This window comes from Gossypium arboreum, chromosome 7, assembly GCF_025698485.1.
Source record: "Gossypium arboreum isolate Shixiya-1 chromosome 7, ASM2569848v2, whole genome shotgun sequence".
Classification (NCBI taxonomy): Eukaryota; Viridiplantae; Streptophyta; class Magnoliopsida; order Malvales; family Malvaceae; genus Gossypium; species Gossypium arboreum.
Genome location: NC_069076.1, coordinates 83,617,691 through 83,689,779, shown reverse-complemented (window position 1 = coordinate 83,689,779; position 72,089 = coordinate 83,617,691). Strand labels below are relative to the sequence as shown.

General features: G+C 32.7%; 4 protein-coding genes and 1 long non-coding RNA gene across 11 annotated transcripts; 3 read left to right on the top strand and 2 right to left on the bottom strand.

Moving 5' to 3' along the window:
• The first annotated feature begins 24,401 nt into the window (after nucleotides 1-24,401).
• LOC108484230 (dnaJ protein homolog) lies at nucleotides 24,402-27,331 on the top strand. The gene is made up of 6 exons (XM_017787944.2): nucleotides 24,402-24,851; nucleotides 24,957-25,122; nucleotides 25,469-25,607; nucleotides 25,699-25,975; nucleotides 26,066-26,264; nucleotides 26,341-27,331. The coding sequence occupies exons 1-6, from the start codon at nucleotides 24,702-24,704 to the stop codon at nucleotides 26,658-26,660; spliced, it is 1,251 nt and encodes a 416-aa protein (XP_017643433.1). The 5' UTR covers nucleotides 24,402-24,701; the 3' UTR covers nucleotides 26,661-27,331.
• LOC108484231 (probable receptor-like protein kinase At1g49730) lies at nucleotides 26,983-29,709 on the bottom strand. Its single transcript, XM_017787945.2, has 7 exons — nucleotides 29,343-29,709; nucleotides 28,338-28,593; nucleotides 28,078-28,130; nucleotides 27,935-28,002; nucleotides 27,687-27,776; nucleotides 27,522-27,585; nucleotides 26,983-27,442 (listed from the first exon to the last, which is right to left on the bottom strand). Exons 1-7 carry the CDS (start codon nucleotides 29,404-29,406, stop codon nucleotides 27,138-27,140), a joined length of 900 nt encoding a protein of 299 aa, XP_017643434.1. The 5' UTR covers nucleotides 29,407-29,709; the 3' UTR covers nucleotides 26,983-27,137.
• Nucleotides 29,710-32,086: 2,377 nt separating this feature from the next.
• On the bottom strand, nucleotides 32,087-32,934 carry LOC108485636 (uncharacterized). Its single transcript, XR_001871340.2, has 2 exons — nucleotides 32,725-32,934; nucleotides 32,087-32,462 (listed from the first exon to the last, which is right to left on the bottom strand). It is a non-coding gene; the product is annotated as an uncharacterized LOC108485636 (long non-coding RNA).
• A 20,254-nt stretch (nucleotides 32,935-53,188) lies between these two features.
• Nucleotides 53,189-55,192, top strand: LOC108486409 (protein BUNDLE SHEATH DEFECTIVE 2, chloroplastic). 3 transcript variants are annotated; one of them, XR_008285753.1, is made up of 4 exons: nucleotides 53,189-53,595; nucleotides 53,712-53,748; nucleotides 54,100-54,269; nucleotides 54,890-55,192. XR_008285753.1 is itself a non-coding variant. In XM_017790458.2 (4 exons), the coding sequence occupies exons 1-4, from the start codon at nucleotides 53,302-53,304 to the stop codon at nucleotides 54,940-54,942; spliced, it is 468 nt and encodes a 155-aa protein (XP_017645947.1). In that variant the 5' UTR covers nucleotides 53,197-53,301; the 3' UTR covers nucleotides 54,943-55,192. The 3 variants fall into 3 exon arrangements, 2 of the variants coding, with proteins under 2 accessions (XP_017645947.1, XP_017645949.1); XM_017790458.2 differs by having other exon boundaries at nucleotides 53,197-53,595; nucleotides 54,100-54,183; XM_017790460.2 differs by lacking the exon at nucleotides 54,100-54,269 and having other exon boundaries at nucleotides 53,197-53,595.
• A 4,245-nt stretch (nucleotides 55,193-59,437) lies between these two features.
• On the top strand, nucleotides 59,438-65,070 carry LOC108486408 (E3 ubiquitin-protein ligase RHF2A-like). 5 transcript variants are annotated; one of them, XM_017790456.2, is made up of 9 exons: nucleotides 59,438-59,691; nucleotides 60,091-60,222; nucleotides 60,309-60,355; nucleotides 63,153-63,215; nucleotides 63,287-63,395; nucleotides 63,504-63,904; nucleotides 64,028-64,135; nucleotides 64,254-64,604; nucleotides 64,818-65,070. In XM_017790456.2, the coding sequence occupies exons 2-8, from the start codon at nucleotides 60,094-60,096 to the stop codon at nucleotides 64,561-64,563; spliced, it is 1,167 nt and encodes a 388-aa protein (XP_017645945.1). In that variant the 5' UTR covers nucleotides 59,438-59,691; nucleotides 60,091-60,093; the 3' UTR covers nucleotides 64,564-64,604; nucleotides 64,818-65,070. The 5 variants fall into 5 exon arrangements, 4 of the variants coding, with proteins under 4 accessions (XP_017645945.1, XP_017645946.1, XP_017645944.1 ...); XM_017790457.2 differs by having other exon boundaries at nucleotides 59,438-59,729; XR_008285752.1 differs by lacking the exon at nucleotides 59,438-59,691 and adding an exon at nucleotides 59,807-59,977 and having other exon boundaries at nucleotides 64,254-64,616.
• Nucleotides 65,071-72,089: the final 7,019 nt, after the last annotated feature.

The window sequence follows — 72,089 nt, the reverse complement described above, 5'->3', positions numbered from 1 at the left end:
TGGGATACATCCGTACCTATGATTTCGTGAGATTTTCATCTCCGCATGGTCATAGGGAAATGTATTCCCCTATATTGAACTCGATCCGTATGAGCCAATAATGGTGAGGATCGAGGAATCTACTGGTTCGGGTACCCTTACTCTAGAACTGAGCCACATATAGAGAGACCTAAGAGCTTACCCTAGGTAGAGCCACTCCGAACCTCTAGTAGTCATCCGAATAGGTGCTTTATTTGTCATTTATTTCTCCTGTACTAACGTGTTTTATTTTTGTTTTGTTGATTACTGCATTGCATTACATCTTCATAGAAAAGAAGGTGTTGATTCATATTTGATTGCTAAATAGAACAGTTTGTCATAAGAAAACGAATTCCTTAATAAAGTGGATTATAATATGGTTGTCTAAATGTGGTCCAAGTAAACAAAACGGAAAAAAGGCTGATGATTCGCAAAGGAAAACAAGTCTTTACCTGAAGATTCAAGCCAATAAAGATTGTTCGAGAACCGTCGCGTCTCGATTTTCTTGAAAAGCTAATCAACATCGCAAGGATAATAAGTCAAGGTCTAGATCAAGTAAAAAGGAATTAGTGAAGGCATTTATTGGAAGCTTGCGAGATTTGACTTCCATGAAGAAAAGAGATCGTTGTCTTCGTCTTGAATATGAAAGTAAGGCCGCATATGTAATCCGTTTTATGTAAAGAAATTTGTTTTCTAGAAAAGTTGTTATAATGGAATTGAATTCAGAGTCAACGCCTCTCTTTCTTTTGCATTCACTCCACGCATTTGCATTGCATTACATCATTTGCGTTAGATTTTCCCAAAAGGATCCTAATTAAGTAAAATTATTTCAGAACTGACAAAAGATATGGACCAAAGGTTGGAGAGAATAGAGCAAAGGCAAATACAGATGTAAGAGTAATTGATCAAAATTCAATAAGATATGCGAGAACAAATCCTAGAACTCCAAAGAAATATGATGGGCTAGTTAACCCAGTTACTGGCCGGAGAATTTCAAAAAAAGGAGCGGCCCAGTGGTCAATAGTGAGGATGATAATGAAGAGATCATCTATTCCCCAGGTTTTACCCCAATAAGCGTCCTGACCCAACCAGACATGCAAGGGGCATCTGTCATTATCGGACCCCAATATTAGCCTGATACCTCGACACTGTTGAACTTCCCGATGGGTTCAGATTTTAATCCGAAAGATGATAGAGCCAAACCGGTTGTTTTGGCAAAAACAAAGGAAATGAGAGAATGGAATTTAAAGGCCCCGAAGAAGAAGGAAAAGAAAGGAAATAGTACGAGTAGGTATAACAAGGGTCGTTCGAAGCCGATTATAGTAAGCCAGCCAATGACGGTAACTACCAGCCATCAGGCTTCCCCAAGGCAAGAACCCAATCAAAGACCAAACTTAGAAAAACCCCAATTCACGCCCATCCCAATCACATACAGGGAGTTGTACCACATTCTGTTCGACGCACATGTTGTATCCCTTTTTACATAGAACCAATACAGCCTCCATACCCTAAATGGTACGATGCAAGCGGCCAATGTGAATACCATGCGGGAATCACGGGGCATTCCATCTAGAACTTTACCATTTTTAAAAAGTTAATCGAAAGATTTATCAAATTGGGTATCGTGAAATTCGATGATCCCTCTGGAGCAGGAAATCTGTTATCCAACCTTTCTGTTAGAGAGGTGGACATTATGAGTTCCATGATGGATAGGGGCAGGAGATCCAATGGTACATCGAGCTCAAGACTCTAGTGTAAGACGTGGTATTGGGGAATCCGAACATTAACATCGTATCAGAAGAGGGAACCCAGGAATAAAATTTTTTCAAGCATCTATCCTTTACATACTTGGGAATATTTTGAACAATGGGACTGTGGAGGAAATTCTTATATTTTTAGAGCTAATCTAGAGTAATATTCAAAACCCGCTTGTTGCTTTAAGCCTAGAAGAAACAAGAATCCTTTTGTGAAATAGGCTTATTTCCAAAATCTTTATTTCAAAGAAATGCATGTTTGTTATCATTTTGAGTAAATATTTTTTTATTTTTTCCATTTCATACTGTGCAAACAATTATTCTTAGATTATTTTATTTTTTGGACATTCTTTCGAATATTTTTCATTCATGATCATACCATACAAATAATCATTCATGGAATCATTTATTCTCTAAAAACTGCCTTTGTACCTACAGCAGGTCTCCAGATATCAATGACGAGAGCGACGTTGTCAATGACTCTAAGTCTCTTTTTGAGTAAGATATGTGTCTAGAGAGATCTCAGGACCTTGAAGATGATAGAGATTGTAGCCTATCTCCTAACTTGTCAAGGATGGTAGAACAAGATGAGAAATAGGTCCTACCTTACAAAGGGGCAATGGACATCGCGAACCTGAGAGAAGAGAAAGAGGTAAAGATTGGAGTGTATAACACCACAGAGACAAGATGAGATGTCAAGAATACAAAGATATTTTCGCATGATCGTATTAAGATATGCCTGGGCTACTAAGGCCTGTGGATGCTAAAAAGGGTCCATATGAGTGACAGAAGGACACATGCTAATGGTTTTATGTTAACCAGGCTAATCATGAGGTTCGGGTGCTGCTGGTCCACCATGGAAGGGGATTGTATCAGTCAAGCTATGAATGCCAAACGAAAGAAGACAAGACTTTTATACCTCCTCAATTTCTTCACAGATTTTCTATATGTGGGACATGGATATTATGGGGCTGATCTCGTCAAAAGTTTCTAATTGATACTGATTCATCTTTGAGGTCATCGATTACTTCGCGAAAAGGGTGAAATTCATTTCAGATGGCAATGTTACTAAGTCGATAGTCATCAAAAAAAAAGAAGAGGAAAGAGACTAGGTGCCGATAAAAAACGTTAGAAATAATCAATTTCAGAAGTTGGCAATCTATTCAAAGATCAGACGCCATCATAATGTAGCAAATGCAGCAAAAAAAAGAAAAAAAAGAAAAGAAAAAAAGAGAGAAACACAAAAAAAGAGGGGAAAAAACAACAAAAAGGATCGTGGGAGATAACCGAGACTTGTAAAGATTGGCGTAAAGAAGTTACCATCAAACGTCGGCCAGGACTTTCGCTGGGGCAACACATTGCTCGTTTGTTTTATGGGATAGAAACAATTTTGAAGACAAGATTTCTTTTCTCTGAGTCTTGTCAAAGCTAAAGGTGGATAAGGCAGAATGAATCCAATCTCGATATGATCAGTTGAATTTGAAGAAAGGAGGTTGGAAGCTATCTGCCGTGGTCCAATGTACCAAAAACGAATGATGCGAGCTTATGATAAAGAGGTTTATCCTAGAGAATTCCACGAAAGGAACTTGATATTGAAGAAGATTCTTCCTATACAAAAGGACTTTAGAGGAAAGTGGACGCCAAACTGGGAAGGAACTTATGTAGTAAAGAATACCTGTTCTAAGATGAGCATCAATTCTAGCCGTTGATGTCAAAGATTTGTCCAATCCAGTGAATTCAAATCCAGTCGAGGAGTATTCTACCTAAAAGAAGAGTCCAAAGTGAAAACCTGTAAATGACGCCTTGAAAAAAAAAAGGAGAGGATAAGGCGAAATGTAACACCCCCTACCCGTATTCATTGCCGGAATAGGGTACGAGGCATTACCGGAGTTTACTGAACATTTTCAGATAATTTTGAGTCATTTATTATTCATATTTTGAAATAATCATAACGTCTCTCTATTAGGCCCTCGAAGCCCAAAACTTACATTAGAAACAAACTAGAATAAAATCGAGATCATAAAAAATTTCGCAAAATCTTAAATTATATTTTCATCTAAGTACTTACCATTTCAATGCTCCTTATAATTAAACATGTTACCATTCAATCAATAGCTTGGCACTTGTCTAAGCGTCAAACAACAACATTGTTAGTATACTTGCACATATTTCATATAAATTCAACATTGATATACCTATTTTCTCAACATATCACACTTGAGTTTAATAATAGTCTCAACTTACATAATTTCCTTGTATCAACATATCAAAGATAATTATATATGTACATGTCACAAAATATATTATTCTCTTCTTGTTTCTTCATAAGCATATATCATTCATTTCATTATATCAATATTTCATGCACCCTCATTTGCTTATATCTTGTATATATTTATTTCGGTAATAGTTCGTATTAAACTTAACATAAATTAAATTCCATGTACCTATACTTATTTCATTTATCTATCTTCTTAATTATTTCATACAACTATTTTGTACATATAGTTCCATATGACCAATTCCTGTAAACATTTCACACAACCATTTCATATAACCATGTCATCTGATACATATTACCTGAATATCGATTGTTCAATAGATATCTTGGCGTTTCTCTTCCTCGATCTTATTTATCTTCGACATGATGTCATAGTATCTTTCAACTATGGTTTTACTCGTTTTCTGTCATGTTGCCATGGTATCTTTCAACCATGGTCTTATTCATTTTCCCGTCATGTTGCCATGGTATCTTTCAACCATGGTCTTACTCATTTCATATTAGGTTGCCATGGTATCTTTCAACCATGGTCTTATTCATTTCATATCAGGTTGCCATGGTATTTTTCAACCATGGTCTTACACATTTCATATCAGGTTGCCATGGTATCTTTCAACCATGGTCTTACACATTCCACATCAGAGAGCACACTCCCGCGAACCTCATCCTTACAGTGGGATTACCAGTCCAAGCTAAATCCCCTACAACGACAATTACTCTAATGAGCTTGGATTTGAATTACCAGTCCAGGCTAAATTCAGACCCTAATTCGGATTACCCGTCCGGGCTAAATCCATTTTCCACATATTCTTCGGGATGACTATATCAGGATAGGATCACCCGTCTAGGCTAGATCCTTTTTACCGTCAATTCCTTTTCAGAGATCCATCGAATTTTCCTTTCATTCAACCGGGATTTCTTCCCATTTTATCAAATATATCAATGTTTCATCAATTTTCATATAATGAACATTCAAATCATATTCATATCAAAAACATGCATTTCAAGCATTTAAGAATATAATTCAAGTTACATGAACTTACTTGGCGAAATTGCAGAAATATCAAGATTAAGGGGCATTTTGGTGATTTACCATTTTCCCAATTTTCACCCGATCTTAAATTGAAAATTTCATTCAATTTATTAATTTAGATAATAATAAAAATTCATTCCCTTCAATTTGGTCATTTTTGACATTTTTACAAAATTACCCCCTGAAGTTTTGCTTTTATTCAATTCAGTCCTTAAGCCTAAAACATGCAAATTAGCCATGCTAGCTAGATATTCATATATATTTTCCTCCTCCTCCTCTCCATTCCATATCCTTAATGTATATAACACACTTGTAAGTAACATTATCTATAATCTTTATTATTTACTTTTATGAATATTCAAGTTGTCCATCTGTGTCATAGTCACTAAATTATTTATATCTGGAGCTATATAACTCCAAATTAAGATCAGATAATTTTTCCTGAATCTAGACTCATATATCTTCTTACCATAAAATTTTAAGAATTTTTGGTTTAGCCAATAAGTACGGTTTATTCTTTAAAGTTACCCCTGTTTTGCTGTCTAACAGTTCTGACTCTTCTTCACTAAAAATTAATTATATCCTTGTACAAGATTCAAATGATGTTTTCGTTTGTTTCTATGGAAAATAGGCTCATTAAGGATTCTAAACATATAAATTTAAGCCCATAATTATTTTTATCTAATTTTTTATGATTTTCCAAAGTCAAAACAGGGGAACCCCAAATCGTTCTGACCTTGTGTCATAAAATTTATTATATCTCATGATTCACAATTCCATTTCTTACATCGTTTCTTTTATAAGAAACTAGACTCAATAAGCTTTAATTTAATATTTTATTCATCCTCTAATTTGATTTATACAATTTTTGGTGATTTTTAAAATTTACACTACTGCTGCTGTCCAAAACAGTTTTAGTGAAAAATATTGATTTCCATTTTGCCCCAAATTTCACAGTTTATACAATTCAGTCCTTGCTCAATTAACCCCTCAATTGAGCTAATTTTTCTCAATTAATACTTTAGACTATCATTTTAAAATTTTTCATAACCCCTAAAAATCAGAACTTTAGCATTAAACATTAATTCCAAACTCTTTCTTAATTAAGTCCTAAAATGAATTTCCATCAATTTTACTTGATAAAATCATCATATACCAAAAGTAAAGCTTCAATTATATGATTATTCATCATATTATTTCAGCACTCATCCATAAAAAATTTAAAAAAATTAGCCATGGAATCAAAAACTAATGAAATAGTAAGTTGGACCCAATTGTAAAATTCCAAAAACATAGAAATTTCAAGGTGAAAGCAAGAATTAAACTTACATGAAGCTAGAGCATGAAAACCAGCTTGAACCCCCTTCCATGGCTATTTTTCAGCTGATGAATATGAAGAGAAATGAAGAGAATTCTAGATATTCCAATTTAGTCCCATTTTTATTTAGCAAATTTTGACAATTTTCCAATTTTGCCCTTATTTCACCCATTTCCTGATTTTTCTCAGCTATTGCCGCCCAAAATATCTCCTTTGGGCTTATTTTCACTTTAGATCCTTCCTCATTTGACAATTGAGCTATTTAATCCTTTTAGCAACTTTTACACATTTTCCAATTTAATCCTTTTTATTTAATTGACCACCCAAACATCAAAATTTTCTAACGAAATTTTAATACTACCTTATTGAAATTCCATAAATATTTATAAAAATATTTATGGCTCGGTTTATAACATCGAGATCTCGATACCTCTTTTTCTCAATTTCTTGACCAAATAAATCTTTATAAAACACAATTTATTATTCCAAAAATCTTTTAAAAACTACATTTGGCTCGTAAATATTAAATAATATAATCTACGAGTTCATTTGTCGGATTTGATGGTCTCGAACCACTATTTTCGACATCGTTGAAATTCAGGCTATTACACGAAAACCCGCAAGGGAAGCTTTAAGACCAAAGGGGATTTGAGTTGAAAACCCGAAAAGGGTGGCTCAAATTTGGATCAAAGTGGGGCATACAACAGTCTTGTTATGCCGGATTTAACAATGAAGAAGTATACTACGTCTTGGGGCATTGACAAAGTACTCTGGATCCCCTAAACAATATTGAGCTCAGAAGGGTCCTCAAGAAGTTGGTACAGAGAAGCTCAAGCTGCGATGTCTTGGGCAAGTTGGAACAGAGAAGCTCAAGCTGCGATGTCTGGGGCGCCTAGTTTTCCATTTTATCCATTTTTAATTTGCTATATTTTATTAACCTATTCATTTTGAGTTAATTTCCTTCCTATTGCATTTGCAATCTTTGATTAATTCATTCATTTCGAGATATTCTCTCAATCAATTTTCTTATTCATTGTTATGATATTTTTCAAGCATTTTGCATTGAAATAACAATTAATGGATCAATAATACTCTCATAAAAGAAGTTCTGCATATTATTCTGGAAGCTTTTAAATAATATAGGAACCTGAAACAGGACCATTGTTTAGAATTCACCAAGCCTAAGGGTTAGAAATATTTGAGAGATAGGAGTCTAAATTGTGGCTACATTTCTAGATTTTTTGTTAAAGATATCAGTTGCACAAAAAAAAGGTATTGTGTCAGTGACGCCACCTCGAAAAATAACGAGCAATGTCAACCCAAGTGTAAAAGAGAATCATTCTCGGGAAAAGAAAAATGATATTCTGCATTCATGCAAATATCAGATATATACACAGGGTCATTACACCTAAGGAATGGTGTAACAAATCAAGTTGATTGAAAACGATACAAATTCTATACCTCTGAGTTGTAGCAGGATGGATAAAAAAATTAAAAAATTAAAAAATTCCCTGAAGTTGCGGTGAGAAATACCAACTTTATGTCCCAGAAGGTACGGTGGAAGAGACTCTGAAATTACAGCGGGTCAAGCTTTCTGAGCAAAACGTGATTGTTTCTTTGACATTTCTGTCAAGAATGCCAGCCGAACAGGATGGCAGCGTAATACGTTAGTGATAATACTCTGATGAATAACGAGTGATGACACTTTAAGATTTTAGGAAGGAATCATTCTCATGACATTTCTACATTCATAACACATCTAGTTAGGAGTATTTGATTCATTTCGATCATAGCATCCTAATTATTTAACAGAAGCATCACATCTAGTTAGGAGCATTTAATTCATTTCGATCATAGCATCCTAATTATTTAACATAAGCATCACATCTAGTTAGGAGCATCTAATTCATTTTGATCATAACATCCTAATTATTTGGTATAAGCATAGATACATGAAACCGATTATACAGATAATGACCCTGGAGTATAATGTAGTAACATCGGTGAATTCATAAATCTTGTCTCCCTGAAGTTGTAGCGAAGCAAATCGAAGACAGTTAGCCTTAACCCCCTAAGTAGTAGGGTAACAGGCTGAAGATTGTAGACCTTGTCTCCCTAAACAGTAGTAGAGCAAATCGAAGATGGTAAGCCTTAACCCCCTAAGTAGTAGGGTAACAGGCTGAAGATTATAGATCTTGCCTCCCTAAACAGTAGTGGAGCAAATTGAAGAAGCAAGCCATAACCCCCTAAGTAGTAAGGTAACGGGCTAAAGATTGCAGATCTTGTCTCCCAGAAGTTGTAGTGGAACAGATCAAAGACGGTGAGCCTCGACCCTCTAAGCAGTAGGGTAACATGTTGAATTACAGATCTTATCTCCCTAAGCAGTAGTTGAGCGGATAAAAGACAGCGAACCTTAACCCCCTAAACAATAGGGTAACAGGCTGAAAATTACAAGTATTGTCTCTCTAAGCAGTAGCGGAGCAGGTTGAAATCAACAGCAGATCTCCTTGAAGTTTCAACGGAATAGATCAAGGCTACAAATCTCTTCTCCCTGGAATGGAGCGGCTCGAAGCCACAATTCGTATCTCCTTGAGGTTTCGGCAGAGTAGATCGAAGCTACAAATCTCTTCTCCTTGAAATGGCATTGGAGCGACTCGAAGTCGCAATTCTTATCTCGTTGAAGTTCCAGCGGAGTAGATCGAAGCTACAAATTTTTCTCCCTGAAATGGCATTGGAGTGGCTCGAAGCCACAATTCTTATCTCCTTGAAGTTCCAACGGAGTAGATCGAAGCTACAAATCTCTTCTCCCTGAAATTACAATGGAACAGATTGAAGCTAAATAAACAGATCTTATCTCCTTGAAGCTGCCATAGAACAGATCAAGCTAATTGCAGAAGAATAAATTAAAGCCACAAACCTCATCTCCCTGAAGATGCAATAAAACAGGTTAAAGTTACAAGTAGTCGCAGTGGAGCAGATCAAAGCAACAGTTCCTATACCCCTGAGGATGCAGTGGATTGGAATGAAGCTACTTGAAGGGAAGAAGCATCAAAAGAAGTCGAGACTTGGTAGGTCTAGGCAAATTTGGCCATCTTAAGGTCTTTGCTCCATTCTCGTTACACGACAACGAACAAAGAGGGGCAGCTGTAGAGACCCAAATCTGCCCGGGGCCCATACAAACATAAACTAAACCAAACCATTTTTTTTTAGTCCAAGTCTCTTTATTCCATCAGCCTAAATCTGCCAAATTTCAATGGCCCAACAAAGTCCAAACCCATTTACAATTACCCAATTCTAAACCCAACTACCCTAGCCCAAAAGTTCAAAGCCTAAATGGCCAAAAATATTTTAGAAACAGAAACTAGGGTTTCCCTTGCGCCGCAGCTGGCCTCTCAACCCTCGTACAGCCTCCAGCACCTCCGTACGGCCTTCACGCACCACCCCACGCCAAGTGCCACGTACCACCGCACCAACTGGCCTCTATACCTGCGAAGAAATAGACAAATACAGCAGCAAGAGCAAAAACCAAGCAAACAAACTTTGTATTCTTTTTCTCTTTTGTTGTGGCTATAAAAAGCCAAGAAATATCAATGTATCACTCTCTCTTTTTTTACGCACACTTTATGCATATTACGCACACCGAATACAAAGAAAAGGTTATCGAAAATTAGCAAAAGGTGGTTTTCAATTCCTCATATCTATTTTTTTCTTTTTTGCATTTCAGTTTTTGGTTTTTTAATCTTGTATGTGGTTTATGCAAATAGAAACAAAAAAAAAAAGGAAAAGGATTTACCATAATAATCCGAGTTCATCTTCTTCGTCGCAATCGAAGTAAGGATGGAATCCCGAAGCCGAAACAGACCTTGGGGCTTGGTCCTACAAAGCACCGCTGCATGTCGCCGACCACTGTTTACAGTGGTGTAAGAGTGTCTAAATATGGGGGTTGCTGGATCGGCCAAATGAGGAGAAAATGGGGCGTTAGGTTTTGGTTCGATTGTGGTTCGAAGAACTGGCAGATTGCCATTCAATTTCCTGCAATTATGGATTAAAAATGAAACGGGGCCATTTCGGGTAAGAGATCTGTGCGTCGACCCATTCCAGGACCCAGAACCGCGCCTTAGCCCTTCAAATGGGGAATTTGCGCGTTAGATCCTTCCCCTCGCGCGAGCATTCAATTGTGCCCTGTTTGATTTACTTTATTTTTTTTTAAATTTGGCTCCATAATTTGCGCGTGTTTTCATTTTAGTCTGTGATACAATGCTGTGTTTTGGGCTTGGGGAGATTTGCAACTCTAGCCCCCATACTTTTACGCGCGTTGCACATTGATCTTATTTACGATTATTTTATTTGTAAATTATCTTTCTTATTTTGATTCAATCTTAATTTGGTCTTTCATTTGTATAATTTGCTAATTTAAAATACATTTAAAATATATTTAATATTTTTATATGTGTTAATCCATTTTAATGATTTTGTTTGTTTTCATTTGTACAATTATTTTGAGGTTTCTTTCATCTTATTAGTTTTACATTTTACACAATATTTTTTTAAAATATTTTATACATATTAGTATACATATTATTCTTAATACCTATTATTTTTGAAGTTCATAACATTTTTGTATATGAGTTGAGCCATCTTAATAACCTTGTTTTGTTTTATAAAATCATCATTTTAAAATTATTTTTACATTAAGTTATTTTTAATACTTTTATATAACCTTTTGTTTAAATATTTATATGTATATTAATACATATATTACTTTAATAGATTTTTCTATTTAAAATACTTATTGTTTTATGATTCACCGAGTATTTTCCATTATGTATATATGAAACTATTTTAGAAACTTCATCTTTGTATTTAAAATTATTATTTGGAAATTCTTCTTTATATCATATTATTTTAGTATATTATGTAGTACCTCATTTAAATGTTCTTATATGTATTCGAACACGTATGACCAAATTAATTTAATCTTGTATGTATTTCCATGTTTTTGCAAATATTTATTTTTAAAGTTATTTATTTATGCATGTTTTGTAAATCTATTATGTATATTATATCTTATCGTGTATTTTTATTATTCTTTCATATCTTATATATTATTTAAGCTATCATGTACATTGTCAATTTTTGAATGAACTTGTGTTTAAAATATTTTGCATATAATTTGATTCAAACTTTTATTCTATAATATCTATTTCAATAATTCTATATCCCCAATTTTATGTAAATTTGTCAACTTATATATATTATCGTTCATTAATTCATCATTATTTTGGAAAATATCTTATACCACATTGACTTCTAAATTCCATTTTGTTTTATACATGTTTTGTTGATTGATTTGTATGGTGCCATACATTGTCGTTGCATATTATTTATTCATTGTTTTGTATTGTTGTATTAAATATTCTCCGTACATGCTTGAAAATTAGGTTATATTTTTAGATTAATCATATTTAATTGTTTTGTTAGTTGATTAAGTAAGATATATTATCTTCATTCATCCATTGTCGTATTTTATGCATACATGTTATCCTATGTTTTCATTTTTTTTTTCCTCTTGGTTTACAAATGTCGCCTTATAATGTCTAACTTTTTAAAACAAATTATTCCATTTCTATTTCAAGCCGAATTAATGCGTTTTAAGTTGGTTTTACAACTATTCGTTTCAAAATTCTTTGAAACGAAGGAAATGTTCGATGTTTGGCAATTCGGGGAATCGTGCCCTATCGTGCTGGGTTGCAATTTCCCGTTTGTTCAAAATAATCGAATATCCCTTTAGAATTTCACTCATGTTCTCTAAACTCTAAAACAAGGTAATGTTCAATATCTAGAAATTCGAGGAATCGTGCCCTACTGTGCCGGGTTTCGTTTTTTTTTTCGTTGGACTAAATAATTGGGCATCCTTTAGTGATTTTCAACATATAAACTTTTGGAAGTCGAAATTTATCGTGTTTTCGAGGGTATAAAGGATCGTGTCCTATCGTGCTGGATGTGATACTGTATTACTTTGAAACAAGAGAATTTTGACGACCAACTTAAGCCATTTGAATGTTTTAAAAGGAATCATATTTCCAAAAAATAGCTTTAAGTCTTAGACCTAAGGACAACATTTAATCAACTTGGTACCAATTTTGGGCATAGTGAGGGTGCTAATCCTTCCTCATACGTAACCGGCTCCCGAACCCGTTTTCTCAAATTTACGTAGGCCAAAATCGATTTAAATAAAACAAAGTGTTTTATTAGGTGATCCAATCACACCTAAATAAAAGATTGGTGGCGACTCCGCGATTTTTTTTCAAAAAGTTAATCCCCGTTTTTCTTCAAATCAAAAAATGGTTTCGATAACCTTGTATGAACTCAGCCTAGTCCATGAGCTCCTCTACCTACCATTGCTCCCTTACAAATTTGAACCCGAGTAGATTCTAGAATGGACAGCCCTTGACTATCAAACCCATCATAGGAGTTCAAATTGTATAGAAATTAAACTATCGCGAATTTAAAATGTCAACAGAAGCCATTGACAAAATGTGTCGATTTTACAACAATTTTTTATATTTTAAAATTGTTTTATTTTTAAAAAGATTTTTTTTGAAATTCTTTTGTATTTTATTAACAAACTATATTTTTAATATTTTATAAATTTGTTAATTAAAAAACTAAAACCTAGTTGACAAAATTCATAAACATCGAGGACTAAGTTTTCCTATAATTAAGAACTAATTGATAAAATATATATATTGAATTTGACATTATGCCAATTAAAAAGCCATGTTATCCTCATGTTAATAATTCAAGGAGGAGTGACTAAAATATTCAATATCAATAATATTGGTGAGAAAATTAAAAAAAATTGAAGTTCAATGATCAAAATAGAAATACAATGATTGGTTAAAATTTTGGGTTTTAGTAGTTAGAATTTTTAATTTTGACTTTTCTTATACTAAATTTATTATTAATACAAATTTGAAAAAAATTAAAAATTTCAGTAAATTAATTTTAAATATATTTTATGAATTTAATTAAATAAAATATATAAAATAATATATGTTAAAGTGTAAAAATTTTGATGAAAAATGTGAGACCCGACCCGATTATTGGATCCAAATGTGTGACATCACATTATGTTACCGAAGTAGCTCAAACTAACTTGACATAAAATTTACAAAGTTAAATTCATATTTATCATTCATAACAAGTAAATCATTTATCATATTCGTACACATACAGTCATAATATACAAGAATCTATTTCATCTAATTACGGGGTTATGCTAGGTCAAATTCAGAGTTAGGACTCGAATCCAAACTCAATTTTCAAATTTCAATGTTGTGTCTTGAGATAGAGAACTCCATGTCTCAAGACAGACCTTACTTTATTTTGAAGAATTTTAGCTTCAATGTCAACATGTCTCGAGACAGAGAACTTGTGTCTCCAGGTAAGGTTCCCCATGTCTCAAGATTAGGTCTTGAGAGTGACCACTATAATTTTATTATTTTAACTTTGATGTTTGGATGTCTGGAGACCTAGAGTAGAGCAAAACTAATTTAGCTTTGACCACTATAGTTTTATTTTAATAATTTGTAAAAGGTTTATTGTTTGAAAGTAATGTTATATTCTGAGGAACTTTAGCATATAATACATACCACAATATGCATTACTTTAGCACATAGTTTTTTTTTTCCTTTTTTTTCGACTGTTCTAAATTGATTTTCTTAGTTTGCTCATTTTCTTTACGCGATTGAAAGCCGATGAGAGCCCCAAATACTCCTGCTATGCGGATGTGAGGGCGGGAGGCCAAGCAATGTTGAAAGTCTTTGTATTTTATGAATTTCTTCTTGTTTTTTTTAAGAAAATAACATGAGATTTGAATTGCTTTTCAAATAAAGAAGAAAGGGGGAAAAGTACTTAGCAAGTCCTTTTAGATCTGGTCGAGCTTCTTTAACAGCAAGATTGGGCACTGCTTGCTTACTGGTGATCACCAAAATCATGGTGGTTCGGCAGTTAAGTAAAGGATTGTTTTTAGGGCTGAAATTTCTTTTGGTATAAGTGGGTGGCTGCGTTGGAGAAGAAAATGGGAGAAGAAAGGTTTTTAATAACATATTAAGCAAAACGGCACCGTGTAAGAAGGGTGGGGGGAGCCTTTTGCGCCTAAAATGGTCTATTTATGCAAAAAATCCTTCCCTTTTCGCGAACCTTTCAATTAGTACCCAATTCGCTTACTCGTTTTTTTTTAAATTTAGCCTTCTAATTTGTGCGTTTTTTCACTTTGATCCACGGTCTAGTACAGTATTGTGGGCGCGGGATATTTTCAATTCCAATCCCCGCACATTTGCTCATGTGGCACATTGATCCCATTTTATAATTATCTTATTTGTAAATTGCTTTTCCTGTTTTAATTTTGTTTCAATTAAATCTTATCTTCTTTATTTACTGCACATACATTTTTCTTACATGCTTAATTATTAGTTGTGATATTTTGTGTTGTTTTTGGTAGTTGAAGTTTGTAATCTTTTCTCTTTTATTCCAATTTTAATAATCAATGTTTTATTTGTAATATAATTCATTTTGGTTTGTGTATGCTAGTAATTTTATGTCGTTTTATAATTTCTTTTGAATTTATTTACATATTTTTAATATTTATATTCGTTTATTTTATGTGTACTATACCTTGCCATGCATTATTATTTCTTTATATTCAATGTATTCTTTAAGTTATCATCAAGCACATGTTTAGTATTTAATTTACATCCATTATTAAAGCTATGATATTCTTATACAAATAGTTTTAATAAATTTGTATATAATTATGCTTTTTTATGTTATTATATATATAATTTATGCTAATTTCAAGTTAATTTTATAATTCATATTTTTATTCTATATTATTTTAATATTCAATTATTTTAAAAATGTCTTCACATGTATATAACACATATTAAAATTGTTTTTACTATAATACGTGTTATTAATTTCATATAGCTTTATGTAAATATTTTTATGTATATATATTTTTGCCCTTAAAGTTGTTTATGTGTATATATATATATATATATATATATATATATATATATTTTTAAGGACCATATTTTAAATCATACGATTTATATATTGTATACATTATTTTATTATCCTAATATATGTATTATTTATATGTGCCATCAATGAAACCAATTAGTTACATGTAAAGTTATATATTATTTGTTTCCAAATTCCCTTTATAAATATAAACTTATAAATATATATCACTAAATTTATGTGTAAATATAATTTTTGCCTTTCAGATATGACTTTGTTTTTTAGAAATTTATGTTACATATATAACTTATATATTTACTTTGTTTCTTTCATACATTATAAATTTTATTTTTTTACAAATAATTATACCCAATTTTACTTGTATATACATGTTTCATAAATTTATTATGTATATTATTTTATATCATGTATTGTCATTCTCTCATATTTAATACATTATTTAAGTTATCATGTGAATTATCAATTTTGAATGAATTTGTGTTTTAAATATTTCATATATAATTTGATTTGAACTTTTTATTTTATAATAACTATTTCAATAAACATGTATCTGAAGTTTTATGCAAATTTATCAACTTATATATATTATGTGATCATCAATTCATCATTATGTTGAAAATGTCTTATATTGATTTCCAATTCCATTTTGTTTCATACATATTTTTTGTGCATCATTTTATTTTGTGTCATGTTAATTATCGTATATATTATTTTTGTATTAATTACTCACTATCCATGCTTAAAGAATTTTTGTTACATTATACTTAGAATGATTGTATATAATTGTTAAATGTATTAAGTGAGGTTTATTGTACTTTGTGTATATTATTTCAAATTCATTAACCCTTTTTATATATATATGTCTTGATGCATTAAGTATTTCATCTATTTTAAAACAAATAAACGTGTTTTTGAGCAAATTTCTAATTTCCTTTATCATTCAAAAATTCTGCAATAAGGCAATATCTAATATTTGGGGAATTCGGAAAATCATGCTCAATCGTACTGGGTATGACTTTTCCGGTGAACCAAATATTTGGATAACCTTTTATAATTTTAATGTATGAGTTTTTAAAAGTCAAAAATTAATTGCGTTTTTAAAGGTATAAGGGATCGTATCCAATCGTGCTGGGAATGATACTGCATGTCTTTAAAATGAGAGATTTTTGACTACTAATTTGAACTATTCAAGCATTTTAAAAAAATCATACTTTGAAAAATCTTTTCTTTTAAGACCTTTTGGTATAAGGACAGCATCAAATCAATTTAGTACCAATTTTTGGGCGTCATGAGGGTGCTAACCCTTCCTCATGCGTAACCGACTCCCGGATCCATTTCATTTGATTTTACATGAACCAAAATTATTTTTCATTGAATAAAGTGTTTTAGTAGGTGGCCCAATCACACCTAAATCAAAAGATTGGTGGCGACTCCACATTTTTGTTTTCAAAGTTGATCCCATTTGCTTTCAAAATAAAAAGGGTTTCGACAGACTCGTTTTCCTTTAATAGCACAAAGTGAGGGGCGAAAAAGAATTGATCTTGTATTGACAGTATGGTTGCAAATGTGTGCAGTTGCGAGTTGGTTCTTAGTTATGTTGGGTGTTATCTCTAGGCTACATACTTATATACTAAGAATTAGATCATATATTTTAGATTTTTATATACATCGAGATTATGTAAGAAGACTTGTACATGCTAGTGACGAGACTTGTATTGAACAAGTTAAGATGAATAGAGTTGATTTTTTTTAACTATGTGAGATGTTAAAATTTTAGGTGGATTAAAGTCGTCAAGGAACATACTTGTTGATGAACAAGTGTCAATGTTCTTACATTTCATTTCTCATCACTTTAAAAACAAAGTTATCAAGCATCATTTCACAATGTTTTAAATGTTGTCATTAATCTGCCACAAATTGATGTGGCAAATTAGGCTCTTCCAGTATACTTAGGGAGTTTTTTCTCGAGCAAAATAGTATCTTTAGTATAGTTTTTCATTATTTTTATATTTTCATTTTATAAGTGAAAATGTCTCGATTTTGCCTATTTTTTGACCCAATTTGCCAATAGTGTCATTGAGAGGCCTAACATGTGGTTGAGTGGTGTAAGGACGTGTTGGTAGTTGAAAATGAACAAGAACGACACAAAAGGAAAGGGTATCGTGATATTTACACCTTGGAATCACAATACCTCCAACAAGATGGAAGAAAGAAAATTCTCTTTAGTGGTATCGTGATATTCTCTTTAGGTATCACAATATCCACCCTTCAAAGAAGACCCAAAGGCTCTACACTGCCCAAGGTGTCGCGATATCCATTTCTAGGTATCATGACACCACCTTCGTCAGGGGGGTCAAACTTGGACAAAAAGGGTAGTCTTTGTCCACCCGGTCCATAAATCACCTATGGCCTGTGTAGGTAGAGGTGTTCAATCGGTTAACCGACTTGAAATAACATTAACCGAATTAACCAACCCTTCAAAATTTTTAACCGTTAACCGAACCAAAATTTTTCGGTTAATTCGGTCGATTAACCGAATTAACCGAAAATTATATTTTTTTTATTTTTGGTTAAAATAAGTATAAAATTAACCGAATTAACCGAATTAACCGAATTAACCGAATTACCCGAATTACCCAAATTAACCTAATTAACCAAATTAACCGAATTATTTGTATAAAATTATATTTTTTAATTTTAGTTTTAGTTTTAGATTTTTATTTTTATTTTTCTTTATTAAATTATTTGTAATTTTTATGATTGGTTGGGTACTTGGGTTAATTTATATTAGATTGGGTATTTGGGTTTATGTTGGATTGGGTTTGAGTGAATAGTGGGCTATTTATATATTATTATTTTATTTATTATTTTCTGGTTAAACCGAAAAAATTCAGTTAACTGACTGGTTTTGAACCGAATTAACCGTTAACCGAAAACTCAAAAAATTATTAACCGACCCCTGATCGAATTAATTCGGCTAACCAACCGATTATATGAATTCGATCGGTTAACCGAATTTTTTCAATTTTACCCGAATTTTGCACAGCCTTATGTGTAGGGGCATTTTTAGCAACAAAAAGCATCAGATGACAGCTTAAAACAACCAAAATTGGCTAAGCAGGAGAAAGACACACATTAACTTAGTTTTAGGTTTAGTTTTCTCTATGTTTCTCTTAGTTTTTCTGCACATTTTCTAGGGTTTTCATTTTTTTTCTTCTTCTTTCTTAGTTTAGAGTTTATTTTTCTGCATTTACTTATTGTTCTTAATGGTCTTAGTGTTAGTTAAGTTAGTTATCGCTGTAGTTAAGGTTTATTTACACTTTCAGTCCCTATACCTTAGTTTCAAGACACTTTAAGCTTTAGTTTAATGTATTTAAATTTCTTTTACTTTAAATCTGTTAAAGCTTGTTCCTTTTATGTTTCTTGCTTTGGATTTTCTTGTTAAATACTTTTAGTTTCATGTTATTTAAGTTTTCTTACATAAAAATCTCAACTTTCATATTTTTCTTAAGTTTTATTTTCATTGATGTTTTATTTTCCATCTCCATGTTCATTTCTTTTAGTTTCAACATGAGTAGCTAAACCTCAAACGGGGTTGGTTGATGGAGATGTGAGTAAACTGAAATCTTTGGACAAATGACTAAATCATAATAAATTGGACTAAATCAAATAAACCTAAAAACTTAGAAAGTGAAGCCCTTTAGGGAATAACGAGGCAAGTGAGCCCGAAAGGTAATCTTGTCACGCATCCATTCATTAGTCCCAAATTAACTGATAAGATCGAAATATAAATCGGAGTTAATTTGTCCAAGTTGGTAAAATTAAAATCGGAAGATAAAATGGATCCACTTAGTAATTTTATGCAATTTAAGTCCATTGTTCGAGGATCAATGAATCGCATCAAAATCAACCAACCACCATTAGTTATTTACTAAATATTCTCTTAGTTTTATATTCTTTGCAATTTAATCCTTAGAGTAACATATTTAATTTTCTTGCAATCTTTTCTTGATATGAATTGTCGTACTATAAAATCATACCAATAGTCTTTTAGATTCTATAATGTATGCTAGCTATCGCTTAATCAACATCTCCTTTAGGTTCGATCTTTGGAATATTTTGGTGTTTTATTGAAACACTATAAATATTACAATTGACATGTACGTTTGCAGTAAAATCGAACTTTAAAAATTGTTTTATAAATTCATTGTTTTATTGTACATGGGCGATGTCAGTCAATCATACACTTACAAGATGTGCTATTTAAAAAGGCAGAGCCAATTACAGCTAATTCTACAGACCCAAGGTGGAAATGGTTCAAGGTATTGGAATGCGTTCCATATATAGCATGTACATAATTCACTTGATTTAGATTTAAATATAGTACCCTAACTCGACATTAAATCATTTTTGTAGAATTGCTTAGGTGTTTTAAATGGAACCCACATTAAGATTAGGGTTCCAAAAGTTGATAAACCTAGATATCGAACGTGAAAATGTGACATAACAACAAATATGTTAGGTGTTTGTACACCTGATATGTAATTTGTTTATGTTATTCCTGGTTGGGAATATTGATGTACAAGTTTTTCGAGATGCTATTACTAGGAGATATGGACTAAAAGTTTTTTATGGTAAAGTGCAGAATTGGAGGAATTTGAATTAATTTTTAAGAGCATACTTTTTTGGGAAAGTTATTCATGATAAATAGTTTTTTTTTCATAGGTAGTTATTATCTAGTTGATGTTGGTTACACAAATTGTGAAGGTTTTGTTGTGCTTTTTAGGGGAAAAAAATATCATTTGAATGAATGGCATCATGGTCATCAACCAAGTACTCTATAAGAATTTTTCAATATGAAACATGCTTCGGCGCTTAATGTTATTGAAAGATGTTTTGGGTTCTTAAAACTTAGATTTTTAGGTTATTAAAACTTAGATGGGGAATACTTAAGAGTCCATTTTATCCTTTGAGGGTGCACAATAAAATCATTATTGCATGTTGCTTGCTCCATATTTTATTTGAACCTTATTTTATTTGAACCTATATGAGTCTTGATCCTATTGAAGCAGAGTTGACAGAAGGATTACCTAGTAATGTGATAGAGAACGATGAACCGAATATCGTAAATATTCATCCATTGGATGCATGGGCTACTTGGAGGATGGAATTAGCCAACTAAATGTTCTATGAATGGAAAGCATCTAGAAATTGGTTAGGTTTTTTAAAATATAGTAGAATGTTAATTTATTTATGTTATTTCATGTATCTAGTTTATGAAACTTTGGTGTTGTCTGTATTGTCTTTATGTATTGTACTAAACTTGTTGAATTACAACTTTAATTTTTTTTTTTTGATTCTTTATGTGTTATAATTTTATAAAGTGTCTACCTTCTGATTCATAATATCGAACTTAATTTTAATTTGCATTTTTCTTATGATAGTTATTTTAGGCTTTTCACAACCAAATGCAACTTCTTCCCAAAATTTTTGAGGAACCAAAAGGAAATGAGTTCTAAAAGAAGATGCTGTGTTGGTTGCCTGTATGGTCGACTTGCAAAATGTTAGAACTTTTAACGCAAACACGAGATTCAAGGCTGATTAATTAAATAAGCTAGAAAGAATGTTAGAAAAAATTTTACCTCATGCTATGCTGAAGGCTAGTCCTAATCTTAAATTGAGGATTAGGATATTGAAAAAGGAATGGGTAATCTTTTGTGACATGCTCAGAGGAAAAAAACAATAGCAGATTTGGTCGGAAAGAGCATAGGGAGATGGTTATTGCTAAAGATGTTGCGTGGAACTCATATATAAGTGTAAGAATTAGTTACTGTCTTTATTATCTTGTTTTGACCAAACTTATATCTAATGTAGGTTCCTTCTTTTTTATAGAGTCATAAAGAAGTCGATCAATTCAGATATCACAGTTTCCATTATTATGACCAACTTACTTCCATATACGCAAAAGATCGAGCCACTGAGAAAGATGTTCAAATAGTTATTGATACTATTGAAGAAATAGATGTTAAGGATGTAGCTACTACAAAAAATCCTAAAGAATGATGCAATTACCATGGATGCGAAGCTGATGTCTCCTTGAATAAGATGGATGTCTCGGTTACACAATCGCAACCGTCGGAGTCAAATCAAGATGATTCCATATTTTCAACAAAGAAAAAAATATTTATGATGTAAGTGAATAAACTTCTTCTACTTCACTTGTTGATGTTGCCACATTATTGGGGAAAAATATACAGAAGTAGGAGCATTGCCTCCAAAGTGCTAATTCAAGAGAAGTAGGGAATGCTCATTCAAGAAAATGCCCAAAAATTATATATGGCCTTATGTGAAGTAGAAGGACTAATTGAGGATGAGCGCTTTCAAACGTTGAGCAAAATTCCAAATTATCCAACGCAAATGCTCGTTTCTTAAGTCTAACTTCTTCTGTATGATCGGAATGGGTGAGAAAATTTATTTCTACCCATTAAAAATCATGATTGTGTTGGTGGTGTTTTGGTAACTTTTTGTATATATAATATTTGGATAGTATAATGACATGATAGAATGCCACAGAGTGTTATAACTTTTTGATGACATATAGATTATGACATATAAGTTAATGACATCATGTAACCTTTTGTTAATGTATTAACATTATATTTGGATGTAAAATATAATTCTCCAACTATTTATTACTTCTAATCTTTTGTTTTTAGTTTAGAGGATAATTAAATTATTTGTTTCGCTAATGATATTCTAGCACATTAAATATGCATTGCAGTTTAAAAATAATAAAGCATGTTTTATATTATTTTTCTAATATTATATATTTTATTTTTATTAATTCATATTTTAATAATAATTATGTTGAGAATGTTATTAAATTTTATTTAATAATTATATTAAAATATGATTAAATTATTTATTATTTTTATTAAATTATATTTAATAATAATCCTATTAAAATTTAATAGCAATAACAATAATCATCTACTTAAAAGAAAATTTCGCTAAGGGTACTCTGGTCATTTCAACTTTCTTGCTTATGTTATTACAACATATATTTCATTCAATCAAACATATATTTCATTCAATCAAACATAAGAATACTATTACAATTTTATTCCATTCCAATCCATTCAACCATACAATTTAATTACTGATTACGGCTCTATTCCATTACAATTTCATTTTATTGTAGTGAACCAAATGTAGTGCAAGAGATTCTCCAAATTTTTTTCAACCTAAAACTTGTATCACACAATGAAAAGAAAAAAAAAAAGAAGAGAGGAAATATTGGGTGTTGTGCTCTTTATTTTAGTGAAGTAGATTAAATCTTGAATCTAAAGTTTAGATTTATTCATTTTAATCTAAGGGTTAAAAACAATTTGATTCTCAATTTAAAAGCTATCATTGTAATTGCTTCATAAGAAGTATTTATTTTTGTCAAATGATTAGAAGTAATTTAGTTTCTAAAAAATAAAATAAATCAATTTAATTTATTTAATTAAGTTAAAAATTACAAAATATCTTTATATTATTCGAGTGTAGTTTATTGGTTTAATTTAAAACAATAAATAATTTGTAGAGGTGATATTTGATCTTATAATATTTACATCAATAAAATTTTACCACTCAACTAAAATTTTTATTTTTATTTTAAGTTTTACTTATTTATTTATACTTCTAAAGCAGAAAAATCAAAGAAAATAATTTTTCTTTTTCTTTTCTTTTGGTCTCTTCGGTTTTTCAAATATGGAAATACCATATCTTATGAAACGAGGTTCTCACTCTAAAAATATAATTTTATTTAAAATAAATTCATTTTTCAAACAACAAACGTAAGTGGATATCCAAATATCAATTCTAATTCATGTGAAAATTTTAAAAAAGTATTTAAAATTGATTTTAAGTTAATTAAAGCAAAAATTAAACAAAATCTAATTTAAGATAGAAAAAGGCCCTATTTCCCTTCCACTTTCAAAATTAAATTAATACCAATTTAATTTCCCATCCAGAAAAGGAAAGTCATGGCCCTTCATAATTTTGAAGCTCATCGGCTGCTCAAAGTGAAAGGGAGGGATGGCCGTATATTAGTGATAACCAAAAATGATTGGGCGAATCCTCGACATAAGCAAAGATTTGATGCTTTTCTTTTATCCACATAATTACTAAGCCCCCTCCTTTCCCAGTGCTATCTATACCCTCGTACAGTAGTCAAAACCTAGCTTTCCGGCCACCTTGATACATATGGGAACACATAGACGCTATACCCATGGGTTAATTTCATGCATTCATAAAATATCCGGAACTAACCCATGCCTCGTATATTCTAACATAAGACTCTCATTGGTCTCCAGCAGGCTCTTGCAAGCCAGCCTGCCAAAGCCTATAATCTGACACACAGTGTAATGGATGCATGCTTCAATGACTTGTGGTACCAGGTTGCCATCTTGTAGTGACCAGCATAGGGTTGATCCCCATCTGTTGGGTGGTAGAAACGATTCCAATTGTTTGCTGGCTTGGCCTAGGATCCTGCATACTAAGTCCTTGTATTCGTGCTCTGATCGTGACTTGAATGGATGGAGGATGGCTCATTTTAGATATTTGATAAATTTTATTACTTTATTCTAATTTATTTCTATTTCTAAATCATATTATATTTAAGAAGAATTATTTTCTATAAAAGTTAAATTAAAGCTGTGATAAATTTTAAGTATTATAAATTCTTTTATCAAATTTATTATTAAAGTATTTTATTGAGTTGGGTTCACTCTTAATCGAGTCACTAATTTAATTATAAAATTATAGAAATATTTTTTTAAAATTGTAATTAATATTATTATCACAATTTTACTTCTAATATTTTTATTTTATGTTTAAATAAAAATAAAAAGTTAATGACTGTTTAATAATATTAAATTTTAAATTCCTTTATCACTCACTCCATCTATGAATAAAATTTAAAATATTTGTTAAAGAAATGGTAAAGGTTGTAGAGACTTGGAAACAAGAAAAGGGATGCCAAATCTCAATAGTCCACATTAAACAATCTGGTCGTATAAAAGGGAGTCCATCCCGATTACGTCGGAACCACGCCATTTTGATTTATTCTTTTCTTCTTTTCCTGGTTCAGGGCTTTCTGTTGTGTTATTATTCTCTCTCTCCCCCGAAATAAAGTGAATAAGAAAGTTGTTTTGATACACTAGACTGCTGAAAACAAAAAAAACAAAAAAAAGATAAAAAAAGATGTTTGGAAGAGCACCCAAGAAGAGTGATAATACGAGGTACTATGAGATTCTGGGTGTTTCCAAGAATGCTTCCCACGATGATTTAAAGAAAGCTTATAAAAAAGCCGCCATTAAAAACCATCCAGACAAAGGTGGTGATCCTGAAAAGGTACAATCTTTGCTTCTTGTTTTTTTCTGGTTAATTGTGGGTGTAATCGTTTTATCGCTAATTTTGCTTGCTGGGTTTGTTTTTTGTGTTTTGGTTGATTGGCAGTTTAAAGAGTTAGCTCAAGCTTATGAGGTTTTGAGTGATCCTGAGAAACGTGAGATATATGATCAGTACGGTGAGGATGCTCTCAAGGAAGGAATGGGTGGTGGAGCCGCGGCTCATGACCCCTTTGATATATTTTCATCCTTCTTCGGTGGTAGTCCCTTTGGAGGTGAGGATTAGTTTAAAATAGGGTTATTTGAGTATTACTTTCCTTCCGTTCTGGAATGTCTTCTTGGGTTTAAGGATATAGTCGATTTTATTTTTCTTATTTAGAGGATTCTGACTGAAGAATAGGCTCCGGTATTTGAAACCATTGTTATGTTGTTTAATGTTGGATTGTCTTTTAGGAGCATAATCACTTTCGTTCTAAATTTAACACTTGAATATCGGCTTGTTTGATGACTTGGTGCTATACTGATAAATGGTTGAGAAATTTGATAATTGTATGGTTTTTGTGGGGTAGAATTTTATGGAGATTAGGATGATTGCATCATGGTGTTATTGTGGATAACCAGGTGCTAGCAGTCGAGGAAGGAGACAGAGACGGGGAGAGGATGTAGTTCATCCCCTGAAGGTGTCTCTGGAGGATCTTTACCTTGGGACCTCAAAGAAGCTTTCACTTTCCCGCAATGTGATATGCTCCAAGTGCAGTGGGTAAGTTAATAGTTTTCTTCTTTCCTTTTTTCCCCTATGTTTGGAACTGTTGGTAGTATTTGCTTACATGTAATTGTGTTATTTATTACAGCAAGGGTTCGAAATCTGGAGCTTCAATGCAATGCCCTGGTTGCCAGGGTTCTGGTATGAAGATTTCAGTCAGGCACCTTGGTCCTTCCATGATTCAGCAAATGCAACATCCTTGCAATGAATGCAAGGGTACGGGTGAGACGATAAATGACAAGGACCGCTGCCCTCAGTGTAAAGGTGAGAAGGTTGTTCAGGAGAAGAAAGTGCTGGAAGTCATTGTAGAAAAGGGTATGCAGAATGGACAGAAGATTACGTTCCCAGGCGAAGCTGATGAGGCTGTATGTTTTATGATTCAATAATTAGTCTAGTATATGCACCGTAACATGGGGCCTAACTGATTTTTTATTGATGTTTGGTGTGCTCTGCAGCCCGATACCATTACAGGGGACATAGTCTTTGTCCTTCAGCAGAAAGACCATCCAAAATTCAAGAGAAAGGGAGAAGACCTGTTTGTGGAACATACATTGGCTCTAACTGAAGCTTTGTGTGGCTTCCAGTTTGTGGTTACCCATCTTGATGGTCGACAACTTCTAATCAAGTCGATTCCTGGAGAGGTTGTTAAGCCTGGTAAGTAGTCGGGGACATTTAAGGCTTTCTTATTTTGCATTGCTTGGTTTTTAACTTGTGTAACATTTTATCCCAGATTCATTTAAGGCAATCAATGATGAGGGGATGCCCCTGTACCAGAGGTCATTCATCAAGGGCAAAATGTACATTCACTTCACCGTTGAATTCCCTGATTCATTGAACCCTGATCAGATTAAGGCACTTGAGGCTATTCTGCCGCCAAAACCAACATCTCATTTGACTGATATGGAGCTAGATGAGTGTGAGGAGACCACGCTACACGATGTGAACATTGAAGAGGAGATGAGGAGGAAGCAGCAGGTAGCTCAGGAAGCCTATGATGAAGATGAGGATACGCATGGTGGTGCCCAGAGAGTGCAATGTGCTCAACAGTAATGAATTGGAGCTGAGTTTGAGTAGTATTCGTATTCCTAGGTTTATGGAAGCTGATCTTCACAGTAACATAACTGGGACTGTATGGTTTTTTTTTTGCAAGTCTGCTCTGTTGCAGTCCGGAAGTGTTCTTTGTTTACCAGACAATTTTTATAGAAAATGTCGATTTCTCTGTAGGCTATTTATTTATTTTCAATTAATGTTTTCTCAGTTAAGATTTCCACACTTTCAGTCTAGGATCCTCCACTCTTGATTTTAGCAACATGTGCACCAAATCTTCTTTAACAATAAGACTAGTACCATATTTGCATGCATTTCTATTCCATTATGATTGAAAACAGAATGAAACAATTCTTTATTTATTGGATTTGTTCTAGTCTTGCAAAATCTCCATGAATGAATGAACTCCAACTTCGTTTCTATAAATAAAATAAATGAAATTCTTTGTACAAAACAAAACTAAACTCTGCTTACCAACACTTAATCTCGGGGAATGTGTACCTTTTTCTGCAGAAAACGAAATACCTGTGAGACCGGAAACTTTGGGTTACTCTTGGATTTTATACATAATCTTGCTACAACCAAAAGCTTCTTAAGCTCCCTAGCATCATAATTGTTCCCTAGATCTGGATCTATCATCATATGGATGGAACTGCTTAGCCGAGATCCTTGGACCCATTGGATTAAATCGGTGCCCCCTTGCTCCGATGACTGCCCTGTTATTAGCTCCAATATCAGAACCCCAAGCTGATAGACTATGTTGCCACATTCCTGATCCATGCATTCTGCAACCAAACAATGAATATCATATTCTATCAACACACATTGGGATGGAAAGCAACTCTTGCTATGGTATCACCTCACCTTCTGAACACGAGGAATGAGGAACATAAGTTCCAATTGAACTGAGAAGGCCGACGTCTGATAGCTGTTTTAAAGAAAGAATAATGGTCATTACTTTTTATTATCTTCTTATGATGTCAGTGTTAACTATACAAATGCTAACATCAAAAGGGAATGAAAGTTGACCTTTGCTGTAAAGTTTTCGTCTAACATGATATTGCTTGAGCTGATGGAGACATGATAAACAGGTGGGTTACTGAAAAGAAGCAAGTATTCCTGCGGTATAGTGTATGCATTATGTTATACAGAGATCAAACTAATATGCAGAGAAAAAATTTTACAAAGTAAGGTTGAGTATATTTCGGGTTTGAAACCCTGTATCGGTAATCTCCTCCCTCACCCACAGACTCTCGATACTTGAGTTTGCGACTTACCAATGCTGCTGCCACACCTACAGCTATTTGTAGCCTTGCTTTCCAATTCAAAGGAGTCCTGAGAGGATCTGTCAAGAGCCAGTGTTTAAAAACACAAAATGAAGTTTTTGCAAGTACATATAAATCATGCTTTATAGATTTACCATTAAAATGCTCCTTCAAGCTTCCATTTTCAATATTGTCAAACACTAATAACCTGCAAAGATAAAGCAAAACTATGATGAATCTTTATGCATGATGTCTTGATTGTAGAAGCTACGGAAACACACATGAATCTTTCATTTGATGTTGTCAAGTGTCAACTGCTGCACACTTTTTTTCTTTTTTCGAAATCAAGCCTCTACAATTTGTCTAAAAGCAAGCAAATCAGAAAAGGGAAGGAACATGAAAGTTAGACATCAACCTCTTCTGCCCTGTGGAAAACCCCCTAAGCGCAAGAAGATGGCGGTGATGCAATCGCCCCAAGAATTGCACTTCTCGATAGAAACTTTCTTTCCCTTCATCAAAAGCTCTTGCTTCTTTTACCAAAGCAACTTCACCTCCTTCAAAGTTGGCCTTATAAGCAGCCCCATGGGAATTGCTGTATACTATCCTGTGGAAGCCATCGGTTGCCCTCTTTACATCTTTGTATGAGAACTTCTTCACAAACAAGATTGGTCCTGAAAAATAACAAAAGAAAGGGGATGATGTATGATCATAATTGACAATGCAACACATCTTGGACAAACTCACAATAATAACCCTCTTAAACCAAATGCACTGCCAAGTTTTCAAAATTTTATCCATTGCATTTGCTAATACCAATATATTTAACAAGTTCTTATAATGTTTCTTCTCTGATCTAATTAAAAAACAATGGGACAGCATATGATCAAGATTTATTACATATATGCAGACACAAAGACATCTTGTCCAACACATACACGGAGATATATAGGTTGAAACCTAATTGATTTACCATCCTAAGCACCATTGAAACTGATAAAAAGTAAATAGATTAGCTAAGAATCTTCAGAGCTGGCAATATCATTCTTCAAGATTTCAACTTTACCAAGTTCAATCTCATTACAGTCTTTCAAAACCTCCAAAACCAAATTCACCAGAAATTATTAAACCCAATTTTAAACCAGCATGATCAAAGCTAAAAATCCACCAATTTCCATCAAAATTTTTCTCTAGGATCGTGATTCATGAACAATTACAAAAAAAAAAAAAAAAAACCAATTAACCCTTAGTAAAATCCCACCTAAAAATAACTATAAGTTCCCATAAAACGAAAACAACAGTTAATCTAAAAAACATGACAGTCTTAACAGACAAAGACAGTGAGTTTGAGTCCAACGGTTATGTTTTATTTTTTTGCACTAAACAATTAAAGGAAAAAGAGGGGGGGGGGGGGGGCGGTTACCGGAGCGAGATCGGTGAAGCCATGCAAGAAGACGAAATCTGAGTTTCCGGATCATAGGATCCATTCCCAAAACAACAGTCTGTCTCTTTCTGAAACGCCACTTCTCTTTTGTTCTCTTGGGTTAACTTATATGACCCTGGTTCTGCGGCAGTCAAATACTTAATTACTAATTGTCATGTCGTTGTATTACCCAAGAATCCGATTTTCGGTAATTAAAAAAAAAACATTGAGATTCCATCTCACATAATTCACAAACTTGGGAAGTAAGTGAGAGTTATGATGAGTGAGTGGTGGTTTGAATCAGTTCAACCCTTACACTGGGGGCAATTAAAAGTTTTGGGTGACTCCAAAATGAAGTGTCAAAATCTGTTAATGTTGTTGGATCAGTTTTAGAGGGTTCCATTAATTAAATTGTAGATCGGTTATTTTAATGCCAATTTTGACAGTTTTTTTGGGACTTGGTAGGGTATTTATGGGTGTATTAGTCAGGGCCTTTTTCGCTTCAATATACATTATTTCCCATACTATGTTTTTTCTTAAAACTTACTTCTCCAAATTTGTTTCTTAACTACCTCACATACTTACATTTTCTCTACAAGTAGTTGAATTAAAAAAATATTATCAATCTTTTAATATTTATATATTTATACTTACATCAATAAAGCACATTAAATAATAATTTTGATCGCACTAACTTAAATTATTCATTCTCATGATCTAATGGCTTTAAACAAGTGATTTTGTTTTTATATAATATTAGGATACAGATTAAGTGTGTCTAACAAAATCTTTGGAAAACTTTGAATTTTATAATAACATAAATATGTTGAGAGACAATTCCTTTTAAAGATTTAACATATATAACTCTTTTAATTCAATTTTATTTTATTTTTCTTATAAAAGATAGAAAGTGAATAATGGCAAAATTATTGTGGCTTGTGCATGGGGCAACATCAGTATATCAATATATCCAATTTTTCCAACAATGTTATTTTAGTTTAGAGCTCACTAACTTGTTCCAAGAGCAATTTAAGATTCCAAACAACTCACTTTCTACTTAAGATTTGGATACAGATTTTTCTAATTAATATTGGTTTTACTTTATTTAATTAATAAATAATACTCTAACATCAGACTTTGACAACCTAAACCCAACCATCAACTCCTCCTCTTCTTTTAGTTTAGCAAATAAAAAAGGGTTAATTAACATTTTAGCCCATGAAGTTGGGACTGATTATTTCTCCCAGGTTGGTACGGCTACCTTCTTTTTTCTTTTTCTTTTTTGGTGATAAAAGAAACTTACAAAACTAAGTTACGTGGTTGGAAAATGAAATACAAAAGTACTTCTCTTTATCAACTTTGATGAGTGCTAAGATTTCTAGGGGGTTTCGATTAGTTGTAGAGCTTTCTTTTCTCCAAAAGCCAATTTGGCTATTAAATCAACACTTTGATTTTGCTCCCTAGAAATGTAGCGTAAGATCTAATTGCTTCCTTGGGAGAGATGCGTTGTATCATTCTGATAAGAGCAGAGTGTGAGGTCTTCAAGACACTTCCGTGAATAGCTTTAATTGCCTCCAAGTTGTCAGATTGAATTACAACATTGACCTCGCCTCTTCGCTGGATGAGTTTTAGGCCGTCAAGAATACCCCAAAGTTCCACATCAAGGATCGAGCAATTACCTAGGTATTTGTTGTAGTCTAGGATCCACTCTCTATTTCTATCTCATAGCACTCCTCCTGTAGCTGCAGCCCCCGAGTCCACTCGAACAGCACCATCTGTGTTAAGATAAGTCCACTCTCCTGTCAATGGTTCTCCACGAGTCGATTCGATTTCAGCTTCCATAACTTGTCTGCTTATCAAGGAGAAGTGCTTGACCCAAGACACCGAGGTTTTAATTATCTCCTCCGAGCTCTACGATTTTCCTTGAAAAATGAAGATGTTAGGATTCTTCCATAGGCACCAAGCCAATAGTCCAAAGAGGCATGCCCAACTAGTTTCCCCACCTTGGGAATTTAGGTTGACTAAATTGTTGAGTTCTCGAAATTACATGTTTCCACACTTCTTTAGTGAAAGTGCAGTCTCAGATGACGTGTAAGATATCTTCAGATGCATGCCCGTAAATTGGGCAAGAAAGGTCCTCTACTAGTCCATGCCTAGCTCGTTCTGTATTGGTAAGGAGTCTCTACTTAAGGACATTCTAGAAGAAAAACCGAACTTTTTGCGGTCCTGGCAATTTCCACACTTTCTTCCATAGCTCATCTTTGGGACTCCAAGACTCCTCCTTCAACATTTTGAAGACACTTTTGATGGCGAAAGCTCCGATTGAAATATGACGACAGGATAGTCTGGCAGGTTCTTCAAGTGGATGAGGAGGTGGGATGCCCTTGATCTGGCAAATGATCTCTTTTGGTAACTAAGCCTGCAAGAGTTCAAAGCTCCAATTGCCCTCATTTGTGGTCAATTCTCTGAGTAGACTGTCAGGTCTAATATTGGTGTGGGCAGGAATATAATTGATAAGGGAACCAACATTGGGAACCCAAGGGTCCTTCCAACTTTGGATTTTGTTCCCATTACCGACTGACCATATGATGTTCTCGCGCAAAAGTGCCCAGACTTTAGAGAGAGACTTCCAAAGAAAGGAGCTACGAGCTCTCTCAATGCTATTAGGTAGAGAACGTACAACTGCCTTCTTTTAACCAATCTCACTTTTAACATTTCACTCATCTCACATAAAATATCCAAAATTTAACATCATTAAATTATTTTTGATTTGATAATGAAAGGACAATAAGTGTTACATCTATACTGTAGGGCCCAGTTTTAGCCCGGGCCCAAGACCCACAAACAAATAAACAGAAATAAAATTCTTTTTTTTTACAGTCCAATTACAAGCCCAATTGTTTTTAACCTAAATCTAAAACCCAAAATAAAACTTAAACCCAAACCCTAATAACCCTAAAGCCCAAAGGGGCCTAAAACCTAAACTTTTCAGCAAAAAAACCCCTAGCCCCAGTGCTTGCAACAGTCGCCGCTCCACCAACGACCTCCGCGTCCCACGCCACTCGGGCCTCCAATGCCGCACTACTCACGCCATGTCAGTGCCCACATCCACCACGCCACCTGCAATAGTCGAAAAAACAGTTGTAAAAAGGCTATAAAAGCCTCATGAGAATCTATTGTTGGGGGAGCTTTTGTTTACCCTTTTTTTTAGAGAAATAGAATACGGGGGAAATACAAGAAAACACACTCAAATCAATACAAAAGAAAACTCCAAAGCAAGGAGGTGATTTCATTTTTTCTTTCTTTCTTATTTTTTGAGTTTCCTTTTTCTTATATTTTTTTTAGATATACAATAATCAAAGAGGAAAGGAGAAGGGCTTACCTGAACCCGCGGTCACAGTGCCGGAGAATCCTTCTCCGTCGTTGGAATTAGACTCAAAAAAGGGTTGGTTGGATGGCCTCTCTATGATCTGTTGAAGGAGAGCAAAAATGGGGTTTAGGGATTTGGAACTTTTTTTAAAGAAGAGAAAGAATCCTTGTTTTGTTTTAAAAAGAAGGAAAAAAGGAATGGGTCTGTAACGTTTTGTTTGAAGTGGTTTAAACTAAATTTAAAACGACGTCGTTTAAGGAAGGGAGGAGTTTTTCATTTTTGGAATTTTGGGATATTTTCTCGAATAGTCCTTCTTCTTTGCAAAGGTTTTTTGATTGAATTCCTTTTCTTTTTAATTCTGACCCCGTTTTTTATTTTTATTTTTTTGTGGAGGAAGAGGGATATTTTCGGGAATAGTCCCTCCTTTTCATTCGTATATGTGATTTAATTCTTTTCTCATTTATTTATTTCTGATTTGCCCTGAAATTCAATTTCAAGTTCTGTTTTAGTCCTTTTCTACTATTTTTGTTGTTTTATTTCCAAATAAATTAATTATTTGTAATGTTATTATTATCTTAGTTATATTTTTCATTATTATTACTTCTATTATCATTATCATCATACTATTAAATTAATTTGCTTAATATTTAATATTTATTTGCTTGATTATTTACTTATCATTCGTATAGAGATTTATTTTATTTTCATCCCTGTTACAAATTTGTATTTTATTTATTTATTTCAGATTTTTTTTGTGTAATATTGTTTTCAAGCAATTTTATTTTATCATTTTGATATTACATATTCTAAATAGTTTTATCTTGATTGAGTTTTATATATTGTTACTTTCAATTATCTTATATATTATTTATTTTATATTGTTTTATATAACGTTTTATTTTATATCATTACAAATCATTTCATATATTTTTTATTTTGAGTTTTTTATATGTTTATTTTAAACTTATACATATATTATTTTAAATTTTGGGATATGTCGTCTTTTTTTAATTCATTTTGTACATTGTTAATTTTAAATTCTTTTCTCACATTATATATTATAAATTCATTTATTATCATTTTAAATTATTCCCACATTCTATTTCGACTTGCTTTGGTTCTTTAGAAATGGTTATATATGTCTTTTAATTCATTTGTCTTTGATTATTGATATTAGCTTCTTAAATAATACATATGATGTGTTTATTGCCATTTTGTGTTCTATAAGCTATATTTTCATATTACCGTTTTATATTTTTTTTATACATCGTTTTAATATTGTATCAATTTTCCTCCAAATCCAAAAAAAACTTTTTAAAAAAAATAAGGCAATACTCGGTATTTGGAATTTTCGAGAGGATTGTGCCCTAATTTATTGGGTTCCAATTTTCCACGTTGAATCTAAATAATCGAATATCCTACTTCAATCCAAACGAATAAGTTTCAAATAAAAGCTTATGCTTGGGAATTCAAGATGTTGGGTCCTAACTTATTGGATATGACACTTTGTTTTCTCGAGGTAAAGATTTCTAAAAATAAAGGCAACATTTTGTATTTAAAATTTTAAGAGATTGTGTCTTAACTTACTGGGTTCCGATTTTTCATTTGACCCAAAAAATCGAATATCCTTTTGAAACTTAAATGCATGAGTTTTGAAAATTAAAAGACAAGTTTAATTTTAAGGGTCAAAAATGTTGCATCCTAACTCACTGGGTGTGACATTTTATTTCTTCGAGATAGGAGGGTCTTATAATTCAGTTTAATTTATTCAAGTGTATTTTTAAAAAAAAAAATAAAAGGATCGTATTCTAAAGTCTTTTCAAGCATTTGACATTAGGACATCAATTAATCAATTAGGTACCAATTTTGGGTTTTACGAGGGTGTTAATCCTTCCTTGTACGTAACTGACTCTCGAACCCATTTTTTTTAATTTCGAAGACCAAAAAACAATTTTCTAAAAATAGGTTACTTTGTTAGGTGATCCAATCACACCTAAATAAAAAATTTGGTGGCGACTCCAAACTTTCGTTTTTTAAAGTCAATCCCCATTTTTTCAAAACTTAAAAATGGTTTCGACATATACGATAGCGCCAGGAGTTCCCAGGGACTTTACCTCCCTTCAAATCACAAATTATTATTTTATTTTTTTACAATTATAAAAATACACGATTAAATTTCAGTTTAATCTTTTTTAAAATTTTAAAATAATAAACATATAAAATAGTATAATTATATTTTAATCTCTTTAAAATTTTATAATTTAATTTAACCCTAAAATAAATTTCTAACTTCTTTCGTAAAGAATAAATTATCAAACCTTTATTAACCATAAAACAAAAATGAAACATACCTTAAATAAAAAAAGCAATTCACATCAATTCCTCTATGGATTTTTATATCAATATATATATTTTAAAAAACCCTATTTAAATTGTCCTAAAATTTTAAATTTCCTTTAATTTTCAGTTGGGTTGAAGAAGAAACCCAAAGCTCCATCTCTTCACCTCTGCAACAATTGAAAACCCCTTAGATTGCACTAGAATAAGGGAAATGGAAGGAAAGGAAAATAAAAGAAGGTAACACCACTTTTTAGATACGTTTTTATGGGTAAATTACTTTTTAGTTATTAAATTATAGATAAATTTTTATTTTGATTACTTAATTAAAAAATTTATAATTTAATTACTAAATTATTTAAAATTTTTATTTAAATCATTACATCATGCCACTGATTTTTTTTTAAAGAATATTTAGCAGCTCAAAAAGAAAAGAAACAACTGAATAGCAGAAGGTGACATGCATTTTGATTGACTAAAGATACTAAATTCAAAAAAAAAACCTAGGTTACAATTTTTGGATTAATATGCACGAGGGAAGTAAATTCTTTTTGGTTTCTCAATGTAATCATTGGAGCTTACTAATGTTCTGCATTTTTAGACTCATTAAGGTAGACGCTGGCAATGAATTTTAAAACTGCTTTATACTTAAAATGAGAATCGAATCCTAAACTACTAATTAAAAAAAATCCATAGAAAATTGAGAGAAGTGACAACTCTAGATACCAAAATGTTAATTAGACTAAAAACTGAAGTTAAAAAGGAAAAAAAAAAAGACAGTAAAAAGTAGCAGCACTATGACAAGTTGGTCCTTGGGGGCACTAAAAATTAGATAATGACATTCAATTTAATGGGTATCTTTTTGTTTATGCGAGTTCTTCAATCTTGGATACCAAGTTGAGGCCCAGTGGGTTTATGTATACCCCAGAACAGGCTATGAGCCCATGTAATTGGTTTCCCACCTCTTTAATTATTATTCAATGAACATTAAACAGATTCTGGCCTCTTTCCATGTTCAATATGAAAAATGACATCAAGACAAACTAGACTGTGATAGTTTTGCAGTTTGGTCCCCTTTCAACCAAAAAAAGAAGATAGTTTTGCAATGTGAATAGGTAATATATTTACAGAGAAATTATTTATTCCCGATTAAATTGGCATTTGGAGACTGAAGTGAAGAAAACTCTCGTAAGCAATCCTGCAATGGACACTGTAGCAACTCAATTGAAGCTCGCCCTTTTAGCTATATCTTCGCTTTTCTTGCCTTTTCTTCAAGCCACTAATTTCAAATATTGCGGTCTGTTTTCTTCTTTCTGCTACATTGTTGTTGGGTTCTTGTCCTTTACTTGAAATATCTACTAGGGAACTCATATATGTTAGTCTATACATTCTTAATTTCTTTTCCCCTTTTTATCTGTGTTCAATTACTTCGCCTTTTGATCTTAATATATGCATGATCTATTTTTGGATTGCAAGCAATGCAGATAATGGAGGTAATTATGTTGTGAAAGTCAATGGAATCGATATATCACCTAATCTAGTGGTTAATGGCAAGCCAGCCACCTTTTTCATCTCAACTTCTACTGGTCAAGCAATCTCTAGAGGCAAAGCAGTGATTGATGTTTCCTACTTTGGGTTTCATATCTATCAAGAAACGCATCCACTTTGTGAGGAAACATCCTGTCCTATTGCAGTTGGCAACTTTGTACTCTCTCACAATCAAGTTTTACCTAGACTTACTCCATCAGTAAGTTCCACATATGGCCATAACTTTTTCTTTCTTTTTTCTTAAGGTTATACTAACTGTGAGGTGCCTTTATACACTAACTTGAACTTTGAGATGTTCAACTAGCCATTCAATTAGGTAAAGCAATATGCTTGGTTGAAAGCTTCATGATTGATCTAGTATCTCACATTTCTAAGGTCCCACGTCACCCTTTGTTTTTTGAAATAGAAAAAGGAAAAGAAACGATGAAAACAGCATATGTTTAAGATAGAATGCAAACTGGTCTTCAAAGTTATATCTATTAACGACTCATTGTCCTCAAGTCTCATGTAGGCACAATAAGAAATCTCATAGACACCTTTGTTTGACCTTATATGTGATTTCCTTTGTTAATTCCTAACCATTTTACATGTTATCATCAAATGGATGGTTGCTTCATTTAATTCCATTTTTATGGTTAATTTCAAACTAGGTTTAAACGTTTCTTGACACTTTGCCTTTGACCTGCTACTCATCTGTTAAAATTGAGCTGCACTATGTTTCAATATGTTAGCCTAGGATGGGAAATTCGAAACTAATCCATGCCTGATGTGTTTTGAAATATTCAATTTATTATTGATGATGACGTTCCCTGTTAGTTTCACCCTATGTTTGCTTAATCTGTAATGGACGTTTCAAGGGATTTTAGTGGCTAGAACCCATTTTGTTCCAACTCTTCACATTCCTTGAAGTACCCCTGTCTGACACCCATGTACTATACATTTTCGGACATGGGTATGGAAATATAGCCCTCTAGAAACCCTCCAAATGCATGGAAACAACTTAGAAAAAAATTAAGATACCCATTTTTTAGTGCAAGTAACATAGAGTAGAACTACCAATAGCCCTTATAAAATTTCACTTATCTTTAGGCAATTAAATGTAAAACTCCAATGGTTTTATTCAAATCAAAGACCTTGTTTTCACCATTGTTGTCAAGGTGTGCACCTAGGTGTAGGACATGAAAAGCGCTTCAGACCCTTTCAAGTGAGGTCCATTTGATCATGGTGCAAGCTTGATGTACCCAGGCATGCCTTTTTGTAAGGCGATAGGAATAAAAGAAACCCCACCTCATTGAAGTCCTCTTTTATTTTATTTTTTTTTAAATTATGAATAATTATATCAATAGGTCTAAACAGGATCAATCTTTAGAAATAATAAACTAAATAACTTAATTCAAGTTAACTAACAAGTCCACACATTATTTTGCACATGGTGGAACTTGAACTTGTAATATTTTTTGTTATTTTTTTCTTATTATTATTTTTTGTTAGATATACCTTTAGTAGCAAGAAAGAGATAGTATCATATCTATACATCTCAGTATTTGAATATTCAATAATAGACATGATGCATAAGGAAATCATGCATACTGAACAATAGAACAATATGCATGTTTTGTAGAAAAACTAGACCGCACTTCAGAGTTTATTATATATCTTAAACTTGATATGGATGTTTGTGTATATATATTTATAGGCAAATACCAAAACTAGCACATATAAATATTGCACTTCACTTCAATCCGATATGAGGGTTCTATTACCTCAGTGTGCCTTGCACACTCGACAACACTGATCTTTGTATATCTTTTTCTCTTGTCTGCATTTAACCTACTTTGCTTTCGAAGTTTTGTTTTTTAATTGTTTCTTTTCAACTTGGTTTGAATTGTCATTGTTTTGAACTCTTCGATCATTTTGACAATCTGATATTCCCTAGCTTTTCATATGTCATGAAAGTGTTGATGCACCATTTGGTTGCATATTTAAACCAATCTGGTTCTTAACTGTCAGTCAGGTCCAAAACCAAGATTTACTCTTTCTTAGGAGGGAAGTATGATCGAAAGTGATCTAGAACTCTTAATTCGAGTTATATATTATGTGGTAGTTAACATAAGTGGTAATTAGCTGATATTTTTTATGTATGGCTTTTGCAAGGTTCCTACACGCTTAAAATGACATTAACGGGTGATGGAATCCCACAATTAACTTGCATTTCGTTCAATTTCAAAATTGGTTTCAGTGTGTCTGGATTTTCAATCTCCGATGCCTAAGCCACCAAGAACATGGGTATATGAGTGTTGGCATGAATGTAGTGGGATGTTTTCTTATTTTAGCTATGGACAGATCTCAGGTTGTGAACATCATTCCATATTAAGCTAATCCTTTTACCCACTCCAGATTTTCCTGGAAAAGAAAATTACGAGTTAAGTCACAATATGTTAGGTTGGGCATTGGATCATTCAAATCGTTGCGATATTAACAGTATTATTTGTGTGAGACTCTTTAAGGGACTAGTAGTCTCTCTACAATGGGTTGTCCAACTGTTGTGGAAGGAATTGGTTAATTCTGTTAGTTCTTTTATGATTAGTTATACGGTGCGTTTAGTATTAGTGAAATGAGTCGTTTTAGGTTGAACCACTGTTATCAAAACGATGTGTTTAATTTTTTCTCTTGCTGTTGTTGAGTTGCCATATATATTGGTAACCGTCCTTTACAGATTTGAATTTGGAAATTCTAAAGTTTCTGTTCCTTTTTCTTCTTTCTCTATTGTTTTCCCCTTAATTCTTCTCTTTTTCTTGGTTCTGAATCTAATCTTTAACAAAGGTATCAGAGCTACTCGATCCTTATGGCCGTAGAAGGAGTGACGACCAGAATGCAGAAAGAGTTTGGTATGATGCAAGGTGAACTGACGCAGCTGTAAGTTGAATTTTCTCAATTGGATGCTAGGATTGATGCGAGGTTGAAGGATTTTCAAGAGGGACTTAAGTCGGAAGTGCGGTCAGAGGTAAGATCCGAACTTAGATTTGAGCTTCATTCGTTGTTTGAACAGTATTTTAGGCAGATTCCTTCTGTTCCAGTTACTGGGTTGGCATCGAGCAAATGAAAGGGGATTTTGGGTTCTCCTCCTAGGTTCCCTACAAAGGAACATCTCATAGTGTCTCCGATGCCAGATTTAGGACACTCAAGTTTGTCTTCACGCGGAGGTACGGTGGAAACTGTAAATACTTCCTTTCAAGTGGATTGTCCACGTTTTGATGGTGAAAATTTTAAAGGTTGGTGGTAAAATTAGAGCAATATTTTGAGGCTGAAAATGTTGGTGAGCATTCTAAGGTCAAGGTGGTTATTTTACATTTAGAAGGGAAGGCGTTAGATTGGCATCACTTTTTTGTACATAGGCATGGTGGGTTGCACCAGTTGACGTGGGAGTTATATGCTAGAGGGATTAAGGAACGTTTTAGTTCTGAATCTTTTCTCGACCTTATGACTGAGTTAGTAACTCTCAAGCAACATGGATCCGTTGAGCAGTTTCATGATGAATTTTTGAGTTTGTTGAATCAGTTAAGCTTACCTGAATCTTATGCTTTGAGTATCTTCATCAGTAATTTGAAGACCGATATTGGACAGTATGTTGTTTAAGCCTCAGCCATTGATGGAAGGCTACAACCTAGCTAGACAGATTGAAAACATTGTGTGTGGACCATCAATGAAAGGTTCCAATACTGGCAGTGGCTATATTTCACCAAAACCTTTACTTCCTGTTTCGCGAATGCAACAAGAAGTGGGGAGTTCGATTGTAAAAGGCAGGTTGGTGTAGGGTAATGTGGTTCAAAGGAGTCCACCTAAGTCTTTATCCCAAGCAGAATTGGAAGATAGATAGAAGAAGGGCCTTTGTTTTTTATGTGGTTTGAAGTACTCTCCAGGTCATAAATGTTCTAAATCTCAATTGTGTCAACTTGTTATTGAAGCAACCTGGAACCAAGGATTTGATGTTAAGAGTCCATCATCTGAAGATTCTTAGGATTATCCTGAGTAGTTAGATTCAATAGAACCGATTCTGGAAAGTCCTATATTGTCGTTGCATGCTTTACAAGGGTTGCAGGGGCATAATACCATGCGATTTTCAGCAGTTATTGACCACACTGAAGTAGTTATGCTGGTGGATTCTGGGAGTACACACAATTTTTTTGACTTCAAGGTGGCCAAAAGACTGAATTTAACAATCGAGCAAAGTAGTACCTTACGAGTAATGGTAGAAAATGGGGTTCGACTGTCCACTCAATGATTGTGTAGAGCAGTTTCATGGAAGGCTCAGGGCTATCATTTCACCACCGACTTTTTAATTTTGTCTGTGAAAGGGTTTAATCTGGTGCCTGGCATTCAATGGCTGTTATCTCTTGGTCCAATTGTATGGAATTTCTCTAACTTAACCATGCAATTTAAGTACGAAAAACAGAATTGTATGTTACAAGGTATTGTACCAGGCTTACTTCAGATTGTTTCTAGTAATCAGTTCGTTAAGTGCTTGAGTTTGATTGGTAATGGGCCGTATCCGATGTTATTGACTTCTGAGGATCAAACTACTCTCACAATGCAATCAAATCAGTTACCACTAGATTTGCAAGATCTTCTTGTTAACTTCGATGACATTTTCCAAGTTCTTACAGGTTTGCCACCTCATCAACTGCAGGACCCTCGAATTCCATTAATGGATGAGTCTCAGGTTGTCAAAGTGAGGCCCTATCGATATCCAGCAGTTTAGAAAATGAAATTAGAAAAATTGATCCAAGAAACGTTGCATGAGGGCATAATTCGGGATAGCAACAGTCCATTTGCCTCTCCGGTAGTGATGGTCAAAAAGAAGGATGGTAGTTGGTGGCTGTGCATGGATTACAGACAACTTAACCAATTGACTATCAAAGACCGATTTCCTATTCCAATCATTGAGGAGCTCCTAGATGACTTGGGGCAAGCAATTTTTTTTTCCAAGCTGGATTTGCGCTTGGGCTACCACCAGATTCGAAAGCATGAGCAAGATGTATACAAAACAGCCTTTAAAACTCATGCTGCTCATTATGAATTCTTGGTCATGCCATTTGGCTTGACCAATGCTCCCTCAAGCTTCCAATCTTTGATGAATTTGATTTTTCAGTCCTTTTTGAGGAAATTAGTTCTTGTTTTTTTTATGGCATACTAATGTATTCTCATGAGTGGGCTGATCATTTGATCCATTTGCGAGAAGTGCCGCAAGTGTTGCGCTCTAACCAGCTTTATGCTAAGAAGTCCAAATGTGTTTTTGGTGATAAATAAGTTGAATACCTTGGCCATGTGATTTCTTAAGGAGAGGTTAGCATGGATCGTGCCAAAGTGGCGAGCGTGTTGGATTGGTCTCCACCGACATCCGTCAATGAGTTGCGGAGTTTTTTGGGACTCTTCGGGTATTACAGATGCTTTATTCAAAGTTATGGTCCATTGGCTAAGCCCCTTACTCTTTTGTTAAAAAAGGCGCACCTTGGCAATGCACAGCGCGGGAACAAGCTGCTTTCGATCAGCTCAAAACGGCTGTTTGTCAGGCTCCAGTTCTTGCGTTACCAAATTTCTAGGAACCTTTTGTGTGGAAATAGATGCTAATGGTCAAGGGGTCGGGGCTGTTCTACAACAAAAGGGTCGGCCAGTGGCGTACTTCAGTAAGGAAATGCTTCCGGTTTTGCTTGCGGTGAAGAAATGGCATTCCTATTTGGTCGGGCAACGTTTTTTTATCAAAACAGATCACCAGAGCTTAAAATTTCTTTCTGAGCAGCAAGCAATTACGCCTTATCAACAACGGTGGGTTGCAAAGATGTTGGGTTATGATTTCTCCATTTATTGTCGCAAGGGTGCTCAGAATACTGTGCCCAACGCATTATCCAGGAAACCTTATGTTCCCACTTCTCAGTTGTTCTAATGTGATGGTACTGCGCATTTTCCTTGGTCAGAGGTTTGGGATCGCATTATAGCTTCATATGCTACAGATTAGAAAATTTCTCAATTGTTCCATGCTGTCCAAGAGCAGCCTCAATTACATCCCAAGTATTCATGGCATGGGACATTTCTTCACAAGCGGGGCAAAGTGGTGGTAGGACATGATATCCAACTTCGAAAGTACATATTTAGTCTCTTTCATGACAGTGCTTTGGGTGGTCATTCGGGCATTCATGCCACTCGTCATCGAATTTCTGCCTTGCTGTATTGGAAAGGCCTTTCAAACGATGTTAAACAGTAGGTTCGAGAGTGTATCGTTTGTCAGTGTTGCAAAATTGAAACTTCAGCTTCTCCTGGACTTTTGCAACCCTTACCTATACCTGATCGTGCTTGGGCTGTCATTAGCATGGATTTCATTGAAGGTCTTCCTCCATCCCAAGGCAAATCCACTATTCTTGTTGTGGTCGACCGTTTGACTAAGTACGATCACTTTCTCGCTTTGGCACACCCCTTTACAGCTTTGACTGTTGCTACAGAATATCTTCAGCATAACTACAAGTTGCATGGACTACCAAATTCTATCGTTTCTGATCGGGATCATATTTTCTTAAGTCATTTTTGGCAGGAACTGTTTCGCCATTTGGGAACCAAGTTGAAGATGTCTAAGGCCTATCACCCTCAAACGGATGGCCAGATTGAAACACTTAACAAGTGTTTGGAGAGTTATTTGCACTGTATGACTGGTGAAAAACCATCAGCTTGGGTTATTTGGCTTCTTTTGGCAGAGTGGTGGTATAATACTACTCATCATTCTACTATTCAGACCACACCTTATGCAGCTCTTTATGGATAAGAACCACCGTTGCACTTACTCTATGTGGCTGGTGCTTCTCTTGTTGCGACTGTGGATCGCACATTACAACATAGAGAACTTATGCACAAGGTCTTAAAGTTTCATCTCTCTCGTGCTCAGGATCGTATGAAGCAAATAGCGGACAAACATCATTCGGAACGAGAGTTTAAGGTGGGGGACTTAATGTATTTGAAGCTCCAACCATATTGCCAACATTTTCTCCACAAGTTCAAAAATCAGAAGTTATCCTCTCAATATTTTGGGCCGTTTCCAGTGGAAGCTCTTGTTGGCCAGGTTGCTTACAAATTAGCATTACCACCTGCTGCTAAAATTCATCCTACTTTTCATGTTTCCCAATTGAAGAAACATATTGGGTCAGCAATTAGTGTTCCTACCTTACCACCAGTCGGTTTGGATGGATCTCTTCTTAAGACACCGGTTCAAATCTTGGATAGACGCCTAGTCAAGCAAGGAAACCATGCTGTTGTGGAGGTTCTCGTCTAGTGGGCAGACACTTTTCCAGAGGATTCTACTTGGGAGAATTTGCAGACTCTTCAATGCCGTTTTCCTACGTTTGATCCTTGAGGACAAGGATCCTCTTTCAGGGACGGGGTATTTGCTATGGAAGGAATTGGTTAATTCTATTAGTTCTTTTATGATTGGTATACGGTGCGTTTAGTATTAGTGAAACGAGTCGTTTTGGGTTGAACCATTGTTATCAAAACGATGTGTTTAACTTTTTCTCTTGCTGTTGTTGAGTTTCCATATATACTAGTAACATTCCTTTACAGATATGAATTTGGAAATTCTGAAGTTTCTGTTCCTTTTTCTTCTTTCTCTATTATTTTCCCCTTAATTCTTCTCTTTTTCTTGGTTCCGAATCTAATCTTTAACACCAACCTTCCATTAAGATTATTATAATTTATGAGAGGAAGGTTGAACTATTGATCTTAGCATTAAAAGATTCTAAGTGAGTCAACATTGTGAGTGAGCCACTCGACCGAAGACTCAGCCCAACGTACAAGGACTAATTTTTTAATTTTTGAAAAATACATATTTTAAGTTACCAAAATAATGAAAATTTTTCATTTCCAAATAATAAAATGGGAACTGCCGCCCTTTTCTACTAGTCACTATGAAAGGAGGGAGAACTTTTTAGGTTTGTGGATTAATTCCAATTAGGTGTCTTGTAGTTTGTAAAACGATTACTAAAAATGATAGTAACATAAAAATTTGTGAATTATGAATTGATTTCAAATGATAGGGATTAATGAGGAAAAACCAAATAGTGGAAGCCCTATAAAAACGAAAAACACGAAAGTGTTTATGTTGCAATTAATCCCTTTGGTTGTCATATATAGGATAGGATGCTCAGATTCTTTTCTAGTTAATCCAGTATTGGGAAACTCAAAGATTAAGAGTTTTTAAAACTTTTTTTTAATGAAAAATTTACCACTAGAAAATATATTTTATATATAGACCAATTTAATGAAAAATGAGTTTTAGGTAATGAAAGAAAATAAAATTGAAAAATAAACTTAAAGGTCTTTGAGAAGATTAATTTATCTAAATTTACAACATAACTTTAGAGTGAAATATCCATATACATTATGTTGTTATCACTGCTTAAAATTGAAATATATGATGTACAATTTGAATTCTTTAAATAAGAAAATTTGTACATTATCACTATGTATTGTATTCTTTATGTCTACAAAATTTTAATTAGTAATACCTCTTAAATTGACAACATTGTTTTAAATTCATGTAAAACTTCTTGCAACTATTAAGTTCTTATTCTTAGTTACTCGTTAGTGTTTAAGTTCACATTTGTAGTACCCCATACTCAATTCGATCATTGAATTTGAGCTACAAAATGTCACATTTATTGCTAGAGCAGCTACGATTAAATTACAATTCAATATAATAGTTCAACCATAATTACCATATGTTATACAATCATGTACGAGCCTTATATAAGCTTATGAAAGCTCTTTAAATAACTCAAGGTCGAATAAGAACCAAATTGTAAAATTTTCAAACTAATAGGTTAACGTCGCGACACCATGGATATCATGTCCTGACTTTATTAAAACTATATATACCAATTCATTTTACATTTGTAATTAAACATACCATATCAAACTTTCCAATCATAAGTTACTTATACTTCCATTTCACAACATACCAATTTCTAATTTCATTCTCTAATATATTGATTTGTTATGTTTCCATATCGGCCCTTAGGGCTCATAATAACCAGTTTGCATGATCTTTCACATGCTTTCTCTATCATGATTCACATATATGCACATACGGTTCCATTTCATAATACCATTTCAATTCAATATCATTTATCGAGTTTATATTCATAATCCCTACTAATTGGACTAGGGCTCAAGATAGATACACGAATCAACCAACCAACACATCAATCTGGCACCGGAATGCATCATCGAATAAACTGAAGCAAATATACCAGCACAAAAGTGCATCATTAGCCAAGTCGAAGCAAATATACTAGCACATAAGTGCATCATCAGACAAGCCGAAGTATAAACCCATACATAATGTAACCCTATGACATGCTAACTATATTCGACTCTGCTCAAACAGTTAATAGGGTATCCAATGTCTATTTACATATCATCACATAATCAATATCACAATTCCATATCATTTTCATCATCAATCCATATTGTAAAATAGATATAAATTTATTGTAATATCCCGAATTAGGGCCTAATCAGAATAGTGGTTTCGTACCACAAATTCGAGATAGAAATAATTATTTTATGATTATTTTGAGGTCTATGATATGATTTCATGATTGTGTGAAAATTTAGTGAAGAAATTTTATGCATAAAGTGCTTAATTTGAAGTTAGGGACTAAATTAAATAAGTTGCAAAACTTGCATTCTAGAAGTTTCTAGTATGAAATTGCTTTGAAATATTAATTAGGAGGTCTTAAATAGAAATTTTACCAATTTCAAAGTTTTTGGACAAATATTGGACATGAATGGAATTTTTGGAAAGTTTAGTAGTAAGAACATTTTGGTCTTTTAAGGGTAAAATGAATTAAAATACAAAATTAAAAGCCAATTTTGCTCATCTTCTTCACCATGGACGTGTATACCAAGGGAGACTCCATGGATAGGGTTTCCAAGCTTCCAAGCTCGATTGTAAGTCCGTTCTAGTCTCGTTTTTAATGATTTTTATGTTTTTGGAGTCCCGGTAACTTGATTTAGCTTATGCTAGCAATAATTCAACCTAGGGTTCATATTTGGAAAAAATACCCATAGGTGAAATTTGTGTATTTTGGTGTTTTATGATAGAATATGAGGTTTTAAATTATGTTAGACAACTTGTGGTACTCGGTTTTAAGTGAAAACGAGCAAAAGGGCTTAATCGGTAAAAATACCTAATAGTCATAAGTACATGTTAGAGTGAGAATTTGATGTTGCCATAGAAGGGAAAAATTATCAGCATGTCATAAAACATAAGAAAATAGGATGAAGTTTAATTTCCGAACCTTGGGGCAAAAGTGCAAATATGCAAAAGTTTAGGGGTCAAAATGAAAATTTTTAAAAATATGATTTTTGGACCCGTATGAATAGTGTGACTAATTATTAGGCTAAATGTGATATTATAGATGAAGGAAATCGAGATTCGGGCTTAAATTGGAAAAATACAAGGTTATGGACTAAAATGGTAAATTGCTGTTTCTGGATCGAGGTAAGTTCGTATGATAATAATAATGAAATTTTATGTTTGAATTATATTTCTTACTATTATTGCATATATTTTGTGATTTAATATATTGGAAAAGTTGATGGAATGATGTTTATGATGTGAAAATATGATATGAAAGAATGTTACATGAAATGCAAGAAAATAAAGATACATGACAAGTGATATATGAAATATGTGATATATGTTATGTAAATTCTTAAAAGCTGATTTGATATTTGAGTTGTGTCTTATTATACTATGAATGGACAATTGGTACTATGGATAGTGAGATCGACACTTCGAGTAAATTCGTACATAAATAATCTATCGATTCTTTTTATGTTATTATATTTTGATATCATATGAAATGTGGCTGCCTATCAAATGGTTATTTGATGTAAATTATGAATTTAAATTGATTACGGACAATTTAGTAAAATGTTGAAAAGTGAGGAATTTCCCGATTGAACCTTCGGAATAAAAATGATACGAATGATCTATTGTGAGGTCGCATGTGAAGTACTAAGTGCAGGTTACTATGCGTACCCGAAAACTGTGATCACGTGTGTAGTACTAAGTGTAGGCTACTACGTGTATTAGATGGTGAGGTCAAGTGTAGTACTAAGTGCAGGCTACTATGCGTACCAGATAGCTTCGGCTACAAGTGTGGAAATGGGAACATGTGCAGGCAATTTTGTATCTGTTATTATTCTGATGAGTTCAACGGGAAATCGATTAAATGAAAATACATGTGAAAGTGATTATGTGATGAACAAGTGCAAGTATATGTTTATTTGAATTTATGAGCAATATGCTCAATATTTGAGCGAACCTCGGTAAAATGGAATGGATTAAGTGAAATTGTGTAAAAGTGAACTTTAGTAGTAAAACAGTATTAGACAGCAGCAGTACATGACTTTGAAAATTCACCAAAAATTGTGTAAGTTGAATTAAATTTAAACAAATTATGAAAATAAAGCTTAATGAGTCTATTTTAACATGAAAGAAACAGGGGAAGCAAAAAAATTTTATATTGTGTGATATTTGAATTCTTGTGAAACAGGGTCTGAATGAATTCGAGATCCCCTATTCTGAATTTAGAAATTCACCATAAATTGTAAAAAAATTATTGAGAGTCACACCTTACATGCATGGATTCCTTATTGAATCTAATTTTAAGGGAAACAAACGGCATGGTCGTTGGAATTCTGTACAGGGAGAAATTCGGTTCGTAGTGCACAGGGGTCAGAGTAGTCATACCCTTAAACAGGGGAGACTTTAACTAATAAACTGTACTAAATGGCCCGACCAAAAATTCTAGAAAAAACTTAGTAAGTAGACATATGAGTCTAGTTTCATAGAAAATTTATGGAATTGGATTTTTAGTTTTGTAACTCGAGATACGATTTTTTTTAACACCGGGACTCTAGAAAATAGCCTGTCCTGAATATGTATAATTGTAAAATTATAGTGTTTTATCTTGAAAAGCATGGTAGAATTTGCTTATTATTTTCATATGAACTTACTAAGCGTAAAGCTTACCCATCCTCTCCATTTCTTTAGTATTGGCAGGTCGGCTCGGTGTTGGAGATCGTCGGAGGCAAAATTACACTATCAAACTATCATTTTTGGGAAAATTAATTCAAATATTAGAAATATCAAGTGAGTGGCATGTATAGGAAGTTGGTTTGTGATATGTATTTTTATTATGATTTGACCATACGTATCAGTCTGCATTGAGTTATCGTATAAAATCATGAGATGTGGTCCTTATCCATTATGGTTTATAAGTTTAATCAATCGTGCTATGTCATATGTTTTGATGTGATGATATAGTTAGCTTTGCTTGTTATGCATGTGTTCGAAAAGTTTTAAATTAAATGAAATGTTATGGCCCGGTTTTCATCTATGTGTATTGTTAAGTCTGGTAATGCCTCGTACTTTGTTCCGGCCTTGGATACGGGTAAGGGGTGTTACATTTAGTATTACACACGTGATCACAGTTTTCGGGTACGCATAGTAGCCTGCACTTAGTACTACACATGCGACCTCACAATAGATCATTCGTATCGTTTTTATTCCGAAGGTTCAATCGGGAAATTCCTCACTTTTCAACATTTTACTGAATTGTCCGTAATCAATTTAAATTCATAATTTACATCAAATAACCATTTGATAGGTAGCCACATTTCATATGATATCAAAATATAATAACATAAAAAGAATCAATATATTATTTATGTACGAATTTACTCGAAGTGTCGATCTCACTATCCATAGTACCAATTGTCCATTCATAGTATAATAAGACACAACTCAAATATCGAATCAGCTTTTAAGAATTTACATAACATATATCACATATTTCATATATCACTTGTCATGTATCTTTATTTTCTTGCATTTCATGTAACATTCTTTCATGTCATATTTCCACATCATAAACACCATTCCATCAACTTTTCCAATATATTAAATCATAAAATATATGCAATAATAGTAAGAAATATAATTCAAACATAAAATTTCATTATTATTATCATACGAACTTACCTCGATCCAGAAACAACAATTTACCATTTTAGTCCATAACCTTGTATTTTCCCGATTTAAGCCCGAATCTTGATTTCCTTCATCTATAATATCACATTTAGCCTAATAATTAGTCACACTATTCATACAGGTCCAAAAAATCATATTTTTAAACATTTTCATTTTGACCCCTAAACATTTTCATTTTGACCCCTAATTCATCAATTTATCTATAATGACAACTTGCTAAAAACTTAACAATTGAACAAATTGATACATGGTCTAGCTCAATCAAGCTCCCATGACCATGAATCTATAAAAAATAAAGAAAACTAGCTTAAAGACTTACTTGAAATAATGATCGAACGAAAATTTCAACAATAGACTTTTTCTCCTTTCTTTTCTTTTTTGGTTGATTGTGGAAGAAGATGAATTGGATTTCATCTTTCTTTCTGCTTAATTGAACTATTTATAACATGATTAAGCTTTATTAATTTAATTAATTATGGTTATTACTTTAATTAATCTTAATTTTATTCTTTAATCCTAATTACATAATTTAAATAGTCATCATCATCATAGTCGACTAACTTTAAATGAACAATGGTTTAATAACTATTTGGTCCTTCAGATAATTGCTATATAGGTCCTCAAGCCTTTTCTAAATTAAAATTCAATAACGATTAGACTTTTACAATTTAGTCCTTGAGCTTTAATTAACTATTTTCTTGGTTAAATTACTTAACTGAACTCAATATATTTTCTTAATAACTTCATCAATATTTATATTTTGTCCTCACGGACTGGGTCTACGAAAATGAGATTTTGAAACCACATTTTTCGACACCTTTAAAATTCGAATCGTTACAACATTACTTTCTTTATAATAAAAACATTTATTATTATCATTAGAGGATAATTATTTTTAAGACATGTATACTCAATATTAGTTTTGACCCTTAGTAACCTTTGGTGACTCACATGTTAAATGTACGAAAATATAACCATTCATTACTTTAATATATACACCAAAGTGCTCCAAATTGCACTCCAATATAAATTTGCATCATAAGGACACAAATCATCGCATCTCTCATTTTGACCCTGTTGAAAGTTACCTATTAAAGTTCTAGCTTTCAAAGGATCTAGTAGGGGTTACTTTGTGGGTGGTTATGGTGATTGGTATATCACATCCTTTAATTCTTAAAGTATCAGCCATGGGGGAATAAAAATTTGTAAAGGCATCGATTTAGGCTCAAAGTATCGAAAGAAAACTCTAGAATTAGAGCAGTGACTGTTATTATTAAAGGCCCCTATGTTGTTGATGGACAAAACTTTAAAAAGGCCATGTCCAATATCATAGCTCGTCAACCTTTTGATGTTGTTCATCTAGTCCATGATGTCTCCTTTAACTTCATTATTATCAAAGATGCAATTTGGCTACCTATGTTCCATTCTCCTATAATTTATGATTAACTTGTAGACTCTTTCATATTGAAAGTCTAACTAGATTTCAAACAACCCACTAAAAGTTGTAATCATGGGTTGATATGAACACGTATGCCAAGATATCGAATATTCATAAGAAAGGAGGCTTGTTAGTCAACCTTTATAGCCTCACCAACAATATTTGCAATAATATGGGTCACCTATGACAAAAGGCATTTTAGCAATAAGCATTACATTTGGAGCTAGATAGGTGCAATAAAAAATTGAATGTCTTAAGGAGCCATATTAGGTCTCCACCTACCAAAGAAAAACAACTTGCCCTTTACAACACATGGCCTTTCCTTTAGTATAAACTTTAGACCAATCATTCCTTTAAAATGTAAGACATAAAAATTATCTTCATATCTAGCCACATTAACCCTGCCACTTAATTTCCAAAAGTTGCTAATCAGATTTTGAACAATTCTTATTGATAATTCTCTTAAAATAAATGAGATAGGCCACAAGGTAGTGACTCCATAAGTCAATGTCAAAATGAAACAATGCTACTTCTAAGATTGATAGTCAGACAACTATGAGCCTGATTCCCAAGATCATGTAAAGCAAATAGTGCTTAAGTCACATTTATAAGCTCCTCATTATCATTAGATTGTCTAGACTCATTGCTCTCAATCTTGGTAGCTTTATGTTGTCGACCAAGATTATTCATTTTCATTTTCCTTTTATGAGAGGATAAATGTTTTTCAGGAGGGAAGAGGGATCAAGAAATAAGATGAGATTATGGGGTCATGCAAGGATTACTAGGTTTTATAGAAGAAAAAGGCTATTAAAAAGGAGCATTAAAGGGGGTGAGGTTGGAAACATAAACAATGAAAAAACTCAAGATTGATAAAATCCATAAATATTTAATAAAGGCTAAGACCTAATCTCAATACCAAAGATAAAAAAAGGTGAAAAAAAAAGTAACTAATAAGACAAGCAGTAGTGTAAGATAAACTAGTAGCAAAAAGATAGAGAAGAAACCCCCAAAACCTAAATTATCCTTCCTTTTAGAGAAAGTGAATGGCAAAACAAAACTAAATAGAAAACCACAAAAAACAAAAATGTCAAAGGAGAGAAAAAAAAGGAAAAAATTAAACAATAAAAAAGCTAAGCTTAATCCCATAGGTTGCCAAGCAATCAATAACTTGATATGGAAACTAAAAGAAGAAAACATGTTAAAAAACCAATGATGAAAAGAAAAGGAGACAATAGCTAAGGAAACAAAATATTGAAACAAGGGAGTAAATAAAAATTGAAAGATAGGGATAAGCACATGAAAGAAACTGTGATAAACTTTGGTGAAGCAATGCTTGATGTTGGCACAAGGCAGTGAAGAAGCTCCTAGAAAGAGAGACAACTCATTGTTATGAGTCAACATCCCTTCTATAGTATAAATAAAATGCAAAGTACAATTTTGATTTCAACCTAAGTTATCCTAACCAAACTTGAGATTCATAATAATTTTATTGTAATCCAATAATAAATGAATGTTAACCAAGTTTTAAATATTTTATAAAAATTCCTAAACAACTTTGTTCTTAAACATAGATGGATTAAACATAGTTTGAGTTTAATTTATTTAATATACTAATAACAATTTTTTAGAACTATAATATTCTCCAAATCCATTTTAAAGCCTATGAAGATTAATACTCCATTTGATTTTAGAAAGAGGTTATTTCTAAACAAAACATGTTAAAAATTTTAAAAATAGTTTTTGAAAACAAAAGTGAAAATTATAAAACAACAAAAAGTTAGGCCCTATTTGGTTTTTAAAAGTATTTTTTATATTTTTGATTTTTGAAAATTGAAAAACACATTTGAGAAATAGAAATAAAATTTTGTTTTTAATAATGAAACCATGTTTAATACTAATTTTCTATAATACATACATGAAAAATAAAATAAAATAAAAATTCTTACATTTTGTGGTTTGAATCAAAGTAACAAACTTGATATTTAAAAATTATTTTTGCATTTATGATTTATTAAAATGCTATAATTCACCAACGAGCTCCCAAATTGTTTAACGTCACCAACATAAAAGGGCAAATCTGTCACGCCAGGAAAAAAAAAAAGGCAAATGAAGGAATCAAAGTACCGAACTCAGCTCCACAAGATCCTTGTATTTGCTATCCATGGCCACGCTATGTTTTTCATCCCTCAATCCTCTATCCTCTCCTTTTTCTTCTTCTTCCTCCTCTTCAACTAATCATTTCCTCCCTCAACTATCCCTAACAAAGCAAGATATTTCCACACTGTCCCGTACCAACAATTCTAAACGTAGGAAGCTTCTATATCACCCCACAAGGCTCATTCTCCACCCTGTTTTGTTGCTCACCGGTTTTGATAAGCCCTTAGATACCCAAACTTTTCTTGCCACTATCAGTGTTTTGGCTGCCATTGCACTCTCTCTCTTTCTTGGCCTCAAGGTATTTCCCTTCTATCAAAAACCCTTCATTTAAAAAACAAATTCGGTACTTATATATGTTGGAATTTGATGGATTAAAAATTATCTTTTTCCACTTTCTCTTGGTGGGTTTTTCAGGGTGATCCCGTCCCATGCGATCGTTGTGCTGGAAATGGTATTTTTTTTCACTTTTTGGTTACTTTTTTCTTTTCCATTGTTTTTGGAATGATGATAATGAAGCGAAGTAGCATAGCTTAAAATGGTCTGTGTTCCAATTAGAATTGGCAAATCATAATCTTTGGTGGTGTCAAGAACTTTACTAAATTGAATCCTTGTGTTTAAAGAATAGTTTAGAAGAAACTATAATTTGTTTCTTTTAAGTTTTGGTTCTTATTTGGCAATGATTAAATCAAGTTCCTTCCTGGCTTCCTCCATAGAACCCTTGCATCTTCTTGTGAAAAAACATGTGGTTTGTTGAGGAAATGCAGGGTGTTGGTAAATGTATGCGTTATTGTGATGGATGCAGGAGGTACAAAATGTGTCTTTTGCGAAGATGGTAAGATGAAGCAAGAAACGGGCTTGATCGATTGTCGGGTGTGTAAAGGTGCAGGTAAGATTTAGTTAAAGATCAGAACTCAGGCTTAGCTCCATTGGTTCTCGTACCCAACCTATCCTTAAAAGGTGACATCCTAGCAGGTTTGGCACTCCAATCCCAGCATTGGAACACTTTCTCCTATCCTATACCTATGATCTCCTTTGCACCAAAAAAACCGAAGGATGCTTTATTGATTGTTTAATTTTACTTGATACATGACCTAGACCTTATTTATGCTACCATTACAGTGGCTGTTTCTCAATAGACTTTGCATCACCAGAATGTGCATTCACTTGGAAGTTATTGTGTATATGAGTTATTGTGGATAAAAGTACCATGGAGGTACTTATAGGACTTAGATTGTATTTTACCCCTCTACTAAAAAAATTGACAAATTAGTCTTTGTACGTTAAATCAAATAGCGAATTGGTCCTATTAAAAACTCATTCATCTCTTTTGTTGAAGTACATGAATCAATTTTTAACAGTACAAATAGATGAAATTTTTAACAGAAAGGACCAATTTGCTCATTAATCTAATTTACAGGGACTAGTTTGCCCTTTTTTGAGTAGTGGGGCAAAATGCAATCCAACTCCTAGTATAGGGCCCAATTTTTTGTGTGACATCCTGTTTAATCATTCATTGTTGAAATAATGTTTCAATCTGTTGGACTGAGCCTCCTTGCTCTTATTTGTTAACCTCATTGCTGATATTGTTGTAGGATTGATACTTTGCAAGAAATGCGGAGGTTCTGGATATTCAAAACGTTTATAAGCTGTGGGTTCTGCTTCCAATGATCACAATATATTTTTGCTTCCCTAAGGCTAATTTACCAATTACCAGTGCTTTTAATTCATTCATCCCAATCACTTTTTCCTTTTTATTTTGTGTCCTTTATCAATTAAGCATGCAGTTCTATATATCTAACACTGGATTTTATTAACAAAAGTTGTAAATTTCTATTGTGATTATCTTTTGTTTCAATAAGTTAGATGGCTATGATGCGGAGTCATATCATATACAAGTATTATTTGAGATGATAATTTGAAAGAAAATGCATATAAACTATAACCATTATTAGAAATTAAGCAAAGTAGGTGAAAGCTTAAGAGTAAGAGTAGAAGCACTAATCTAGTAGTTTTGAGTTTTGACAAACAATAAGGCAATTGCAGGTACGTTGCATATCTGGCAAAGTAGTACAAGAACAGGTATTGGTCATTTGAAGCCCCATACCTGGCAATCATCACTTCAACACAATCATACTTCCCATTTTCCCCACATGGTGACCCATCCATCGTTAGGTCAATGGGGCAAAATTGGGTACCTACAAACATTAACACATTTGGACATTAGAATAAAATTTTAAAGGTGAAAACATGAATTAATTGAATTCGGGTATTTATTATGTTTTAGTAGTACCTTGGGAAAGAGAAGGGGAGAAGAAAGCGAATAAAAGAACAAGGCAAAGGGCAAATGACTTCATTGTTTTTCTTCTATCTTTTCACTTTGTGTATTTGTTATGCTGATAAAAATCATCGGAAGAAGAAATAATTTAAAGCTGCTTAACTGAACGAGTTTTGGTAAGAGAAATTAAATTTACCAAATCAGTTATGATTATAGAGATATTTTATTTTTAAAGTAAAAAGTATTCGGATTTATAAATTTTGAAAATATCAATAAATAATTGAAAAGATGTGGAAGCATGTATTTAACTCAGTTATGAATTTTAGAGTTAATATTATTAGGAGAAATTTATTTTAATATCATCTCGGTTTGGATAATATTAGATTAAAACCTTAAAATGAATGAGGATCTCTTGTGTTATAAATTTTTTTAATAATTTATGACAGAACTTTTTTCTTTAACTTTTCCTTGAAAAAAATATAAAAGTTTAAATTCGTATTTATTATTTGATGACCAAATCAAATATGATTCCTTTTTCCATGACTAAATGACGTCGAAATTTATGCAAATGATATCCAGATCTATTATCTAATTTGATTATTAGAGTTCAAGGTGATTTTTCGCAATTGAAAAATTTTCATGTTCTTGCCAAGTAATACTATAATAGGATCTTGTTGAAATTATATAGAAAGGCAATCAAAATGAAAATCAAATAATAAATCATGAAATTATCTTATTCACAATGAAAGGATTACGTGAATGGGCAGAAATAATTTATTGTAACTCAAATTATATTAAAAAAGTTTAATAATTTCTTACACTTTATTTAATTTTCATTTTTTATTGTTTGTCAAATTCATCATAATTATTAAAAATTTTAAATATTGAACTTCCTTGTTGAACTCATTATTTATTTATTTATTTTTGGTGAAATAAAAAACATTACAATAAAAAAAATTTCAAGCCGTATGCTCTTTATATTTTGTTTTGCTCAGCCATGGTGCCAGCCTTTGGGCTGGCTATCACCCACCTTTTTCTCCCTCCCATCAAATTTTTCTTTTTATTTTTTTCATTCATTTCTCATGTCTTCTCTCTTTTTAGTTTGCAGATCTATTTTGTGTGTATCTCTGTTGTCTTCACAAGTTGTGATGGACAAACTAAAACTCTACCAGCCACTAGTAATTTTTCTTGGAAAGTGGGTGGCTCTTCGTCAACTTCTTAATCTGTTTCTATTTTGAGAGTATTTCAGAATAATAAATAATTTCATGAGTCGATTGGGACTTGTGTTGTTTAAGTTTATTATTATTTTTTTGTTTGTTTGTCCATTTTTTTAATGAGTTTTCAGTTTTAAAAGTTTTTGTCTACTTTTGTAGCACATTTTTTAGTCTTGCTTATGCATGTAACCTTATTTTTACAAGTGACTTTTGGGATGTTTTTGTTGTCGTCCTCTCTAGTTTGGTGAATGCTCGATTCTTTTGTCAATTTTTGCTTGCCTCTTTGGACCATCTGAGGCTAATTTCCTTATCATATTAAGTGCTTACAATCACTCTAGCTATATCGTACGTGAATTGTGACAAAGCCAATTGTCAACATGTCACGATGTTCTATTGATGTTGAGGATAAAACATTTGTTCTGTTGATGGAACTTGTCCTTCATCATCTACAACAAGTGTTTATTATTTTTTCCCTTGAATTGTATGGTTTTATTCATTGAATGAATTACTGAATTTACCTTTAAAAAAAAAAAACATTACAATAAACCTGGCCAAGCCCCTATTGGGGGCATTCCAAATAATTGCGGGCCTCCTTTTTTTATTAATAGTTATTCCTGTAAGTTCATTTGTCTCTTTGTTATTTTCTCTAGATACGTGATGGATTTGACCATTGCATTGGTTTAGCTAATAATTGTCGAATTCTTCTAACCAAAACGGAATTCAATACCCTTGAATAACTGCCTTGTATAGCTTATACCACCTCTAAATTGTCTGAAAAAAAATCAAACTGTCAAATCCCCAATCAAGTGCAATCATCAAATCATCCAGAATACCCTAAAATTCAACGTCCAAGATAGAACCACTCCCTAAAAATCGATTATAGCCAAGAATCCATCTCCCGTTCTTGTGTCGCATGACACCCCCAATTGCAGCTAACCCAAAATCCTCCTTTACTGCACCATCAATGTTGAATTACATCCAATTCCCGAACAAAGGCAGAATTTACAGGTTGAGAATATTTGTCTTATAGGATAAGACATATTATTTAACCCAAGTGTAAAAAAATTAAACCAATTCCTCATCACCCTGAACTCATTATTATAACATCAATCGCAACATTATATTCGTGGTTGACTGTCTATGATTTATATATGTAATTAATGTCTTAATTAGGCAGTAAATGTAGGACATTTTATATATAAAAGGAACTAGATATAAGGTGGAGTAAACCTTATTCATTGACGGTAATTTTAAAGAAAATGAAAGAGTTCAAAATTGCTTGAACTCTATCTTGTGATTTAAAATATTTGAAGCTGATCAGATTTTATTCGCCTTCCAAAAATTGAAGAGATAATATTTTGAGATATTTTAATTTTAATTTTGGAGATTTGCCTATCTCATTTTTGAATTGAGATGAAAGTTATTTGGAGACTGCTCTATTTACACAATGAGTGTGCTTTTGGGAGAGTGTTTTATTTGCCATTTTTGTTATCTTTATCATTTTGTTCTTAAACACTCTTTACTTAGTATTTTCTGTGGAGTTAATTTTATTTTTTTTTTGGTAAGAAGAAATTTTGATATTACAATTATCCATTAATGTGATAGCAGAGTAGATTTAACTTAAATCGATTAAGATGTTTTTATATAACAAAATGAATCCCAAAATTGTGTAAATCAAAATTTGCAAAAATTAATTTGATTACATTTAAAATTAATTTCAAGTAACAAAATATCTAAATGATTTATGCAATTTACGACATTCTGGAGGTGGTGATGTCAACCTACTATTCTTGAAGTCGCAACACTTCACTTCTAAAGATATACATGCCATGCGTCACAAGAATAGCTATGGGCAGTGATATATATGAAATGGTAAAATTTACCATTTCCCGATCAGAAATAAGTCGGTAAATTGTGCAGTGAGTAGTGTTGGAACAAAAAAAAAAAAGAAAAAAAGTACACAATAGAGGTGTGTATGGGCCGGGCTACTCGGCTCAGCTTAAAGGCTCGCCTAAAAAATGTGAGGGTTCGGGTAAAAATATAGGCCCGAAATATAGGTTTGAACAAAAAAAGAGGCCCATTTAAAAAACGGGCCGGGCCTCGGATAAATCTTTTTTGGCCGGAGTTTGGCCTGGCCCGGCCCGGCCCGAATTATATACTAAATATATATATTTTTTATTTTAATTATATTTCTATTTTATTTTCAATTTTAATATAATCACTTTTATTATATTTTCAATTTGTGTATTGTTTTAAGAATTATTTTAGTCTAATTTTTATTTGTTTCTTGTTTTAATTATTGTTTTTATGTTTTTAAATATATTTTATTTATTATATTTTAAAATTTTTATTTAATGAAATAAGCTAAAAAAATTTAATATAGACCGAGTCGGGCTTGAACTTAACAATTTTATTTTAAGTCAAGTTTAGGCAAATTTTTATGCCTATTTTTCAGGTCCAGACTAAGTTCAAACCTAGAAAATAGGCCTAAAATTTTATCTGAGCCTGATTCGACCTAACCCGGCCCATGCACACCTCTCTAGTACACAGGTAAGGAAAGAATCGTCAAAGATATTATAGTATAATTTCCTCGTGTCAAAAATATAGATGTTAATATGTTATGAACACGACAATATTAAAGGAGAAAAAATAAGTAGGAATTGTGGCATAAAAATATAAAAAATAATGGAAAACAACAAAATACGATGACCGACCCAGCTTTCGGTCCTTTACCTTTACCTTTACATTGTGCCCAACTCCATCTCTTTCTTTACCACCCCGCTCTGTTAATATCCAAATACCAAAACAATCCCAAATTCAAAAAAATAAAAAATAAAAAATCTAGGGTTTTCTTCTAAAAGGCTTCTTTGTTTTGTTGATCAAGATATTGGTTGATAATTAGCAGGTTTTCTTTACTTATAAACTCTCAACCCTCAAGTGGTGGTAAAGTAAATGATATGTGTTTCTTTGATTTTGTTTTCTGGGGGAGTTTGGTTGGTCAGAGTTTTACTAGTTGGTTAATATTTATTGTGGATTTTGGAGATTCTTCTCTTGTATTTAAAACAAAAATATCAAATTATTATATATTTTTACGGCTTAACTTTTATTGATCTTTTGTCTAAGTGAACTGATTTATGCATCTCATCAGTGTAGTATCAGTGTCTTCAGTGTTGACTATATATGTTTCCAAGGTTTAGTCTTTATCAAGATGCTAATTTCTATTCTGGTCACTGTTGGCTCCATTTTGTACCTAGGACTTATGTTCATTATAAAAAATGGGAAACTTCGGTGTTTGGCCCTGCAGGACATGGAAGATACCAAGTCTGAGGCGCATATAACCTCTGCTGCAGCTTTTGTGGAAGGGGGAATTCAGGATGCTTGTGATGATGCCTGCAGTATATGCCTTGAAGCATTCTGTGAAAGTGATCCATCCACGGTATGTATGTCTTAAATTTTTTATTCCTATTTGTTTGATATGTGAATGGACATTTCTTTGATACTTATTCGCTGCATCCCTTACAGGTGACCTGCTGCAAGCACGAGTTTCATCTTCAGTGCATTCTTGAATGGTAATCTATATCCATTTTATGAGATTCATCGTAGATGCCTTGCTGGTGTACTTTCAAGCGAACTTGAACTTGACTATACTTTTGTAAATCAGTCTGGGCTAGGAAAATTCTCTAATTGATTAGACTCATAAAACCAGTCCTTTGTCAATGGGGATTAATGTAGCTTCTGTTCTTCTCTTATTGTTTAGAACTTTGGGCTTCTCTTCCCTATTCTTAAAATAGGGAGAGTCACAAATTATAACAGAATAGTATAGATATGTACTTACGATGCTTAAGTGGAATCAAGCTGCATTCTACTCTAGCGAGCAGTCAGATCTGAAGCAGTACTACAGCATCACTATAAACTTTATAGCATGGAAGGGACGTTATTCATTTCATTTTTATATCGCCAGAAAAGAGGTAAAACCTCCATCAATATTGTTGGTATAACATCATGTTTGTGATAAGGGAGCATTGCAAATTATGGATGAGGCCTGATGTGTACTTTTGTTTGTCCATGGAATAAAAAATTAGCTATCAAACATTCCCAAATCTTTTAAATTCTAAAAGAAAGTTTCTTGGAGATAAATACTTTCTATTAGGAAAGGAAGTTGTTGTTCTTTGGATGCTTATGTTGATGTTAGACACTGGTTGAGGAATCTGAAAGTGAGGATTCTAGGAAGCAGATTAACAAATTAAAGCTGTAAATTAGATATTATTGGGCCACACTCTGTGAAATTTATCAGGATTATCACTTCACATTTTTCTCCTTAATTAGGAAAGGTTTGGATTTTGTCCTATTATTTGTCATTCTTAGGAACAATGAATTGGTAAATCCGTAAACATTTATGTTCCAAAAATGTTTCAATTTGAAAATACCTTCTTTTTTTTTTTTTTTTTGGACGAGCGAAAAGAATGAAAACTTTGCTATGCAGTTGGGGACCAAGGGGACAACAATGCATGTGGAATGCTAGATTATAAAGATAGAGGTAGAATAAACCAATAACATCATGTACCTTCATAATATATGAATGGACCATCTATTATTAATATTAAAAGAGATGGACTATTTATTAAGACCATGGAAGCTTGTGTTCGAAAAAGATGAGAACCATGAAAGCAGGAGCTTTATATGGAAAGCAGGAGCTTTATATGGTTATCTTTTCTCCTTCAAAAGCAGGGTCTATCTATTTCTCTCCAAAAAAGCCAAAGAGTGAAGTGTTCAAATCTAAGGTTACCACATATGCTTAAAGTTTATTTGTGTGTCGGAGATTGGCCTTTGAGGTTTGAGATTACCGCTTATGTCTGGTGAAATAAGGCCGGAGTACAGCAAGTATTTTGGTTAGATGGCAGATATTATAAAATGCTTTGCATTTGGCATCTATGCATATTTCTTTGTTGATGAAGTGGTGACTTGGTGCAAAATTATTCATTTACGCACTATTTAATTCTAATTACTGCTGCCAATTTCCTCTCATCTTTTCCTCATTTTACTTTTTTTTTTTTTTGTGGAAAATGCTTTTATTTGAGTTATTGCTTTTTTGTAGTAATTCAGGACATTTGTTTTTCTTCATAACCTTGTTATATCTTTGGTTTGAATCTCATTAGTTGTGCAACTTTAATGTAGGAACACTGATGTTGATAGATCACCATGTTGTCTTTTGTTTGTTATTTTATGTGGCTCTAAGTTTCACCTAGTTTCACTTGCCTCTTCATTTTTCTAGTCTTTATGTACTTCTGGATAGCCCTTTTTCTTTTCTCCCCTATGAAAATGAGGATAACCCCTAGGTTTTTGGTTGGAGTTCAAGATAGGGTCTGCAGGTTCTACCCCCTAAAGGGTGGATATAATGGCTGGTCCAGTGCTAGTAGCTCAAGATTCCTTTACCCCTTCTGCCTCCATATTTCCTGGCTAATGTTGTGCTTCATTTATGTCGTTATATGTACTTTGCAAACTAATGCCTTCTTATACACTTTGTTTTTACTAAGATCATGGCAATTTTCTTTTGTCAAGACTTACATAAATTATGATGTGAGAATATGCATGACAAATTGCTTTATGTCTGATATGTTTATGTGATGCTTGATGTCAACATGGATTTCTACAAGAGATTTTAGAAAATTCTATAAAATGCGTGAAGTAAATAGCAACTTAGGCATTTATAAGAGTTATGTAGGTTGAACAAAATGGGGTTATTGTTGGGGTTATGTTGTGTTTGTATAATATCTTTTAAGAAGTCTATGTTCTGATTGATACTTACAGAAGTAAGGAATACTGGAATGTAAGAGAGTATTATGGAGGATATGTTTCTGATGTATGAACACGTGATCTCCAGGTTAAAATGCTAGCTTCTTCCATATTGCCATAATTTCGGAGCTATAATTCTTAGAGTATAGTTCTTACATATATATTACAAGAAGTACCACATGACTGGATATATAGGAATCCAAATTAGTGGAACCACTCATGGGCTTCTAAATCCTAGGTCTTCCTGCATTTGGCTTATGTTCTTTATGTAGCATTCAGACAGAATGACCATGAAATTACGTTGATACTGAATATCATGGGTAATGTAGGAGAAATCTCTATTTTCCCCCAGAGTAGTTTTAGAATTACCACTGCAAGAACTATGTGACCCTCTTCAGCTCCAATCATTCCATGTGATAAAAGAATCTGATGTGAATTTATTTGTTGAATGTTCAATTGATGTTCGTATCATATATGAGATATGATTGGAGTTCATGCTACTTGCTAAAAGATGGAAAGAGCAAGAAAGTATTATTATCTTATTTCTTACTTTTTTCTATTTTAATCTTGTAGGTGTCAAAGGAGTTCTCAGTGCCCAATGTGCTGGCAGCCAATCAGCCTGAAAGATCCAACCAGGTTTTATTACTGGATCCAGATTCTTCTTCCCCATTTATATTACATTCTAATCATTTCTCTTGCTTTGGCAGCCAGGAGTTGCTTGAGGCTGTTGAACGTGAAAGGAGTTTTAGGTTTAATCCTTCTAGAAATGCAGCCATATTTCATCATCCAACGCTGGGGGATTTTGAACTACAGCATGTTTGTATTTCTCCTCTGCTAGTTAGACATCTAGCATCCTCATTAAATTGACTGTTAAGCCCAATTTCTAAAGAAATAACCTTACTCGTACACTTGCTTTCTATGCAGTTGCCAATGGGGACAAATGATGCTGAACTTGATGAGCGCATAATCCAGCACTTGGCTGCTGCTGCTGCAATGGGACGAGCACGTCACATTGCAAGGAGGGAAGGTATGAGGAATAGGTCATCAATTCAAGGTCGTCCGCAATTCTTGGTATTTTCAACACATCCAAATGCACCTTCTACTGGTCCTATATCTTCACTAGTTGCAACTCAAGGAGAAGTTCAACCAGCCCCTACAATCACTGTTGGCACTCCATCCTCACCTTCAAGAACTGTGGGGGAAGAATCTTTGGTATCAATTACTCCTGAAACATCTGCCCAAGCTGATCAGCAGTCTGCCTCTGCATCTCGCTCCAATGTAATTTTTGTCAATGGTCAAGGGATTTCCGCTCCCGTTAACAATAGGTAATTACTTTTTTCTACCTTGATTATCCTTATATATCTGTTATTAGGTAGTTCTCTTAGGTAAACAACACAATTTTCAACCTACCGTCATGTCAATCACAATACTATCTTCTTTTGTTGCAGGAGGTCTCCTAATCAGTCTTCTCCTAATAGTCAAGATCGAGCTGGACCTTCGGATTTCCAGTCACTTTCAGAATCATTGAAATCACGGTTTAATGCTGTTTCAATGAGGTACTGGCCGTAGGAAATATTTGAGGTTTAACATGGGTGATATTTTGATGTTTTAATTTTACATGATTTATTATAGACTTGCACTTGTCTTTTGAATTGAAATATGGATCATTTTTAGGTACAGAGAGTCAATTTCAAAGAGTACAAGGGGTTGGAAGGAGAGATTTTTCTCGCGCAACACTTCCATGGCAGGTCTGGGTTTTGAAATTAGGAGAGAGGTTAATGATGGCAGCAATGCAACAGTCTTGCGCACGATAGAGCCTGCAGAAACCAGAGATAATATTGCCAGTCCTACTGTATCAAGCAGTTTGGAAGATGGGTCTAATCCAGAATCAAATAACCACCAGATTGTAGATGCCGGTGTAGAAACTCCTTTGACTGAGACCAGTGCCCAAGCTTCATGTGCTGCAAGTTCTGCTTCCAAATAAGTACCGGCAATGCATCAAGCGAAAGTGGTTTTGTGTCGAAGGTAAACCAAGAGGTTGAGAATTTCTTGCATGATTCCATTATCTACATTTGTGTTGTAGATATGTTTACTTCGATGTTGGATGTACTCAGTAACCTGGCAACTGTAGTAGATGTAATTCATGAATGTCTGATGTGGGGTCAAATGTTGTGTTTCTAGATACGTTTGTGTTGGATGTTTTGCCCCTTTCTGAAGCCATTTTCAATATCCTTGCAGTTAAGACATCTGAAGCAAGCGGTTGGGTGATTGAGAAGAAAAGATACTGAAAAAGCAGAAAAGTTCATAGATTCAAAAGTGGAGGAGGAACCCAAGTGTTGAAGATGTGAGGAACCTCATGAGGATCGTAATTTTTAACAAGCACACACGAATTTTAGGTGTTCTGTTAAATAAACGGTGGATTCTGATTATTTTCAACATCATTCCTACTCTATAAACTTATGCATATATAAACTGGTACGTTAATTTGAAATTTTTATTTGCCTAATATATGGGCGTTCGTTTTTTTTTCTTTTGGAAAATTAGGCTCCGTAAGAAGGGTTTAAAATTTTAAAACAAAAAAAAAATTGTTTTCATTTTTAAAAATCAACAACTAGAAAATTAAATTTTTAAAATGCAAGTAAAAGATGAAATATTAAAAAAAAATCAAATTGAGCCTTTGGATGTAAGTAAAAATTTAAGGGATGGATGGAAATAAATATTTGATTTCAATTTAAAATCTAAAATTTAATATTTTGAAAATTTAAATTTCTAGGAAAAGAACTTGAATTTTTGAAAATTTTGGGTGTTCAAGAGAATCTTTGATCTTTTGTTGTCTTTTATAGAGACTTTTACTTTTTACAATGTTTTTATTGGGGAACTTGATCCTTTATATTATTACAAATAATTTTTCTTGCCTATACAATTGCTATTTTTCTGATTATTATTATAATTGCAAAGAATGTATTCTCTGAATTACAAAATTTTTACAAGAAATTTTTATTATGTATCTTCATATTTTTTTGAGAGAATTTTGTAGATGATCCTTACTATTCATCTTGGTCTTTTATTTGCATAAATTTTTACTATTCATCTTCAGTATTTTCTTTGTAGAGAATCATTATTATTCATGTAACACTCCTAACCCGATTCTTAAAGAGGATCTAATTAAATCATTAATTTTAGAATATTTTGGTGCAAAAAAATTAAATCATTTGTCGTTCAAGACTAAATAAAATAGTATGCTTTTAAAATCATAAATACTTGAATATAATTTCATTAAATTCCAGTTTCGTAAGCATAAGTTTGAATATAATTTCATTCTTCAAAATTAAACACCCTGATATTACCTCTATGTCATGCATAATATAAAACACTAGAAATCTCACGATAACAATTGTCCTCTGGCGTAGTCCAAACACTTCCTTTACTTCAGTAGCAAGCTTGAGAAGGAAAGATAACTAAGTAAGTTTAAAATAACATAGTTAGTTTTCAAAAAAACATTCCAGTAGTCATTAACAATTCAAGCAATTTGTTTGAACTCAAACACAACCACATAGTTCGCCAGTTGGTAAGTACCAATCATAGACAAATTATATGCCAATTTACTATTCCTTTAGTGTATACATTGCGCCCATTTGACCTTATAGACCACCTTCTTCATGTTAGCCATGTACCCAGGTCTTTTTTCGTAGTAATTTCATTTACTTCATTCATATTCCTTTGCCATGATTTGTCAATCTGGTTTGCAACATACTCTTGCCCTACTAGAGGCTACACTGTAATGACCCGAATTTTACCGTTACCGAAAAAGTATATTTTCGGGTCTCCGTTTCTGAAAAATGGATTCGTAAATATTTATTAAAAATATTTACGAAGTAAAATGAGTGGTTAATGAGAGTTTAATTAAGTGAATTTAAATTTAATTAAGAGTAATTAAGTAAAAGGACCAAATTGAATAAAGTGTGAAAGTTGAATTATAGATTAAAAGAAAATAAAAAGGACTAAAAGGAAATTATACAAAAATATAAATTGAGGCAGTTTATCGTGAAGAAAATCTAAGATTTTTTATGTTTAGTATATTATTATATTATTATATAATAAAGATACTTTATGTTTTAATTATATTATATTATATTATATTATATTATATTATATTATATATATAAACTAAAGAAGCAAATGAAAGGAAATAGAAACAGAATGGAACCAAACAGATAGCAGGGGAGAAAAAGAAAGAAAGAAGGGGAGAAAAGGGAAAATTGAAGGTTTGAAGCTTTAAGCTTTAATAGGTAAGTCAATCAAGCTCTTTTTACTTAATTTTGATGTTTTAGAAGTTTTAGAACGAAGTTTTGATGAAATTAAGTTGATATTTTGATAGTTATTAGATTTCTAGATATTGTCCATGTTAAATAAAATGATGAATTAAGGACTAAATTGATAGAAATTCAAGTTAAAAATGATACAAGGATTGAATTGTAAAGTGATTCATAAGTTTTATGCTTTAAGGACTAAATTGAAAGAATTTAGAAATTATGGTTTTATGATGAAAAATAGATAATTATGTCTAAGTTTGGTTAAAAATTGAGTAGAAATAAAGTATGAATTAAGATAGAAAAGTAAGTGAATTTAGTTAGAATTAAATTGAAATTAAAGTAAATCAACATTTTGTACTAAGACTATTTTGGACAGCAGCAGTAGTCTAAGTTTGAAAAATCACAAAAAATTATAGAAATTGAATTAGAGGATGAATAAAATATGGAATTAAATATTATTGAGTCTAGTTTCTTATAGAAGAAACGATATAGCAATTGAATTGTAAATTATGAGATATAATGAATTTTGTAAGACAAGGTCAGAATGAATTCAGGTTCCCCTGTTCTGACTTTGGAAAATCACCAAAAATTGAAGAAAAATAATTAGAGGCTTAAATTTATATGTTTAGAATCCCTAATGAGTCTATTTACAGGAGAAATCAACGGGAATGTTATCCGAGTTCTGTACTGTAAGATAATTAATTTTTAGTGAAGAAGGGACGAAACTGTTAGACAGCAGAATAGGGGTGAGTTTAAAAAATAAACTGTACTTAATGGCTAAACCAAAAATTCTGAAAATTTTATTGTAAGAAGATTTGTGAGTCTAGTTTCAGGAAAAATTAGCGGATCTTAATTTAGAATTCTGTAACTCAAGATATGAATTAGCAATGTATTAATGATTATGAATTGTATTAATTTCGTAGTCAATGTGGTACCGGAAATCTCCGCTAAGAAAGGACAAGACAAAGTCAACGGGAGTTAGCTCGAAAATTATGGTTTGTATTTCTATAATCCGAACTTAGTTATTATTTATTATATTTATATACATATGGAAAATGTTAGTGATTGAATTATGATGTTTTACAATTGAAATAGATTGATTTTAGTATGCGATGAATTTATTGAATTTATATTGATTGAAATTATATTGATTGAATTATATAATATATATGACTTATGTAGAAATTTGAATATTGAATGAATGTTATATTGAAAAATATATTGATTGGAAATATGAGGAAATTGATATGAATATATGGGATTGTGATATTTGAATATTTGGTATTGAAAAGTAAATTGAATTGTATTGAATTATGAATTAATGTGCATAATTGAAATATATTTGTTGAATTGAATGAAATTGTATGAATTGTGAAAATGGGTAAATATGTGTAATTATCGGAATGAGATATTGATGAAAGAATTATTAAATTGAGAAAGTGAATGAAATACCCTATTAACTAGTCGGGCTGAGTCGGATATAATTGGCATGCCATAGGATCTGGAAGTGTACGGATTTGCGGCTTTATCGATCGACACTTTATGTGTCGATATTGATCAGGTACTATGTACCGTTTAGGCACAATGTGTCGACTGGTGTGTTTGGGTTGGAATCCGTGTATCCGTCAAAGTCCGGGTTTGTTAATAGGGTAAATAAGTGAAAGATAAATCGAATAAATTTTATTGATCAAGCTATTGAAATGAAACGAGAAATTGAATTGAGAATTGAAAATTTAGATATGAAATTGAAAATATGAACCAAAGGTTCATGAAATGATTGGAGTTCGAATTGATGATATATGATGCCACTTGATGAATTGAAATGTGATTTGAGATATATGAATCGTATGTATATCTTGAAAGCTATCGAGGATAGTAAGTTGATATGATATAAATGAAATTGACTGTTATTGAAATGAATTAAAATGGAATATGATTGATAAGTGTATAGTTGAATATAGTTTAATAATATTGAATTGTGAGTAAATTAAGGAAAGCTATACCGAGTAGTAAGTGAAAGAATGGAGTAAATAATAATTGATTTAGTTGAGAATTGAACAATTATGTTATTGTGTTTATTATATGATTTGTATAAAATTTATATGGTAAGTAGTTGAAATTTATCTATGAATAAATAATTGAATAATTGTAATTGTTATTATGATCTTAAGTATTTGTTATATTATTAATTGTTCGGATTATAGAAATACCACTTGAGTATACCATACTCATCATGCACGGTTTGTTTCGCGCGCAAGTTAAGTAAAGATAGTACGTCGAATCAGCATCCCAAGACGATCCCGAATTCATTAAGGTAAAGTATGTTGAGTATTGATAATGGCATGTACCCAGGATGTTTAATGAGAGTCATTTAGGTTGTAGAAGTATTGATGAAATGAGTAAATTATGGTTGGCAACGGTATGTAGTATGAATTTTGAAATTTACTAAAAATTCGTAGTGATTCTAAATTAGTCCCGAATTAAATTTACTGTTCATATTGGACCGCAAGGGCCCATTAAAGAGACGAAATATTAAAACTAGGATGTGTGTGAATATTTATTTTAATTAATGACCGGAATTGGACTGTACTGACTGGTAATGTCTCGTAACCTTATTCCGGTGATGGTATAGGGTTAGGGGACGTTACAAATTTAGTGGTATCAGAGCTATTCAGGTTTAGCCGATTCTCAGACTAAATCGAGCTCGGAATTGAGTTTAGAGGTATATGCCATAATTGAGTCGAAATTGAGTCGGGATCGGATGCTGATATATTTGTTTGGTACTGGTTTATAGTGAAAATGTTAGAGGAAAATATCGATGGTATTGATTATGAAATGTGTACTGGAGACGAATAGTCTCGTGAATTAGATGAAACTGAATCAACAACACTGGGTATAAACTCAATGGGTAATTAATTACTGAATAATGACTGATGAAATAATAGAAAAGAAATGATAAATAATTATTTAGAATTATAAGCGATGTTCTTGATGAGTAGAAGAAATTGTATCTCACTCTGATATCTATCCCTCCTGCTTTCTTACTCGGTTCCCGAGGTGCTTCAAGGTATAGAGCTTGTCTGAACGGGTAAGTTATCTGCTGTTAATGATCTGTACATGTATATATAATGTGTGGATGAATTGAGAATTACAGTTGAGAATGATCTTGAAAGAACTGAAATCGGTTAGAGAATATTATCGGGATTGTAAATGAATTGTTCATTCACCGATTAAATGTTAGAAGGGTATAATATTTCATTAAAAGATTTAGGTTATCGATGGTAGAAAGATTGATTATGTTGTGATTAAGAAAGGGTTATTTGGAAATTTTCGAGATGAGTTCGAAGAAATATATATATATATATATATATATATATATATATATATCATCGAGATTTCTTGATCGAAAATATCTGTAATTCTTGAAGCTTAAACAGGATCATATAAGCGCAATCGTGTATGAAGGCAATTTGTTTGATTAAAAAATATATCGGAGGGTATATTTCGATAGAAAGCGTATGATACAAATGGTTTGAAGATGGTTTAAATGAAGATGAAGTGAAGAATATAGAATAAGGAATGGAATATGTGTTAGACATGATTCTCCTGATTATTATCTTAGTGATTGCTTGAAGAAAATTGAAAAAGACATTATTCAGAGTTTAAGACCGAGTAATGTAGTTAACAGAGGTAGGTTACCCTGTAATCTCAAAAATACGAGTGAAAGCCGAAGTGTGACAAATGACTTCACTGTAAAATCCGGAGAATGAACATCAGCCAGGGTATATGTTAATGGTATATAAGAAGATATTTCTCTACTGGATGTCATTATAGGTACTTTCTTCTTCATTGACACTAATATGATTATTTTAAATTGATCTTGGTTTGACTATTCCTATGATTACATAAGTTCAGTATCTATTAAAGATTTGTCTGTTGAGTTTGCTGAAATTTTTGGATTGAAGCATTAAATTTTTCAGATTAGTATTTATAGGCTGATAAGATCTGCAGGAACTGTTTGATAATGATACTACTGTTTTCTGATCGATTTGATGTTCTTACTGTTTGATATAATCTCAATAATGGAATGGTTAATTCTGCATGATATGGTGGTAAATTATAAGCAGAAGTATAATATGTTGCAAGATCAAGATAATGAAATGTTTTGTTGAATCAAAGAAGATTGAGCTAATTGTCTATTGTGATATTGAACATGCCAACACAGATATATGCCGGAAAGGGGTCATGGTATTTACCTTGTTTATGTATTGAATATTAAAATATTTAAGTTAAGGTTTAAATCAATGGCAATAGTGCAAGAGAATTCTAATGTGTTTCCAGAAGAGTTGCCCGAACTACTGTTGATTGAAGAAGTTGAATGTGCTATAGATTTTGTAACTGAAATGATAGTGAAAAATATATTTGAAATCAAAGGTTTTCTAAAACTAGTCGGTTATTACAGAAAGATGTGGAATTGGAATGATCTGATAGACGTTAGCAAGGTTCCGATTAGTTGAAAGCTCAATTAAACTGAAGCACTAGTTCGGTTGATCGAAATCCGATAAAGAAACTTGTGATTTCTGAGGATAGCAGTGTTTTGATGCAAAAAAAAAAAAGTGAAGTAATGGTTTATGTTACGAAATGTTAGAATCACATGGGAAGAATTATTTGATACCTGATTCGGAAGTGGTAGTTATTGTTCTTGCATTAAAAGAACAAGATATGATAATTAATTATCATCCGAAAAAGAAAAATGAATGTATGTATATTCAAATTGAAAGCTTTGTTTTGTGTTATGAGCTATGAACATCTGACTGTTATCATTTGAAGATGGATCAATTTTGGTAGAGATAAAAAAAAAATTAAACCGACTTCTTTACAGTAGATCTGCGAAGCTCAGAAATGTAGTAATGAGTTATCGGTTAAATGGATATAGTATACAGATGATTTCTGATTAAACATTTCGGATTGGATATGATGGTTGTTTGCTATTTAGAAATAAAAGCTGAACAAAGGGATTCAGAACTTATACAGGAGAATTTGCATGAAATTATAGTAGTACTATGTCTATGCATTCTGGAAGAATAAGATGTACAGTGATTTGAGAAAGATGTATTGAAGACTGGGAAAAGAAAAGCAATACTTTGAATTTGCATATAAATGTTTATATTAGGTACAGATATCTTCAGAACTGTTA

What these genes read in the sequence shown, in the direction of transcription:
- LOC108486408 (XM_017790455.2), top strand. Translation starts at nt 59,921, where the DNA reads ATGCATCTCATCAGTGTAGTATCAGTGTCTTCAGTGTTGACTATATAT. An exon ending in AGCCTGAAAGATCCAACCAG is followed by an intron (nt 63,216 to 63,286) that starts GTTTTATTACTG and finishes TTGCTTTGGCAG; the next exon opens with CCAGGAGTTGCTTGAGGCTG. An exon ending in TCCGCTCCCGTTAACAATAG is followed by an intron (nt 63,905 to 64,027) that starts GTAATTACTTTT and finishes CTTTTGTTGCAG; the next exon opens with GAGGTCTCCTAATCAGTCTT.
- LOC108486409 (XM_017790458.2), top strand. Translation starts at nt 53,302, where the DNA reads ATGGCCACGCTATGTTTTTCATCCCTCAATCCTCTATCCTCTCCTTTT. An exon ending in CTCTCTTTCTTGGCCTCAAG is followed by an intron (nt 53,596 to 53,711) that starts GTATTTCCCTTC and finishes TGGGTTTTTCAG; the next exon opens with GGTGATCCCGTCCCATGCGA. An exon ending in CGATCGTTGTGCTGGAAATG is followed by an intron (nt 53,749 to 54,099) that starts GTATTTTTTTTC and finishes TGATGGATGCAG; the next exon opens with GAGGTACAAAATGTGTCTTT.
- LOC108484231 (XM_017787945.2), bottom strand. Translation starts at nt 29,406, where the DNA reads ATGGATCCTATGATCCGGAAACTCAGATTTCGTCTTCTTGCATGGCTT. An exon ending in TAGGTGTGGCAGCAGCATTG is followed by an intron (nt 27,777 to 27,934) that starts GTAAGTCGCAAA and finishes ACTATACCGCAG; the next exon opens with GAATACTTGCTTCTTTTCAG. An exon ending in TCATTCCTCGTGTTCAGAAG is followed by an intron (nt 27,443 to 27,521) that starts GTGAGGTGATAC and finishes GTTTGGTTGCAG; the next exon opens with AATGCATGGATCAGGAATGT.
- LOC108484230 (XM_017787944.2), top strand. Translation starts at nt 24,702, where the DNA reads ATGTTTGGAAGAGCACCCAAGAAGAGTGATAATACGAGGTACTATGAG. An exon ending in CGGTGGTAGTCCCTTTGGAG is followed by an intron (nt 25,123 to 25,468) that starts GTGAGGATTAGT and finishes GTGGATAACCAG; the next exon opens with GTGCTAGCAGTCGAGGAAGG. An exon ending in CAGGCGAAGCTGATGAGGCT is followed by an intron (nt 25,976 to 26,065) that starts GTATGTTTTATG and finishes TGTGCTCTGCAG; the next exon opens with CCCGATACCATTACAGGGGA.